Source organism: Botryllus schlosseri, chromosome 15 (assembly GCF_051294905.1).
Source record: "Botryllus schlosseri isolate E-star chromosome 15, Bs_hap1, whole genome shotgun sequence".
Taxonomy (NCBI): Eukaryota; Metazoa; Chordata; class Ascidiacea; order Stolidobranchia; family Styelidae; genus Botryllus; species Botryllus schlosseri.
In genome coordinates, this window is record NC_137250.1 from 18,079,560 (window position 1) to 18,140,507 (window position 60,948).

General features: G+C 40.8%; 4 protein-coding genes across 4 annotated transcripts; 3 read left to right on the forward strand and 1 right to left on the reverse strand.

Annotated features, from left to right (window-relative positions):
• Positions 1–10,720: 10,720 nt before the first annotated feature.
• On the forward strand, positions 10,721–19,089 carry LOC145457327 (b(0,+)-type amino acid transporter 1-like). The gene is made up of 5 exons (XM_080335519.1): positions 10,721–11,771; positions 13,640–13,787; positions 15,924–16,111; positions 16,886–17,092; positions 18,685–19,089. Exons 1-5 carry the CDS (start codon positions 11,043–11,045, stop codon positions 18,940–18,942), a joined length of 1,530 nt encoding a protein of 509 aa, XP_080191645.1. The 5' UTR covers positions 10,721–11,042; the 3' UTR covers positions 18,943–19,089.
• Positions 19,090–22,734: 3,645 nt separating this feature from the next.
• On the forward strand, positions 22,735–30,763 carry LOC145457963 (b(0,+)-type amino acid transporter 1-like). The gene is made up of 5 exons (XM_080336251.1): positions 22,735–23,483; positions 26,846–26,993; positions 27,131–27,318; positions 28,545–28,751; positions 29,500–30,763. Exons 1-5 carry the CDS (start codon positions 22,785–22,787, stop codon positions 29,755–29,757), a joined length of 1,500 nt encoding a protein of 499 aa, XP_080192377.1. The 5' UTR covers positions 22,735–22,784; the 3' UTR covers positions 29,758–30,763.
• Positions 30,764–30,974: 211 nt separating this feature from the next.
• On the forward strand, positions 30,975–42,869 carry LOC145457058 (b(0,+)-type amino acid transporter 1-like). Its single transcript, XM_080335214.1, has 5 exons — positions 30,975–31,748; positions 33,290–33,437; positions 36,385–36,572; positions 40,271–40,477; positions 41,085–42,869. The coding sequence occupies exons 1-5, from the start codon at positions 31,050–31,052 to the stop codon at positions 41,340–41,342; spliced, it is 1,500 nt and encodes a 499-aa protein (XP_080191340.1). The 5' UTR covers positions 30,975–31,049; the 3' UTR covers positions 41,343–42,869.
• Positions 42,870–44,589: 1,720 nt separating this feature from the next.
• Positions 44,590–58,184, reverse strand: LOC145457059 (uncharacterized). Its single transcript, XM_080335215.1, has 17 exons — positions 57,955–58,184; positions 57,734–57,895; positions 57,370–57,675; positions 57,241–57,309; positions 56,916–57,179; positions 56,692–56,833; positions 56,320–56,467; positions 52,737–53,405; positions 51,723–51,914; positions 51,500–51,604; positions 50,159–50,353; positions 49,513–49,670; positions 49,272–49,448; positions 48,214–48,346; positions 47,413–47,527; positions 46,733–46,919; positions 44,590–45,442 (listed from the first exon to the last, which is right to left on the reverse strand). The coding sequence occupies exons 1-17, from the start codon at positions 58,016–58,018 to the stop codon at positions 45,193–45,195; spliced, it is 3,336 nt and encodes a 1,111-aa protein (XP_080191341.1). The 5' UTR covers positions 58,019–58,184; the 3' UTR covers positions 44,590–45,192.
• Between the last annotated feature and the right edge of the window lie 2,764 nt (positions 58,185–60,948).

A 60,948-nucleotide genomic window follows, 5' to 3' on the forward strand; every position in this document is an offset into this window, starting at 1 on the left:
GGTCCCGTTTAAAACTAAAATCAGTTTAAAACAGCCGTGTTTAAAACATGGCCCTTGTTTGAAACATGTTTTAGTGTGTGTGTTTTTTGTTTATTGTTTTTTAGCCATGACGTTACGAATCTGTAATTGTATATAGGATAAATAGGGATCCTTCGACGAAAAATGCTTCCGACCACTGTCATAAATGGACCAAAAATATCTCTAACCAGGACTGTATCGTTATGCAGCATGTTACGGTCGGCGGTCGTCATCATCAGAACACCTAATCCGTACCAATGATCTATACTTGCTATAGCTGCTGAACTGACGACGATTTCGAGGGTTTTTAAAAAGGCATTTAAGAAGGCATCCTGCCTGAGTAGCAACCATCTCTACCGAGATCTAGAACACCAAGATTTCGATTTATTGCGAGCCTATGAAACGTCCAGAATTAGAAATGCAACATCACGCCTTCTCTGTGAAGTTGAAGGAATTCGATTTGCAATAAGACAATGTGAAATCGTGTCAAATCCGTTCAATATCGAAGGGCAACTGGCAGGGACGCGTGTCGACACGTATAATTACCTACTTCGAGAACATAATCGGTTGTCGCGTAATGCGTCAATCCCGTCACATCACACCTCTTCGTAGAAGAATGTCACGTAAAGTGTGACATTAAAACGGCAAAAACAACTGCAGAAATACCGCTCCATAGCGTCGAGGCTGCTTTAAACTGTGAAATTCCTAGCATGTGCGAAATAAGGTCAGTATATCCGTCATATAGCCTACGCAATTGTAGGAATGCAACATGAGTTGCAAGGTTGCAAGTGTCACGATGTGGGGGATATTTTCAGGCAGCAACAGCATGATTTATATAAAAGGAAACAAGAAAAACTACGATATGGGATGGGGTCAATCGCAAGTCAAGCGGACTGATGGATTCGCTTCAGCCTTTAAACGTGGCTGGAATCGACCTTATAGTAAGAGTGGTAGCGCCATCAAGCGTCTGAGAATTATGAGTCATGTAAAAGGTATCCATCATTGCGAAATTTTACATCATGATTTGCAGAGCATTGGTATAATTAACGTTTATAAAATTATACTAAAGAGAGAGAGAGAGAGAGAGAGTTATTCTTGTAGCAACTGTGATCTGAACCGCCAGGCCGCAGTAAAGGACACGACCTGCATACATCGACCAATGTGTACTGTGCAAATAGTGATACAAAGATTGGTCCACAAACATGTATTCAATATGCACTGATTACTCCTCCAACCACCCAAAGTGTAAGCTGGTAAAGTACAGATGTGCAGAGCACAGCCGACATCAGAGGTGCGCAGCTTGCGGTCCGTAAATGAATATTTTGCAGGTCGTCAAGAAATTGGTTTCTTATGTAGCGAGATAGCGTAATGGTACGTTCCACAGCTGCAACACGAATGGGTTGCGAGTTCGAATCCGACCGAGGTCGACTCCAGATTTTCTACCTCAGTGTCGGAGGTTTAAAATATCAGCCTTGTGTATACGACCATAGCAGACGAAACACCACGAACAGCGAAACAATCACAATGGGTTTCTAATTTAACTTGTAGTCTGGCACGTTTGAGATAAACTCAAGTGAGCTGAGAGAATGGTCAAGAACACACTAAAATCACTGAAATATACATATGCTAATTTGACACATGAATCTTGTCTGACAAAAGTTATTGAATAACCTGAGATTGTTTTCTCTCATTGCAAGTTTTCTTCCGCTACTCTCGATTGCTATGTGTAGTCTGATAAAGAACATCTTTGTAGGCATGGTAAGTCTCACCAACATCCTTACCAACTCCCAATACGAAGCGCCTTTGCAGCTACAAGGAACACGGCGTGATACACGCGGTGTCGCTGCGTTATTTATATCTGGCCTGCGTATCGTAAGGGTCGCACACCCCTCCTGGCCCATATAAAAACGACTTTAAAATTTGATGTCAAGAAAAACGATCAAATACGTGTAAATGCTATTTTAAAAGCGATTACTCAAGTTACTATAGATCCGATAGCAGATTTTTGATACCGAAATATCACAGAAAAATACTTGGGAGAGGGAGTGTGTGTATGTTTGAAAATGTCGGCTTGTGAATGTTCAATTTGCGATTTGCGAACAGAGTTCCGGGATAAAGTGCATGACAAGATATATTTTCTAATTTACGCAGGAAACCGCACTTGAACGCATTCCTGACATGTGTACACTGCTGCCGTTTCGCGATTCGAAAATGATGTCATTCTACAGACGACGACGAATGCAACATCGACCAATACCGTTTTATTTTTATTAAATGTAAATGATAGATATTTCTTTGAATCGAACTATTTCGCGTCAAAATATAGCTATCTTATCAGAAATCATCATGGGGCATATAGAGCAAGCATTTAGGTCAACATGTAATCATTTGAATGCAGAGATATAGTTCATTTCCAAGTTATAGGCCTATCAATACGGTGAGCTTCGAGCGCATTACAATCCAATGTTGCAAACTGGACAGTCCACACACTCTCGAAATCTATCCTATTTTGAGAAGGAATCATAATTACAATTACGTACGAAGTACAAGAACATGGATAATGATTAATATATAATATCCTTGCATAATGATTATTATATAATAGCCTTCTACGCTTCATCATAATGCATATATTATTTACCCTGTCGCTTCCGCGAATGAAACGGAACTTTGTGTGATTTGAACCGTCACACTACGTGCTAATGTGAAGGCGTTCAAAATTTTGATATTCTGAGGAACGGTTCTCCCTCCCGCAAAAGGTGTCATTACAATTTACGCTCCGCCCCGAACCCTAAATTACATTCAGAAGAGAGCTAATTGCCGCTTCAGCACGGACGGTTTGCACACTGTCGGGTAGTAATCGTCCTTGGCGTAGGATGAAGCAAGGCGTTGAGGCTTGAAGATTTACAAAATCTATGGATATCGCTGCTTTGGTAGCCTGTGGAAGTACTGCAATCAATGCTTTCTCAAGGCTAAATAGTACCTTACCCGACAGAAGATATAGAAATGTGAACATATAGTTATCACACTTAAAACATTTAAAATTTTGGAATCTCTCCATTAGGTAGTTATGTAACCTTCATATTAACCGGTTTCGCGAAGGCTTTGTTTTGAACAGTTCAAATGGATCATCAACTGCGGATAACTGATGATAATTTAAGCAATTTCGGAGCATGCAAAGTTGGGATTACAGCGTCAGCAAGCCTTAGACATTAATGCGCGATTTTCGTCATAAGTTTACGGGCGTATTCATACAAGTTAGCAACTGTTACTGCAGTATTCTGCAGTGTTAGTTTAGTGTAGTCTAGTTCGTTTAGTGTGGTGATTATTATCATTAGTTAATGAGGCGCCGCGTGTTCTGTCCTTTATATATATGCTGATTGGGCGTCGCATCTTTAGTTTAGTTTGTTTGCTGTATGTACGTTGTTGCTTACGTTGCGTCATGTGTGGTCGCTATAGTCACTAACCTGTGTTTTAATCATGCAGGCTTGTCTCTTTATCTAACTCTAACCGCAGGCGACCACTATTTTAAAACCTAATTCCACGACCCAGTTTCAATTGCTGTATTTGGGACATTCATTTGTTACGTCGTTCATTCGAAGATATCACTTCAACCTTCATCAACGGATCATCATTAGTCAGGATCGGTCGTGGGATTTGAGTTCAATTAAAAGTGGTTTCAATAACTCTCCTTACGTTAGGAGCAGTTACAGCAACTTTTGGTCGTCCTTTGCTGTATACTTGATTCCGCAGTTCAAGATACATGTATACTCCCGAAGGTGACAAAATATTGGCTCAGACAAGAAATGGGTCCATGTAAGGGAGGCGAAATCATCTGATGGTTGCCGATTCGCAAAGGTCACTCCACAAAGGCTGTGATGACACAACTATATATTTTCCTATATGAAAATGAAAAATTCGCAATCCCCCTACTTGGCCTTTGGACATCGAGCTACCGCTAAAACAATCTCGAGATAACACATAGAATGAGTTTCTTACAGGGAAAACAAGGTATGGCTAAAATTAGTCGCGACTTCACCGATTGCCCCCATACGCATTAGAAAGCGTGCACAATGTGCAAAGCACCCCGTGTGCGACAGTAGTTACTGTGATCGACATATCACCAAACAAAGGCAGGGTTGCCATACCGTCCTTATTTCTAAGATTTGTCCTTATTTTGATGATCCAGATCTTAGAAAACTCAACTGTCATTATTTCTAAGAAATGTCCTTGTGAAAAAGGGCACAGTGAAGTCCACACTTGGGTTAAAAAGTATTAAAGCTATAAATCATTTATAAATTCACCTAAATTATATTGCACATACAGTTTTAGCTACAAATAAGGCTAAATCTGATTAGTAATTAGTCATAATGAGCAAGCATAAAAACATATTTCGTGGCGGCTATATGAGAGAGAATTCAAAGGTATCAAACGAAGCTTGAAGGGTGAGTGTTTCACGCATTGCAATATCTTCAATTGTGACATTAACCTGGAGGCCATAGGAAAGATTGCTATTTCAACTCACATTGATACCCAAAACACAAGAAGTGTGTCATAATGTCGAGCCAGTCGCTGAATATTTTTCACACAAGTCAATCAGCACCGACGACCGCGGACCACAAGGCAGCTGCTGCTGAGGGTTCCTAGCCATTCCATACTGTCAAACACTAGCAATCATCCTCACGAACGACTGCACATCGCAATTGTTCGGAGCAATATTGCCCGATTCCAACATCGCAAAGAAGTTTGCTTCGGTCAAGAAGCATTGTTACTGGAGTTCTTGCTCCATACGCTCAAAATTGCTTTTGTCTGAACTTGGTGTACAAGTACAGCCTTTTTTCCTTTTCGGTTGACGCCTCTAATCACAACTTGGTGAAATTGCAGTCAAATCCCAGCTACAAGCAAAGGGAAACCTAGACCTGAGCTGTCGTTAGACCCACGAAACACGTTCTAATAACAAGGAATTGCAGGAGCGGATTGTTTCAGGCAAAAAGATATGGCACGGCTTCGTAATGCGCAGAAGCCCTTTTTAATGCTAATCTAATTTTTGGAGTGTCCTTATTTTTGGGTCCATGTCGATGGCAACCCTGCCTATATACTTACTTATACGATTAGTGAGTATAGACTTGCAGTGCATATATTAGCAATACACTGGCGTCGTACAAAATCTAAGTAGCGTACCTGGAATGCAAACAAATGTATAAAGAACGTATTCTATTTCTCGGAACGAATCATTAGACAATTCCTCTGCATCTATGACATAGGATTGATCGCAGCTGCAAACTAGCACATGGGCTTGATTTTCCACGATCTCATCAATCTAAATAGGCCTAACGTTAAGGACACATATCATAAGCGCATATACTTATAGAATTAGCTTTTCCGGCAAACCCGACAAATACTACTCAGAAAGCATCTTGCTACAAAGTGTTGCGTGAGCTTGACAAAGTGATGTGCACAGCATTTTCTCGCATATCTTGCATTCGTGACAATTTTAGCGGATTACACCGGTATAAAATCTGATTTTACAACACGGCAAAAAAGTGGCTCGTTAGATACCGATATCAAATTCCAACAGCTCCGATCTAGTAGAAAATATAGAGATGCTGTTTTGGTGAATTGTTTAATATTTCAGGCTTGCGAGCAGACTTGTATAACCTTTTCAAGATGCAAAACTAGAACTAGAACTCAAACTTCTAACTTTCTAGAACTAGAACTAGAAATAGTGTACTAAATAATAATAATAATATTAATGCATTTCAAAAGAACAGGGATTCGAGTTTGAAATGGGAGGGGTGCCGACCCCCAAAACCCACCCTTAGTGACGCCACTGATAATAGTGATGGCTCTGAGCTAGCAATGGCTGAAAAACATGACATAGCAGAAAACAGGCATGAAGATTCACTCCAAGCGACGACACGTGTTTTCTGGTTGTTCTATATACAACTTTTTTTTTTCAAATGCTCAACTGGAAATAGAATTAGATCTAGAATTATTCAGTAAACAGTTAGTTAACCGTAAACTAACTATATCGGTAGAATGTACCATTTGGATTTTAGGTATATTATTATGGCGAAAATATGCAATCGATGTCTCATCATATCTCAATGCAAGGAATCGCAGACTTCTAGTGTGATAACGGGTTTTTTAATTCCATTGTAGTAATTGTCTGTTAGCTGGAGCTATATTTGACAGGTTTTCTCTGAAAAGCTGTATCTGGTGTAATAGATATAGGTTACTGTTTGACTATAATTTGTACTGTGGATCGCTGGTGACATTTGCGGCACACCTCAAACCACTGGAATGATAAGGCTTTAACCAACAGTTTAAAATGATTAATTTGCAGATGATTTTATGTCAATTATAGCCGGTACAATAATTACTGAGTCTAATTTTGTCTCAGTATATCGGTCTGCAATTGGCGTTAGTACGATCAAAGTCACTATGCTCGGTCGTCGAAATGGTCGGCACCAAATTGTCCCGTCCTCGCAACCTGAGTACAGACAGTAGTACAATTGCGATGCGCAGAGGAAAATAATTCACCCCAAATTGGTATTATGTGTGTCAGACATGTTTTGTAGAGCTGTTGTGTTGTTGTCATACATGCCCGTAAAATCGTAGCATAACTATTATAATATAAAAATATGGGTCGTGAGATGGCATGAAAACTCAGTTTTTCGTCGCGGTTTCGAATGTTTAAGAACCACGGCATTAAGGTTATTGAATTGCTATGTACTTTCAAGTTTGATTGAGCTGAAGAGTCGCACACACAGTATCGTAAATTTATTTGCTCTTTTGATTTACTCGCGAGAAAATTTTCGGTAGGTTTGTGCGGAAAAACTTTTTTTGCAAAAAAAAGATGCGAATGGAGTTCAAAATAATTGAAAAGCACTGCCATAGATGATAGCCCTATACGGTCGTTGTAAATACAGTTCATCAGATGTGAATTCGATTCTCTGTGTAATAGTGATTTTACATCGTCGATTTAATCCTCTTTACCGCACTGCTAGCGAATATTAAACTATTGTATGTCAACAATTGCACTTTTTAGGTCATGTCCATGCTGCACGTTACGCACAAAACACCTGGACCAGCGATCCTATACTGCAACTGACGATGTTCATGATTCTGATCAATCTTGGTGACTTTGATACGCTTCACGGCATGGCAATATCTAACCGTTTTTGCAAATTAATAGCCAATAGTAAACAAGTGTCGGGGTCAACTTGTAGTTACTTAAATGTGGGTATATAGTTCATTTTTACATTTGATCTATAATACGAGACAGCTTCGCGCGCGTCAGAGTCATATGGACACTCGGCAGTTCATACATTACTGAAATTTATTCGATTTTAGAAGGAATCAGATATACAATTATATGTGAAGCACAAGGATGGATAATTCATTTAATATATAATAACCTTCTAAGCGTCGTTATAACTACATATCATCCGTGACGCTGCCATCAATCCGGTGGCTCTTCGTATGATTTGAATAGTCACACAGCGTGCGAATTTGTAGGTGTTCCAAATTTTGATATGCTGATGAACGGTTTCCAATCGGCAAAGGTCTGATTACAAATTGCGCTCTACCCCAAGCCTAAAATTACAGTCAGAAGAGACCTAACTGTCGCTCCAGCTCGGGCCTTTTGCTCACAATCGCAGGTAATCGTCGTTGGCATAAAATGAAGCAAGGCGTTGAGGCTTATAGATTCACAAACTCTATAGACATCATTCGTCTAGTATCCTGCCGAAAGTCCGCAATCAATGACCTCTCCCGGCTAAATAGCACCTTGCCTGACACGGGACATAGACGTGTGAACATAGTCATTACACTTAAAACATTGAAAACTCTGGAATCGCTCCATGAGGTGGTAACCTTTATATTCACCGGCTTCGTGGAAACTTAGTTTTGAACCGTCCGTATGGATCATCAACTGCGGATAACAGATGACAATTCATACAATTTCGGAGCACGTCAAATTGAGATTGACGTCGGCAAACCCTTGTCATTAATTAATGTGCGACTTGCGTCACTATGTTTACGAGCGGCTCCATACAAATTAATTATATGGCTCAATGAGCATGAACTGTCGAAGGTTACAAAATATTGGCTCATATCAGAGGAGGTGTCCTTGCGAGGGCAGGATCATCCCGTGGTCGTCAATTCGCAACGTCACTCCGTAAAGACTGACATGACACGTGGGAATGTTATCATCATAGGGCAAGTTTTTGGTGCACTAAAATCGTGAGAAAGTTGCACTTAATTTTAACAAAAGTTCCAGTAAAATAAAGCATTTATAATCCTGTAGAATTATTAGGGTATGTGATACTTGAAAGGTTCCGTTGTATAGCCCAACAGTTTAAGATTTGCAGGGAATATGCTTGTTTCGTTTCTTTCTTCACTATTCAAACGATCATGCATAGACTTTTATGTTCTTTAGGCTTCAAATCTGCATGACAGCATTTCGCTGTCAGCTCCCATAGAGCTGTCAAATTCGGTACTTTCCCACTTCACGGACGGCCCAGCGACACCGTCGAAAATTACTTTTTTTCCGGTGCGCAGCAAGAAAATAGCGCAATGCGGACATAAAAAAGTCATACACCATAACCTAAACATCCTAGGTCTGCAAACTTGACTGAAGACATTGCAGCAAAACTCAGTGTTGGCTACTTTAACAAATTCCATAGCGTGAAAAGATGACCCAGCGAAAATGTAATTTTCGGCGGTCTCGCCTGTATACGTCCATGAAATGGGATAGAACCACATATTTAAACGACAGTGAATTAATGAAGCGATCGATTTACAGATAGTTCATGCACTGTCGTGCTTGGCTGGAGTTGTTAAGCTTCTAGCTTGCAAGCCAACTGTTGCGTCATTGGTAACATCGAGATGTAGCTAATCCTTCAAATAGCACATTATTAATCGAATCAAAGTGAGAACCATGCTAGAAATAATTTTGTAACCTGTTTTTTTAAAATCACTCCATTACATTTTGGACAATACTTGATAAAAGTTGCACAAAAAAATGCATGGAAAAATAGAAAAATTTGCAAAAATTTGCTTTATAAAATTCCTCCAAACAGCTTAGAACATTATCCTAGATATATTCCGAGTATTTGGGAAGCTGTAAAAACAGTTGCAAAAACTTGCCCTAATGATCACATGACCACATGATCACAGTAACTATATGTACTCCCGCATCGTCATTTTCCACAAGTGTACTCCCTTGAGTATGTACCGAGTGTATGTGCGTTATCACTCGATGTTTGTGGCAAAACACTTGATATTCCACCTTAATAACACTATATCGACAAAAAAATACAATAATAGTTTTGTAATTAACTAAGAACTAACTAAGAAGATGCTCTTTCTCTGAACGATTCGTCGAACAATTTTGCGGTGTGCATGAATATGCTTCATAACAGCTGCAAGCTTCCATCTATAGTCCTATATATATTGAATTTTCCAAGATCTCATTAATCTAAATAGGCCTGTCGTTATGACAAAGTGACATGCACAGCTTTTTCACGCATATCTGAGATTCGTGCTAATTTTAGCGGAATATACACCAAAATCGCCAAAAAGTAGCGCGTGAAATGGGGATACACCATAGTTTCAATAGGTCAGGACCGAGTAAAAAATACCTAGATGCGGCTTTGGTAGATTTATCTAACTATAGATAACTAAGTTCCCTAGGTATATATCTACAGTATAATACCGCATATACCCATCGCTTAGTTACGAGGTTATTGAATGGATTTTAAATGGATTTAACACGCATTGATGCGGAAGGAAATATCACATGCCTATACGAGACTATCACGATTTTAGGTAGATTATTATGGCGAAAATATTTAATCTATGTCCCATCGTATATCAATGCAGAAAACCGCAGACTTCTAATGTGATAACGGGATTTCAAATTCACTAATATCGTAATTGTCTGTTAGCTATAGATCTATATTCGACAGGTTTTCTCAGAAACGCTATATCTGGTATAGTGCTCGATTTAGTGCTATAATTTGTACTGTGGATCGCTTGTGACATTTGCGGCTCACCTCAAACCGCGAGAATGATAAGGCAATAACCAGCAGTTTGAAGTGATTAATTGTCGGATGATTTAGCTTAGGTCAATTCACCGGAACAGTATTACAGTCTAATATTGTCCCATAGTCTCTTGGTCAGTAGTTGGCGTTAGTGAGATCAATCAATGGACAGATTTTAGTCCGCCCAAGACACACACACACAATGTACAATGCTATATGCAAGACACACAGTGCGATGTTATAAACAGATAGGGGGATGTCGAATGACCAACCCAGTTGGGGTCTCTTGAATTAGCATCCACCTCTACCTAGTGCCCGATGTCACAGTCTTCCGCGATGTTATTCTTTCTTCATCGGGTCTTTTTACAAGCTATTTCTTGCACTTTTTCTTTTTTTATCGGGTGCTTTTTACTGGGCTTTTTTGTCACTGTAAGAACAACGACACGGGGGTCAAGGAGCCCAGAATAAACTCCGACGGGGGGAATAGAACCAGGGCCGCCTGCCTGTATGGCGCCGACGCTTACCACTATGCTATCTTGCCCGTGATCAAAGTTGCGAGAGTTGAGTTGCCACACACCGGTTGAGAGCCACTGATTTAAGGTGCTAGTTATATTTAACACCATCAGACCTGTCACACAGTATGGTTTTCGACTCGATTTTTGGGAATTCGTTTAGGTGATTTTATCTATTTATTGCATTATTGTACAAAGGGTGCAGTAATTTTCTCTTCCCGATATTTGTGGCGTGGTTCAAATTACTGTTATCACGCAAATGCAAACAGAAGTAGAAGTACCGACCACCTTCGTACATAAAACGTAAATGCATCATGCATCGCTACTGCAACTGTCCCGGGGAACAGTAGAGAGCACGGCCGTTGCATCTACGAGTTCAACCCAATGACATATATACAAATACATATGACTCATTGTAAGAATTTGATATACTTCATCAGCACATCGATAAAACAATGATTGTATGCACTCCGCAAACGCAGACCTGTTACGCGCAATGGCCGCTGTAGGTGCTGGGAAATCATCGATTGCGGGTCTGTCTAACGACAGCAATCAGAAATTTGAATTAATGAAGAAAATCGGAATATGGAGAGGGGTGTCAATAGTAGCCGGTTGCATCGTGGGATCGGGGATATTCGTGTCGCCCGCGGGGGTGCTGGAGCAGTCAAATCAGAGCGTTGGAATCAGTCTGGTCATGTGGATAGCTTGTGGACTCTTTTCAGCTTTAACTGCGCTATGTTACGCTGAGCTTGGCACCACGATTCGGGAATCGGGAGCTGAATTCGCGTATCTCAACGCAAGTTACGGCGGGCCGGTGGCATTCATGTTCGTGGTCTGTACCATATTTGCGATTTCTCCTGCTAATCTAGCAGCGTCGTCCACTGTGTTCGGAACCTACCTTTTAGCGCCGTTCTATCCCGGCTGCGACCCTCCGGTTTTGGCCGTCAAGTTAGCGGCGTTTTTAGGCGTTTTAACCCTAGGCCTGATCAACTACACGAGCGTTAGGGCGTCGGCGAGAATACAAGTTATATTCACGGTAGCTAAATTTATTGGACTGTTGATCATCATAGTCGCTGGATTTACAAGATTGGGAATGGGCGACCCGGTGGGAATATACAATTTTCAAAATGCTTTCGATCCTACGGTCCTGCAAGGCATCACAGCTGGACAGATCGCTTTGGCTTTTTATCAGGTATGGGCGCAGTTGCAGGTTTGGCTCCACGCGTAAATATTGATTGAATCATGTTTGGCCGTTGCATGGATTCAGAATTTATGTTGTGCACTTGTAGTATACTGTTTAAACCAGGGGTCGCCAACTCAAAACGGGTCGCGGGCCACTTTTCAAATTTCGTAGAGGCCGCGGGCCGCATGAATTCGATATCGATCTAAAATAGGCAACCACGTTCTAAAACTCTACGTCAGTACGACGCTGAGCTATTTTGAACTGTGAGCTGTGCACGATACGTGGAAACGCTTTTCAGCGACTAAGGAGTCGATATTGGGACTAGGGAGATCCGTTACTAGCTGACATACCATCTCCACGTAAAGTTTGATCTTGTGGGAAAGCCCTAAGCCAGTGGTTCTCTAACTTTTTTAGACACGCCCCCCTTTATGATACTGAAAAATCGTCATATCACAAAATGCAACCAGGAAGCTAGCAATCCCAACGGCTAGTTTGATGGCATGGAAGGTTATGATTGATGATGAGAGAGCTCTATAAGATGAATTCCGGCCTATACACAGAGCAATAACGATGAATTAGAGGTAAATCGCGCGAAGCGCGAAAAAATTTTCAGTTGAGCGCAGCTCCGCCTCCCCTTCTGATGCTTTCGCGTTCCCCAGTTTGTAAACCACTGCCCTGAGCCGTTTTCTATGCGTCTTGGTCTTGGCGGTGTTTGGGCCATTGCAAGTCAAGGCAATATGCCCATTCATATCAGCTGATTCTCCCTCGATGGAATGCTGTTGCCATCACCAGAGCCGTTTTGGCTAGTGACGAATAGTGATGTTGGACACAGGAGAATAGCTTATTTTGAAACAACACAAAACAAGTTGAGACTGTAGTCAATTTTAGCATTTCAAATTGGTTTTCTTAGTTTTTTTCTGAAATCTCAAATCAGGTCGCGGGCCGCAGAATATGACTTGGCGGGCCGCATGCGGCCCGCGGGCCGCGTGTTGGAGACCCCTGGTTTAAACTATGCTTTTAAATATGTGCATTGCGTACATCAAACAAAGTATAGCGTCGAAATTGAGATGTAGGTAATTATTAGCTGTGAGTGTAATTTGAACTTCGCAATATGTTATATACTCTGTTGACCAAATACCAGATTTGCCGTTTTATGGTCCCCTTTCGCGTGTTACATAAAAACATTTCAAACCGAATGTAAAAGAAGAAATTCGAATGAATTCAGCCACAAAGACAATTTTTAGTCATGGAACCGACCCGTTGTAGCAATGATACTATAGTGCTTCCCTATGTGGTGAGATAGCGTAGTGGTATAATCCACAGCTGCAACAACATTGGGTTGTGGGTTCAAGTCCGACCGAGGTCGACTGCAGAGTTCCTACCTAAGTGTTGGAGGTTTATCTTGGTTCCTCCTCGCAATATCATCCGCGTAAGGGCGGTGTCTAGAAAAGGCCTAGAAGTGGGACATGCTACAAGTTGGCAGTTGCGGAATCCAAAATAAGGAACATATCGGCCTGGTGTACATGCCCATTGTAGTCGATAAACACCATGAATACCACAAACAGCATAGTTCTTCCCTTTATGCATTTTGCATTCTGAGAAGATATGTATATATCAGAATAATGATCTCTCCATTTAGCTGCAAACTCGATTCCTAAAATGTTCCCACATGCTGATCGACTTTACTTACGAGTTCATTGTCATTGAAAATGTCAGACGTCACGATATTTGAACGAAAAGCGCCGCACCGCCTTGAATTGAAGCTAACATCGATATTACTTTGCGATGCTAAAACTAAAGTGTGAATGAAACCGCATAGAAGTGAGATGACAATTTGTGGCCAATGAAACAATGAAACCAGGCTTTTCTGTTTCAAGGGATTATTTTCCTACGGTGGATGGAACAAGCTGAATACAATGAGCGAAGAGGTTAAAGATGTTGGGAAGACCCTTCCGAGAGCAATCATGACATCTTTGTGTATTGTCACGGCTTTCTATATCGCTGTTAACGTCGCGTATTTATCAGGTAATTGGATAGATTTGCTTTATGAGGGTACGTGTTTCTAACTATCAAAGACGATGGGATTTTGATTCTCATTGGACGATTATATTGCGTAGCAGCTGCAAAACCCTTCAAAACACATTGGTATGTGCTATTAAAGTTGTTCGTAGCAACGAAAATGCGAGTCATATAATTCATGATCATTGTTTAGTATTTTGAACCAGCGGTTCGCAGGTGCTCTGTGGAAGTCATTGGAATATGCAATAATACTCACATATCTTCGAGGCCAAATTTGTAAGCCCAACAAGATATGTGTACCACCATGAACAACGTTTGCCTTCTATGTTTTCAGTAGAATTTTCTTCCGACTCCGTTATACACTCATCCAAGATCCACTTATAGTTAATACATTACAACAATTGTGTACAATATCATGCGCAGTCGCCAGAATGTGACTTTGTCATCGCTTTCACTGGATGATTCGAACTAAGGATGGTGTGAACGTGAGGTTCACGTTCGCGTTCTGTGTGTGAACCTCGGAAATTTTGAGGTTCGCGTTCACAACAGAACCTTGATAGGTTCTGCACTGTGAACCTTTTTCACATATTACAATTTTCACTTCATTATAACATCTTTGGTTCACATTTATTGCATTTCAACTGCGAACCACTCTATGCATGGCGCTGGCAGCATAAACAATCAACACTAAACGAGCATGCACCTTGACAATCTCAAAAATTTTACTTGCCTTGTTACAAAAGTTTGCTCGAAATATCCAGCTTTCCGTGTGTGAATACACTACATATAGTCAGCGAATGATGCTTATTCAACCAATTAGTGAGGTTGATATCGTTTTCTGATGAAAAAATCTAACAGGCGTACAGGTCAATCTTGACTTCATATGTTTACTGTATCATAATAAGCAAATCCGTGCAACTAGGGTGTTGGCTACTGCTGTATAACTTATTAATGGGGTAATATCGGTAGCAAGTATAGTGACCTGTTTTGCAGCTCTGCTTAATACCCATGTATAGCAATACTCGGACGCCGAAGACATTGTCCGGTCTGGCCTAGACCGTTAAGGCATAATCTTATATTCCCTGGCAAGTCCTCATCGAAATTGTTGGCAAAGCGCCGGAAGTTATTGATCATTTGATTGCCTCAGTTGATACATTTAGCGACGTTCAAAACGTCAATGTACTTCAGCATTGTGGCATTATGCCGCACGAGTCGTGGCTAGGTATTGTGTACATTAATATAGGCTATCACTTCATTGAAATATAGGGTTGAAATTAGCAATATGACGTCACGAGGTTCACGTTCGCGTTCACACAGAACCTTTCCAAAAGGTTCGCGTTCACACCATCCCTAATTCGAACCCTCAGTGCTGAATAAGTTCGTTAAAAACTCGACCTGCAATACCAAAATCGTGAATGTCAACCTATACGATGTCTCGTTGGCAATTCTAAGAACTGTTAGAATCGTAAATGCTGTACCAAGGATGGGCGGGGATTGAAGGAGGTCGACCAGTCGGACCTAGTGAGCTTCAACCGACATCATACATCACGATCACCTTAGTAAACTGGCAAGTCATAGGTAACTTTTATTCTATACCATGGAAACTTTTTGGATGCCAGGAGAACCACGGCGCATCATTGACCATTTGACCAATAGTTGTCAATGCTAATCATTAATGGGATCATGAGCTGTATATTTCCTGTAGAGGTCTGTGACTGGAAAACTTTATGTACCGTGGTGACATAAACGTCGTCCTACAGATATTTAGGTGCCCTTTAGCGACCCTATACCGCCATAAGTTTTCACCCAGATGTTATTACGTTTCGTTATTGTCGTAAACTTCACAATGTTGGCTTACCTATTTTGGAACTGTAAGGTCGTATGATTACTACCACTCTATAGAACACATTTCTTCTGGAAAAATATCCTCGCCGATATATGTAGCCTACTTGCTACTCACGTGCTTAGCGTATACGTATGAGGTAGCCAACGTCCCATCAACAGATCATGTTAACCGAGCCGACTTCTTATGTAATGCGAAGTTGAAAGTAAATAGTGTCTTTAAGTAAATTTCTAAAATAGCTCATTTGCATGGGATGGGAAGGCAAAAGTAGTTAACTCATGAATTTTATACACTTGCAGTTCTGACACCGGCAGAAATGATTTCATCAAAGGCAGTGGCCGTCACATTTGCATCGAACGTATTTCCGGAATATCAATGGATCATGCCTCTGTTCGTGTCGATCTCGGTTCTGGGTGCAGTCAATGGCGGTATTCTCACCAGTGGCAGGATTGTATTTGCTGCCGCTAGACGAGAGCAACTCCCACAGGTATGAACAATAATTGCACATAAACACTAACACGCACCGAAGTTTTATACAATGACTGCAACTGTAAATCAAGACGTATGAACCAGGGAAATTGAGCTACAGCAGTGGCTACAAGCTATGCAAAAGCAACCACGTGTAGCTGTTCTGTCGTTGATCCATCTATCAACTGACAGACGAGGTTGGCTATACTATCCTCCAGGTGCTACTGGTTCCAGATACTTTGCAAATTCGACGGATGTATTGCAACGAATGTAGGCTCGATATTACAGCAACAGCTTCAAAAGCAGAGCAATACAAATCCGTTTTCCGTTTAAGCAGACCACACCGTACGCATGACTGCCATTGAGAACCGGAGACTCGGAGTCACTATGGCTCCACATCAAGGCTATCGGCTATCCGTGTTACAAACCTTCTCAGTATAAGTCCAACAGTTTAGAAGCAGTGTAGCAAACGCCTCAAACTCATTCACAGTTGATACTTTGGCTGTACCGTGACGACGTCAACTTAGAACTAGACTATACATAGATTTGCATTTCATTATCACAGCTGCGATCATAATAAGCTTTGATCCAGTTTCAGTTTAATTTTGACCTGAGACAGCACATGACGTAAATATCCAGAATAGCTAATAGCCCTATTGTCATTGTAAATCTAGATAAGCAGATGTTAACTTCGTTCTATATGTCATACTGATTTCAAATCCGTGATTTGCTTCTGGACTCACTTCTAGCCAATATTTGTAGACTATTAGCTGTCCACAACTACGCTTTTCAGATCATCTCCATGCTGCATGTGGCCCACAAAACTCCCGGACCAGCTATCCTACTGCAAGTGACGATGTCTATGATATTGATCGTCCTTGGTGACTTTGATACGCTTCTCAGCATCACAACATCTACCGCTTGGATTTTTTATGGCTTGTGTGGTGCTGCGGTACTCGTGCTTCGTCGAAAGTATCCGCACTTACACCGGCCCTACAGAGTAAGTGCAATTCATAATCACGTGTGTATTACCTATGACGTACATGCTAGGCCTAAGAGTACATCTCGTGCGGACAGATGCGGGACTCTTTAAGAATAAATTCCATCGCGTTACTTACGATTTGAACATTAAACGATATTCTCAAACCTTGCAGATGTCGTATAGGATCAGGATGATAGGCAATATACATCCCTGAAATGGCCACACGCGTACAGCCAATTATGTTTTTTACTTGGATTTATATATGAAGGATTGAATGCAGTTGATTTTTTATACCACTCAGCTGACTTTGTGGTAATATTAGTTAAAAGTTATATGCTCGATGTTATACCAGATTTTGACTTCTGGATTTGTACATGTCGCACAACTATATGAAACAGTATTTGGATTTCACAATACTAAAATTGCCGTGGACGAATGCTCAAGAGAGGCTACCAAGAGTAGGCCTATCTCAAGGGCCAATAGATAGTGTGCAATTGAACATGATAGATGATCGCAGGGTTGTAATGACTCGAGTCATGACTCAACTTGAGTCAGACTCGAGTCACGATTTTCTGATGACTCGACTTGACTCGAGTCGCTTTCTCAAAATACGGAAATGACTCGACACGACTCGAGTCAATCTGTGTATTGACTCGACTTGTACTCGAGTCATTGCTCGTGACTCGAACCAAGTCATATGACTCCATAGACTCAGACGGTCAAGACCGACATTTCATTGTAATTTCGAAGAACAGTGAAGTAACAACCCTATCGGGATTTCGTCTATTGGTACTGGTACTTAAAAATGCGACCAGAAACTGTTCAAAGTGAGGAAAATTAGTATATTATAAATGCTAACCATTCGATATCACCAAACAGAGTTATAAAAGCGGGTTTAACAAGATTTTAACTGGAAACTCAGCAGTCAACCCAATGACTTGGACTTGGACTCGAGTCATAATATCATGACTCGAACTCGACCCTCTGCTCGATGACTTGGACTCGGACTTGACTCGGTGGTGAGTTGAAAATGACTCGACTTGACTCGAGTCAAAACTTTAAAAGCGGGATGGACTTGTGACTCGGAGCTTTGTGACTTGGTTACAACCCTGGATGATCGCGCAACTAACAGCTGATGTACGGTAAGGTAGCCTATTCTTACATGAGTTGCGACCACTGACGACCATCTGCCAAAACGCCTTCAGCAAGAACTATACTTACCAAAAACTTATTCAAGTGTGTTCAGTAAAATTAGGAATTTCAGTTGAATAGTTTTTGGTGTTACCTTGCAATATGATAGGATTGTTGTAGGTAGGAGGTTATCCCCAGCGTGTATCCCATTGTTGTGCAGACGAATAAAAGGGGCACTGCATTCTAAATATGATGAGGTCCCATATCAAATATCAAATCGAGAAAAAAATTTGCCGTAGTTATTTTCTTTAGAGAGCCACCGTAATGGAACTGCACCTAAACGAAAATCGCAACTATATCGCCATTCCACGCCAGTTAAATAAATAAATTTATGTGGTGGAGCGTCTGCGACTCTCTACTTGTTAACCCGTTGCGAAATTGCTGGCACGATATCTTCACCTGTCTTTTTATATTTATAGGTACCCATCGTAATCCCTGTCATCGTGGTGGTTTTCGCGGTGTTTCTTGTTCTCATGCCGTTCGTGACGGATCCCAAGTTGGATTACGTCTATGGATTTATTCTGATGATCGTAGCGGTGATAGTGTATTACCCGATGATATACAAAAAATACCGTATACCTGGAATAGACTATTTTACGTCGTTTATCCAAAGAGCATTGGAAATATCGCCCACGGACTGGAAAGATAGCCTGGGAAACGAAAATCATAATGACTAATATCAGAAAAGACTTTCATCAATTGTTGTCTGCGACCAACGTTAGATTATTATGTTTATTATATTGTATATAGTTATTATTCCTTTATGTTTGTCGACGGCTGTTCTGATCGTCTACCATCATTCTGTCATGCGCTCAGACTATTCCCTACTGCGTACCTACCCATAACAACGGACAAGTGTAGCAGTCAACATTATGGATGTGGCCTCAGCCTGTCAGCGCTGATTTTATTTGAAAGATGTCATGTGTTATGGAAATATAGAGTATTTCCAGTCAAACGGCACGACAATATACCATATGAGAAGGATATTGGCATTCGCCACACAGCAGACTTTTCGACACTAGCTAGGTCGTATCATATTGCTCAGTGACGTGCGGCTAGGTTCATATAGTTAGTGAAGCACTGACCTCTTTAGACTGAGTCACATTTACAAATATATAAACCCACAAGGTTAGCTGATTCATTTGGGGACATGTTTCTTATCACGACCGCGAACCTTTTTAAAAGGGTATGTGTGAACGAGAACGTGAACCCATGACGTCATGAGACGTCATATTCCTAATTCCAACCCTACATTTCATTGAAATGACATATTATTGTACACCAGGGGTCACCGACCTTTATGAAACCAATAGCTCCTTTTTGGGTAGACCTGCCAATCAATGCGACGGGCTACCAGATACTCCCGCTGTTCAGTGTTCATCCGTACTATGTTGGATTTTTTCACATTTAGGCTAGAGCACTGGGCAGAGTTTCTACCACTTACCAATAACAGATAACTCGCACTCACCGGGACTCTCACCAGCGTGTTTGCCAAAGGGCCAATCCCAATACCCTCGTCGAGACTCGGGAATATTAACTGGATTCCTTGTCAGCCTCCGCGTGAACGAGCAAAGTCCCGATCGTAAGCTGCGTTCATATGTTCCTAAGGGTCGACTGACCCCTATCCAACTGCTGTTTGTATAAAACCCTTCTCGGCTTCAACTTTCAAATCTCTCATTTGAATATTTGCTAATGAGACCGCGGGCCACTCATTTGGTTCTCTCGGGCGGGCGACCAGTCACCCGCGGGCACAGCGTTGGTCACCCCTGATGTCAACGATACCTAGCGATGACTCAGAACACATTATGCCACAATTCTGAAGTACATGCTGACTTTTTGAAAGTCACTAAATGTATCAACTGGAGCAATCAAATACTATAATAATCCCATAAAATCATCATTTTCCGTCGCTCGCCAACTATTTCAACGAGGACTCGCAAGGCAATATAAGCTTACGCCTTAACTGCTTAGAGACCAAACCGAACAATGTATTAGGCATCTGGCTATCGCTTCATGCTCCATTGATATTGAGCAGAGTGTAAAACGGGTTTCTATATGCTTGCTACGGATATTGCACCATAATTAAGTTATACAGTGGCCAAAACCCCAATCGCAATAATTTGGTTTTTATGATACAATGAACATATCAAATCAAGATGGATACCGTACGCCTGCTATAGACTTTTTACATTAGACTACGATGTATTCTTCATATCAAGTTCATTGATTGGTTGAATAAGCATAATTCGCTTCCTACCTGCATTCGTTCTTGATGTTGTGTGATTACGGGTCAAGCTCGCAGCAGAGAGTCACTAAATATTCACAAACGGAAAGCGGAATATTTGTAGCAAACTTTTGTATCAAAGCTACTAAAATATCTGAGATTGGCAAGATGCATGCTCGTTTGGTGTTGCTTTTTTGCATGCTGTCAGCGCCATGCATAGAGTGGCCTGAAGTTGTAATGCAAAGAATTTCATACAAAGATGTTATAATGACGTGAAAAATTGTAATATATGAAAAAGGTTTACAAGGCTCGTTTGTGAACGTCAACCTCTAAATTGCCGAGGTTAACACACAGAATGCGAGCTTGAACCTTGCGTTCACACCATGCCTAGCTAGCACTCTTCACACGCACGCTACTTAAGCTAATCAGCTACTCGCACTTCGTGTTGGCTAAAACTTTATCTGCTTTGGTGTGGCTTTGTGGCGCCGAAAGGCAGGTTCACAATAGTCCCACAACCACAGTTAGCAAATACGAATACATTTAGATACAATTCTGTTCATCATGCTTACTTATATTTAGGCCTATTGTTCCATTTTTATTTATTGAGAAACGGGTACTCACCAATTAAAAAATATACTGATAATATATATTCCGCTAAACGCGAAATTGGATATGCTATGTTCTTGATCTTGTTCGAACAATAACTCAATACGACGAGGTTGCAATATGAAATCAGTATATTATACAGCAGAATTACTTTACGACACGCGACACTATTTTTTTTTATTGGTAACCTGGAGGAACCGCAGTAAACCTCCACCCCGTTACGCTTGTGGCAGCCCCATGGGATTTCACCATGGTAACTATTGCCACAAGCGCCGTAATAGGTCACTCTTGGGTAGAAAGTACCCGAGAGCTCCCTTCAGGTTGCTTCGTGTTGCCATTTTTCCCTTCAATAGTTTTCTCTACCATTTTAGGTTCAAACGGCTGTCACAAGCAGACTTTGGCTGGGGGCGTCTGCGGAGGCTTGTCCCGCCGCCACCATACTTGTGACTGGGATACTGGCCAGGCAAGCTGACACAGATCCCGGGTCGGAGCATGAAGGCCTGATGGCCATACTTCTCCTAGGTGTGCAAGTGATTGGAAGTATCGGTTGTACCACGAGGGTTTCGCACCGCCCAGCGTCCAGTAAGCCGATGCTTAACTTAATACAACCAAATACTCCACTATCCACTATCCAGAGTGCAGTTAAACGAAAGACGAGTAGACAACAGAACGCAGGGTATAAATACGAAGCACGACACACGAGGAAATAATGATTGGCGGTAAATACTAATCCTAGACAAATAAGGAACAAACGATACCAACGTAAAATGCACGAACATAACAGAATACATCTACTCAAAAAGAAACATTTGGGGGGATGACCCATTTGACCGCTGGCTAAGCCTATGGTTGTGATCATCTACCACCTACCATCTACATATTGTGGCATGCGCTTACTGCGTTCCCGAAATCTATACTTGACCATAACAACCGACAAGTGTGACCTTTAACATTAAAGACGTGGACTCCAGTCTGCGCTGATTTCATTGGTAAATAGCATAGATGCTTGGATATGGGAAGAAAGATATTGGCCTTCGTCACACAGTTGACTTTTTGACGAGTTCACATCATATTTCTGAGATGTCAATCAATCTTTCTATCTATCGTATTTATTTACTTCATTTCGGTTGGAATGTCGGTTTGTCTACCGGTAGTCAGTGAAATTGCATATATGCAATATGCATATGCCCATATAAACTCTTCAGAATAAAATTGAGTGGCGTTGACATTTTCGAGTATATATAGACATTGTATATTTTAACTGCGTTGGACAGTTGGCATTGGACAGTCGGACGTCGGACAATTGGCATCAATAAGATTAAATCTCACTCGAACAAAAACGGCTTTGGGCAATGTTTGCTAATAGCTGCACGAACAAATCCCACAGAGGAACATTTGCCATTCTTTTCAGCGTATTGTGCAATCTTTTGTGCGCGATCCGAGGAATGCACAATTGTAGATATCCGTTGTATAGTAAGAGGATTGGTAGTACGCAGCGGTTTTGAAAGTATGTGAGCAACCCACGAATGCAATGAAGGGTTCAGGTGTTTGGGATATTAGTGTATTTACACGCTGTATGTTATAATTGCGAGCATTTTTCCGCAAATTTTCGTCCTTAATATGTTCCTTTCCCAGATAAAACATTGCGTTGGTTTTCATATGTTCTGAGCATCTTATTGAAAGCAAACCATGCCCATTTCTTCGGATACGTCATCTCTTTCCAGCTCGCCTGGCGAATCGGGAAAGGAAGAAAAATTTGAATTGAAGAAACAAATCGGGCTTTGGGGGGGAGTAGCCGTTATAGCTGGTACCGTGGTCGGATCGGGCATTTTCGTATCGCCCGTTGGAGTGTTAGCCGGTACCAACGGCAGCGTTGGCGTGAGCCTTCTGCTGTGGGTCGCGTGCGGTCTGTTTTCCGCATTGGCAGCGTTATGTTACGTCGAGCTGGGAACGACGATCCGCGAATCGGGCGCAGAATTCGCGTACCTCAATGCTGGATACGGCGGACCCGTCGCGTTCATGTATACCCTCTGCTTTTTGATATTCATATCTCCCGCCGCCGACGCAGCAAAGGCAATGGTATTTGGAACATATCTAGCGACGCCATTCTATCCTGGATGTGACCCACCGGTCACGGCAATAAAATGCGCGGCGGTGGCGAGTGCGTTATTTCTCGGAACTGTAAACTACGTCAGTGTGAGATCCGCTACCGGAGTACAGATCGTATTCACTGTAGCGAAATTTATCGGCATGTTAACCATAGTGATTGCCGGATTTATAAGGTTGGGAATGGGCGAACCGATTGGGATTAATAATTTCCAAAACGGTTTCGACCCGACTGTGCTATCGGGTATAACTGCAGGTCAAGTTGTGTTGGCGTTTTATCAGGTATGTTTTTTTACCACAAGAATATGCATGCAATGTGTTCAATGTAACAAGCGAACAGGCGTTGAGTTGGTTTATCGCAATTGACAAAAGTGGCTTCGATCAAAAAGGATATAGTACACTAACATGTCCCTCGTCTCCATTGAATTAGCCCCTATCCCCAGTAATGGTGTGTGACCAGCAGAGGTGGTCAGTGACGAAGTACTTTTACTTTTTCGAAGTACTCAAGTAGTTTTCCTCTACCTCTGGCACACACTCAAGTAGATCTTATATTCGCTACTTCTACTTCGTAATATTTTGTAAAATACTTACTCACTTTTCGCTATTTTCAGTTTGTCAAGTAGATGTAGTCTAATCCTTCAATAAGAAAGATAGCCTATAGGGGATTTTGGGTTTGTTTTCACGTAGTACCAACATTTAATTTTCATAAAAGTCATGTTATACCCAGAATTTTCGTTGCGCTTCGAGCACAGTAGATTTGAACTGACAAATATGTAATAACGAAAGTATCGCTGAATATAATTTAGATACCGGGTTGGTTCCGATCACACCTCATGGTCGCCTATAGCCTACCAAATATTTCATCACACTAAGTATGGCCCCCCATAAAGTTTGAAACTATCGTTTTGCAATCTAGCAACAACCTATACCTAGCAGCAGTGTTGGGATCAAGTCACTATCTTCGAGTCACGAGTCATCTCGAGTCATTGCACATTTTGACTCGAGTCAAGTCAAGTCAATCGATTTTCGAAGGTGACTCGAGTCAAGTCAAGTCACTCGTTTTTTGGAGGTGACTCGAGTCAAGTCGAGTCAAGTCAAGTCAAGTCACGAGTCAAGTCACAATTCAAGTCAAATTGAATTTTCGAAGTATGAGTAATGATTCAAAGTCAATACATTTTGCTAGCTGTGTGAATGACAGATTGATTGGTGATATACCTCGAATCAAATAACGAGTATTAAGTTAAATATACGTGCAAAAAAGCGTTGTATCGCGCTGGCACGCTGAGAGCTGCAAATAAAATACGTGAGCCAAAATAGTGGTTTGAATACGAAGCGCCGAGAAGTTGAAACAAATTGATATGGTACAATACACTGCCCATCCACACATCCGTGAGATTTCAAACGCATAAACTATATTCGTTCGATTCAAATCATACAAGAGTCGTCTAACAAACAGAGATACGTTGCTATTAGATTATTCTACAGCTAGTACTTAAACGTCATCTGTGATAATTTCGTTTTCGATCCATTTTTTTGCGATGTAACAATGAAGGCTCAGTGAAAAGTACAATCAGTGAATGACTGATTGCTCTCACAATTGACACACCGGCGTATCGCGAACAATCCGAACATCAAAAAGATGCAGCGACTTAATCGACACCGTTTACTAGATGACTTGATATTGACTCGTAAATTTTGCTCCGAGTCACGAGTCAATCCACATTTCTGAAGCACAGAGTCAAGTCAAGTCATTTTTGCAAAGTGACTCGAGTCAAGTCAAGTCATGCGAAAAAGTTGACCCGAGTCTGACTCGAGTCAAGTCATGACTCGAGTCATCCCAACACTGCCTAGCAGTCCATGACGTGTCCTAATCTGGAAAAGTGGACTTAGACTTTTTTAACGTTAGAGCTCAAGACCTGTTTTGGCAGACCACCGTTGAAACTTGCTGGACAAAAGGCATGGAATACATTCTTCGCTTTTTAGAAGTAGCCTAGTATTTGTATTTTTCTATCAATTACGAGTATTATACGCAGAGTTCTGATTATAGTTTCAGTTCTTCTGTCTGGAAAACATACATGTGGAAATATAAAAGCAAGTGTAGTAATGCCTTATATTTTCCGAAAACATAGCTACACTGTATAGCATTTTTACGATCTGCCATATTTTTAATTAACATATACTAATCGCGCAAAGTGTTAAAGCCGTATCCGACACAACTTCTCCGTATTGCTCTTCGACTGAATTGGGGGCCTTATAATATGGGAAGGGCGCCATGCCATGATATTCTCTAAAACAGGGTATTCGATTAAACAAAGAATTAGTATTGCATTTCCATATCAATGGTATCATTTACATCCCATGAGAGAGAGAGAGAGAGAGAGAATCTTTATTCGTATACATTACATATCAACATAACACTACAAAAATGTAACAGTGAAATGTGACATGCAAGGTAGACGGGAGGCTCGATATGACATAGTCTTCAGAGCCGAGCCACCCGGGACAGGAGCAATTTTCACAGTCGATAACTAATAAATAAAAAATGAAATTAAAATAAATGTGGACGACTGCTTATTATGCCGAAAATTTATACCTCCTGGCATGCATCAATATGAATCAAGCTCTCTATACATTTCGCGTAGCTCCATTTGCAGCTTTTGACAGTCCATGCGAACGAATTACGATCGTTTTCACAACTTCTTACTTACTTGAGTAGATTTAAAGTCGGTCAATTCTACTTCTACCTCAAGCAGTTTTAATTTGCTCATGAAAGAAGTACTTCTACTTGTTCTTGAGTAGATTTTTATGTCACTACTTCTACTTCTACTTGAGTAGCTTTCTTGACTACTTTGACCATCTCTGGTGACCAGGTGTTAAATTGGTCATATATCGTCAACATGCAAGGTAATTCGGATGAAATGAAATCCTCGTCGACTCTTTTCCGCCTAATATAATGGTTTTAGTTCATAAAATCCAGACAGAAGTTGGGCAGCCAACTTCTGTTTGATTGCGAACAATTGAGATTTTTCACGGGCTCACGATCGAGCAGTTGGTCGCGGGAAGAAGCTTCACAAACCTACTTACCCTGACACTTGTACTGTATAGCGGCAATTTCCAACAGACTCAAAGAGAATTGGTGCATGTTTTATTGCTAATGTCGTCATAAAAACAGTAGCATGATTGAGTCATTATATTGGTTAGCCCGCTATGCATTCCGTTAGAGACAGCCCTTAAAGATTAACCAGTATCCCAAGTTGCTATCAGTTAGTGCACTACAGCATGGCCTACATGTAGGCTACCACAATATGTTGCTATGATTGCTCTCATAAAAACACAGATTTACACAAAGACGTTGAACCCGATTCGATGTCTCGAATCATTTGTAAGACGGAATAATCAACCATCGAACAGTTAGTGTCACTTGATATCGCAATTTTGAGCCGATACCGATATCAAGGACCTTCACCGATATGCTTGGCCGACATCAAGAATTATGGATTAAGCTTAACGCGCATTTCAAACACTCCAGAGCATTCATTTATTTACTCTCACCTCGACAATGCTACACAACTTTACTGAATGGGCACTGATTACAAATGCAAACTTCTTACGATTAGCTGATTCAACTGTTAAAATTTCCTAAGGGGCTGTTTTCCTACAACGGGTGGAACAAACTCAACTACATAACAGAGGAAATAAAAGACGTAGGAAAGACACTGCCGAGGAGCATCATCATTTCCATGACCTCGGTAACAATCTTTTATATCATGGTCAACATCGCTTACCTGTCAGGTTAGTAGAGTGGAAATATTTGTAGACCCAACGTGATTCTCAGCCTGACAATGACTAATGTTTTGTTTTGCTTTGTTTTGCTCTGATGCGATTGACGACGAGATGTTGCTAACTAGACATTGTATTTCTTTCCGCAGTCTTAACGCCAGCGGACATGCTTTCGTCCAAAGCAGTCGCTGTCACTTTCGCATCGAGGGTGTTCCCAAGTGTTGCGTGGACGATGCCTGTCTTAGTGTCGCTCTCAGTGTTCGGATCGCTGAACGGCTCACTTCTTACTGGAGGACGGCTGTTATTCGCCGCCTCAAGGAGGGAGTATCTACCCCAGGTATACATTGGGCAACTGTCTAAGTTGCGATTAAGGTATCGCATGCATACATGCGTTACATTCGTTTGAAGTGAAACATTTTGAGCTAGGATTAAACTAGATTGAAGGTATACTTGGTGGAGCGTGACCTTATATGAAAATTTCAAGAGGGCATGGTTTATACATTATTAGTAGGCGATTTTGTTTTACCTAAAAGCGCAAGAAAAAATCAAAATTTTGACATTTTTTTACCTTAAAAATTTTAATTTTGACCAAATTTGACCTAACGTTTGCAAACTAGGTGTTTTCCCACATAATGTTATAATTGTACTACTTATCTTCATTTCTGGTTGGAACTGTATGTCCTTACATAGTAGTTTGGCCTGAGAGAAACCTTTTTGCCTCAAAAACTTCCATGAAAAACAAATATTTCAACGAAATCTGGCCCTATTAAGAATTCCAGTAGTTACATTACGCGTTATGGCAGAAATAATTAAAAATTTGTAGTACAACGAAAGATACTTTTCTACAATCTCGAGTATAAAGTGTCTGTCCTAAGTAAGTAGCTTGCCAAGAATGGAGGAAGAACGTTCAATAGCAGCAGTTGTTGGCTGACAACACTGAAGTTGTGCGTACGCTGCTGGTGACAAACCGCGTTGCTTCATTCTGGCAATGGTGTCTACAATTTTTCATCGTGCACTTCTTGATATAATAACTATGCAATGCCAACGCAGTCGTGCTTTAGTTGGGTATTGCGGTACGTTGAGCATAACACCATGCCAACCTATTTGTTTCATTTGAATGTTTATGATTCACAATGAGCAGATAATGGGCCGTCTACAACGGCAAGCCTATAAAGTAGACTACAAGCTGTAAAATGTCAAATGATAAGTTCACCGACAGTGCAAAATCTACGATACAAACGAAATGCAGGTTGCAGAAAAGTTTTAACTTGGTAAACAATTTTGACATTTTTTGACCTGATTTTGACTTTTTTTGACATGTCAAACAAAATCGCCCTAATTATTAGTAAATAGAGTTTAAATATTTAAAGTCATATGGTAAACTACATTAATCGCCCAACTCCTTTACTTATATAGGACTTTATGACATCATGACTCATTGGTTATAATGATCATTGCACTATGAATTTTATTTATAGGGACGTAAAGCAGTCATAGCTTTATAATCAGATGTGTGCAATGTGCCGAATGATAGTTTCAAAATTTTACAAATTTCGTTCTCAGCTGTTCTCGATGGTCAGCGTAGCTCACACGACTCCAGCACCGGCGATTATCGTACAAGTGACCATGGTTTTAATTCTCATACTACCGGGAGATATCGACACACTCATCAGTATCCAGAGTTTCATGGCTTGGATCTTTTACGGTTTATGCGCGGCTGCGGTGCTGGTTCTCCGTAAAAGGCACCCCAACTTACGGAGGCCATACAGAGTAAGTCATACACATTACATACCACTGGAAAATATTTCACTGAGGTTGGCGAATACAAATTCGGTGTATATATACCTGATTAATTCACTGCAAATCCGATATATGTATAAGTATTCGGACGTGTTCTGTTTATCTCTGTATACGATCCCATAAATCCCGGTATCTGAGGATATAGTTTGTGGCGAGTTTAACTTTTTTAGTCAACTTTCGCTACAGCTCCAAAATAACCCGTTTTCATGTGTATTTTATGCCGGTGTCCGGTTAGTTAAATGTACCTGACTGAACGTTCTAACATTTTCCCCGTTCGTAAGTTTTCGCTTCCTTTGTTGTTTTCGCCCAACCCCCATCCCGTTTCTCAAAATCGCCCACTGGGGAGTAATATTGCCCACGTTGGAAACCACTGCTCTCTATAATTTACCAGTTCATTTACAGCAAAATCGGTCAACTTTATCAGCATGTTTTCAAGTCCATGGCATAAAGGACCGCATCGTGTCTTTTTCGTTGTAGGCTATGTATTATGCAACTGAATACTCATTCTGCAAATGCAAATGAAACCGACATGCCCGATTGATAGTCCCGGGGAAAATCATCACAATTACGATAAATTCTGTTTGATTAGTATTTGTGACTAAACGTTTTTGTCGATTATATAGCCTCACCCGAAGTTCTTAGTAAAATATTTTGATTTATTTGATAAAGAATTTTTGCAGCAGCACTTCCTCGTACTAAAACAATTCCGTTTTCTCAGGTACCGATTGCGATTCCCGTGATTGTAGTCCTCTTCGCTATATTCCTGGTGCTGGTGCCTCTCGTGACAGGGCCGAAACTTGAATACGCCTATGGCGCCGCACTCATGGTTCTGTCGCCATTCGTGTACTACATCATGGTTCATCGAAAATTCAGAATACCAGGAATGGACGCCTTCACAGCATTCATGCAGCAAGCGCTGGAGGTATCGCCTACGGATTGGGAAGACGACGTTATCAGATCAGAGCATCAAGATTGATAGCAAAATCATATGTATTTCAGAAAAACTTGATGGCGATATGATATCCTGTATGGCAGACGGCTTTGTTTTACAATCTCCCATTGCCTCTGCGAGCAAATACGTCCTGCAATTGCAAGTTCACCTGCATATTTATATAGATTTTAATTCTATATCACCCTAGTAATCTAGCTGGGTATTGATAGCATCTTAACGCGAGTCGATCTGTCTGTCTTGAAGCGATCGTATTCACACACATGTGTTGATTGATACCCCACTTTTGTTATTTCTCCATGTGAAGTTTAGGGGCGCTATTGTGCACTTCAGCCGTTATTCTGTAGTAGCTTTCCGCCTACGTGTTTATTTATCTTTATAATTGTGACCTTCAATTGCTGTAGTTAGTTAACTTGCTGTAGTTATGAAATATTTGCCGTGAGATTCGCGAATATGAGTTTGCAAAGGGGGCAATTCATTAGGCATTGTCAATAACTTCACTCCGGCATTGATATTTTGTCAAAACCTGGCCTTCTGGGATCACTGCTTTGGATATAGTCATTAGTCATGTGTAGTGGCATTACATGGTAGTGTTACTGAAAGAGAATCACGTGAAAAGCTTTGAAAGAGGAAAAAGGCATTTTAACAGATATCATCGACATATCACGTTTGAGATGACCGTGAGCATTCAGTTCTCGATTCGTGTTCGGTTCACGCGAACCTTGACCATTCATCTTTATCTAAACGAAATTAAAAAGAAGTCACTTCAATCTCATATACGCGGTAAATTCCTCTAGCTGCGCTACTTGGACAATCGGCATGCCATCAACAGGATACATTGCGACGGAACGATTATTACTGAAACGATATGTTGTCGCGAAATGCTTAAAGCAAACATCAGCATTATTGGGTAATGTTTGCTAATCGCTGTGCGGACAAATCTGATTGAGGAAATTTTATTACCACAGCTACTCATTACGTCGGTATACTTTTTATGCTCGGGAGATAGCATGTTGATGATAGATATAAGATATCCGTTCTTTTTCTAAGACTATTATCAGGAATCATCTTGCAACTGTAGACATGATGCACTGCATCACTTTTTGAAGTCATAAAATATGGTAAGCTTATATGGCTATGAACTATCCCTGAATGGAGAGAATGGTAAGGCTGGTTATAGTTTCGAAGAGAAGTGAATGTTTAGGCGAGTTGGATATCAAACATTTGCAGTGCCAACCCCTTTCACCTGCCTCATTTTGTAGAAAAAAAACTCTCATTAATATCCTTTTCACGTGTAAACATTGCATAGTAACTAAGCCATGCCTAAGTCTTGGGAGACATCATCAATCGCCAGCTCGCCTAGCAAATCAGGAAAGGAGGATAGATTCGAACTAAAAAAGCAAATAGGACTCTGGGGTGGAGTAGCTGTAATAGCAGGAAGCGTTGTTGGATCCGGGATTTTCGTATCACCCGTTGGAGTATTAGCTGGAACAAATGGGAGCGTTGGTGTCAGTCTTATTCTGTGGATTGCGTGCGGTCTGTTTTCAGCGTTAGCAGCGCTCTGTTACGCCGAACTGGGAACTACTATACGCGAATCCGGTGCAGAATTTGCGTACCTCAATGTTGGATATGGCGGCCCGTTTGCCTTCATGTACACCCTCTGCTTTTTGATTATCATATCTCCAGCTTCGGATGCAGCAAAAGCAATAGTGTTCGGAACATACCTGTCGACGCCATTCTATCCTGGATGCGACCCGCCAGATTCGGCGATTAAATTCGCGGCTGCAGCCAGTGTCTTATTTCTAGGCTTGGTGAATTACGTCAGTGTCAAGTCTGCCACCAAAGTGCAGATCGTATTCACTGTAGCGAAATTTATCGGCATGCTGACTATAGTTATCGCTGGATTCACAAGGTTGGGAATGGGTGACCCTGTCGGGATTACTAATTTCCAAAATGCATTCGATCCCGACGTGTTAGCGGGTATTACAGCCGGGCAAGTGGGGTTGGCGTTTTATCAGGTAGGTTGGAGTATACGTGCATTATGTATTCAACGTAACGAGCAAACAATCCCTGAGTTTGCCCATCGCATCGTGCTTAATTCCTGTTACATAAATGTGATTAGCACAAAGTAAACCAACACTGCGTGAATGGCTTACGGCTGACTCTCGTGTATTGTCCACAAATGTCCGTGTAGGTATATCCACATAAAATCAATTGCTGCATGATATGAAGTACTGGATTTGTGTATAGCTTCAATAATTAATTAGCTCGAAAGATAGGCTATATATGATATTTATATATCACAGGTTGATTTCAGTCGTGAGTTCACAGAACTGACCTATATGACATCGTCATGTTAAGCCTTCGCGATATTTTTCTCTCGGCATTTTCTGGTACTAGTGATTGGTGTCCATGCCCATATGCATTCAAAATATAATTGACGTTCCAATAAAGAGTGATTACTAGGGCAAGTTTTTGTTGCAGTCAAATCCGTGGAAAGTTGCATTTATTTTTCACAAAAGTTGCAGTAATAAGTTGCATTTATTTTTCACAAAGTTGCACTAAAAAGTTGCATTTATGGACAAGTTCCTTCAAATTATTAAGGTATGAGATACTCGAATCGATCCGTATCCAAGGCATTGTAGCAAAACTCAGTGTTGGCGACTTCAACAAAATTAATAGCTTGAAAAACTTTACCCAGTATAATTGTCGGCGATCTTGTCTGAATGTACGTCAAATCAGAAACGACCTCAAATTTAAACGACAGTCAAATAATCAAGCGATTTATTTACATATAGTGCCAAATATTTTCAGAAAAAATGAAAAATCGAAAAAAGTTGCTAAATGTTTCTTGATAAATCGAAAAAGTTACAAAAAGTTGCATGAAAATAATGGAGAAAAGTTGCAAAAAGTTGCAATATATGAATCCTCCAAACAGCTTAAAACACCATACTACATAACTTCTGGGTATTTAGGAAGCTGCCAGAAGCTGTAAAAAAAATTCGCAAAAGTTGCAAAAACTTGTCCCAGTGATTACTCATCTTATCCATCAGAACAAAATCTATTCACCAATTTATTTTTGGAAGCTGTATCATCACACAGGTCTAAAACGTAAACCTTGATGTTCTGTTTTACCAGAGGGATTCTCGAAATAGTAGGCTAATTTTCGACCTCAACAAAATAACATAATATTAGTCGGTTTTTAATCATTCGAAATATGATCTGCACAATGGGTAACTTTCATGTTAACGAATATGTAACAGCGATGGATATTTATCGTATTATATTCATTCACATTCCATTCGTAACACGACATACATTTAGGTCATGAGAGCCTTTTTCGGCTTCCCCGTATGTGAGATTGTCACAGCTGATCAGTGCTCACTGCTCACTTCTCCATGACTATTAATGAGAATATTACTTAAACTATCACCGCAAAGGCGATGCATAATTTCGTGAGTTCTGTGCAGGCGCGGATTACCAGCTGATTACAATTGCAGACTTGGATATACCTTAACTTTTAAGTTCCGGTAGTTTCAGCTGGTGAAATGTTTCAAAGGGGCTCTTTTCCTATAACGGATGGAACAAATTGAACTATATAACTGAAGAAGTAAAGGATGTAGGAAAAACATTGCCGAGAAGCATCATCATTTCGATGATCGTCGTCACGCTTTTCTACATCATGGTCAACATCGCTTACCTGTCAGGTGAGTAAAATGGTAATATTTAGTGGCGGCACCAGATGCCCAGCATGGTGGATGACGTCATTACGCAAAAGCAGAGGTGGTCAGTAACGAAGTACTTCTACTTTTTGGAAGTACTCAAGTAGTTTTCCTCTACTTCTGGTACTTACTCAAGTAGATCTGATTTTCTCTACTTCTACTTCTACTTCGTAATATTTTGTGATCTACTTACTTACTTTTCGCTATTTTCAGTTTGTCAAGTAGAAGTAGTTCCATCCTCCAATCAGGAAGATAGCCTGAGGAATTTCGGGGCTGTTTCCACGGAGTACGAACATTTAATTTTCATAAAAGTTGAGTAAAGCTCAGAATTTTCGTCGCGCTTGGCGCGCAGTAGATACGGAGTAACCAGTATGATTTCACGGACGTATCGGTGAATATAATTTAGGTAGCGGGCTGGCTTGGTTCTGTTCACACTACATTGTCGCCCTTCGCCCATATGAAATATTTCATCACAGTTTATAGTGCTCATCACAACGATTGAAACTGATGTTTCGCAATCTAGCATTTACTTAGCATATCGTAATCTGGCTTGCCCATGGCGCATACTAATCTGGAAAAGTGGACTCAGACTTTTTTTTTAGTTTTAGAGCTGATTTAGCATACCACCTTCGAAACTTTCTGGACTAAAGACATCAAATACATGTTCCGCTTTTAGAAGTAGTATTTATATTTCACTTTCAATTTCCAGCATCATATACTTAGAGATCTAATGAATATCAGTTTGTTTGTCTGGAGGTCATACATGTTGAAGTATAAAAGCAAGTGTAGTAATGCTTTTAATTGCCGGAAATAAAGCTACACAATATGGCATTTTTACTTCTGGTACTTACTCAAGTAGATCTGATTTTCGCTATCTCTACTTCTACTTCGTAATATTTTGTGATCTACTTACTTACCTTTCGCTATTTTCAGTTTGTCAAGTAGAAGTAGTTTAATCCCCCAATACGAAATTGACCTGAGGAATTTCGGGGCTGTTTTCACGGAGTGCCATCGTTGAATATTCATAAAAGTCAATTAAATCTAACAAAATTTGTTGCGCTTCGCGCACAGTAGTTATGGAGTGACAAATATGTTTTCACGAAAGTATCAGTGAATATAATTTAGGTACTGGATTGCTTGGTTCCGCCCACACTGCATTCTCGCCGATATCAAATATTTCTTCACAGTAAATATGGCCCACCATAACATCTGGAAATACCATTTCGCAATATAGCAATTACCTATCATATTGTAATCTAGCAGCCCATGACGTGTCCTGCTATTCTGGAAATCCGGCTTTTTTGAACGTTACACCTGTTTTAACAGATCACTTTTGAAGCTTTATAGGCAAAAGACATGAAATATATTTTTCGATTTTTAGAATTCCGAGTATCATACTTTGAGTTCTAATTATTTTCAGTTCTTTTGTCTGCAGTACATACATGTTGAAGCATGTGTAGTAATGCCTCTATTTTCCTAAAATAAAGCTACACTAAATATAAATTTTACGATCCACAATGTTTGTTATTAACGTATACTAATCACGCAAAGTGTTGAAACCGTATCCGATACATCTTCTCCGTATTGCTCTTCGCCTAAACTTGGGACCTTATATATAGGGGTAGGGTGCCATGCCATGATATTCCCTAAAACGGGGTCTTCTAGTAAACAAAGGGTTGGTATCGCATTTTCATATCAATACTATAATTTGCATCCCATGATATGCGAAAGAATGCTTATTCTGGCTGAAATTGATACCTCCTGGGATGCATCAATACGAATCAAGCTCTCTGCTCCTTCCGCATAGCTCAATTTGCAGCTTTTGACAGTCCATGCGTACAAATTAAGACGGTTTTCAAAACTACTTACTTACTTGAGTAGATTTAAAGTCAGTCAATTCTACTTCTACTTCAAGTAGTTTTAGGTAGCTTGTGGAAGAAGTACTTCTACTCGTACTTGAGTAGATTTTTTCGTCGCTACTTCTACTTCTACTTGAGTAGCTTTCTTGACTACTTTGACCACCTCTGCGCAAAAGTGGACGTTTGTATAATAGAAGTTCCCCTGTCTTTATATCTCTTCGTGTGTCCACCGGTGGTGGTCAAGTAGAGGTAGAAGTAATTTCATAAATTTCTACTCAATTACGAGTAGATGTAGCGATTTGCGCAAGTCAAAACTAACTTACAACTACAACTAACTACAAAAACAGTATATCATACGGTACGGGATGAATGATATATTACAACAAAAGAAACGCGACATTAAAATCTCAGAGGTATTGAAACTAACACACTACACAAGTGTGATCGGTGTTTACAACACTCTAAATTCAAGGCGTGCAGCTAGACACCACATTTCAACATATTTAATGTGTTCCCAATATTATGTGTACCAATGCATGATGTCGAGTCAAATGCTCAATACTAGATGTTGATCTAGATACCATATTGTGCATTAAGACACAATATTGTCTAACACGTAAATATGTTCAAATGTGGTGTATTACTGACCGCCTTGAATTTAGATTGTAGTTACAACAGCCATGCTCATCAATGACAATTCTGGTCGTAATATAAAAAGTCTTGATCCGACTCCGATCCGGCTGTGGCCATAAATGAGAAAATCCGGCCGGATATCCAATCCGACACCGATCCATGCCCAGATATAGTAAGAAGTAATTAGTTTTTCTTACAAATTGTTGAGTAGAAGCGGGATATTCCTGAAACATAACCACTTGAGTAAGTAGTGCTAGTAGTCAAAATCTACCTGAGTATTCCGAAAACTTAACAGAACTTTGTTACTGACCACATCTGGCACCCATGAGCATGTAAATAATAAATATCATACTAAATAGAGAGTACATGAAGAAATGAGTCCGAATGATGACGAGAATTCCCGAAACCTTCCGAAATCAATGCTGCACTTATTTTTGCAGTTTTGACGCCAGCGGACATGCTTTCTTCCAAAGCAGTCGCGGTCACTTTCGCATCGAGGGTATTCCCAAGTTTCGCTTGGACGATGCCTGTGTTAGTGTCGCTCTCGGTGTTCGGGTCGTTGAATGGCTCCCTTCTTACCGGGGGGCGGGTCCTATTCGCAGCCTCAAGGAGGGAGCATCTGCCCCAGGTATGTAGATTGATTTTCCTGACGTATTTTCAACATTGACATCGCATGAAAACTGCGTCTTGGCACAACGGCGGGTGCCGAAACGGAGAGTGTGATATAAGCGAGTCATTGATGAATCTTCGTGCAATAGCGGGCCGCATGAAATGTGCAGAATGTCTGGCGGGTCAATTATATTTCATTCTAGATTCCTTACATCAACACCCACACAAGGATTTTACAGCAGGAAGCAAAATTATCGTAATAAAGATACATAGCTTCCAATTATGTCATCACGGTGAGGCTGAAGTATTTCAACTTTCTAGGAGCATCAACAGGAGTCACGCTGAAAAACACGCTAAAAATTTCCAACTCCATCATAGATCTTTATCTTTTTCGGCAGGACCATTCAAACATTGAATTCCGAATAACAACTATAGTCAGGACGTTTCGAAATTCATAATCAGATCTAACGACGGGTGCTAAATAATCAGTAACACCACGGAGTGACAGGAAATTGAGAGTCTGTGACGATACAACTGTATTGCGTACAATCCGTACATGGAACACTCGTTATTATGTAACTCACTGTTTTGACGTTATAGTTTCGACGGCTCACTGGTATGGCGAGCAATGTTTTCAACTCGCTATTCGGAATGAAAGCCTCTGCAAACATGTCATATATATGTTATAGGCTACCTATTTTAATGAGAAGATTTCGATATGGAAGTGATGTGCGACAGTCGGGAGTCTATTGGATTTTAAAGCTTTTGGCTCGATATGGCGTCATATTAAAAAGTGTCAAGATAGCTTCTCATTCATTTCACGTTTACATGATATTATCAAATATTTGCTGTAGCTATTTCGTCCTCTTTTCAAAATATTGACCCATAACACTGATGTGCATGGGCATACATGCACATCACCGCTAGGGTTGGGCAAAATGAAATACTGATTCGAATCGAATTAATTTCATGCCGTACGTATCGAATCATACATGTTGAATCGCATCAAAAGGGATGACGACATTGTTGTCAAAACGGAAGCGGTGTATATTGACAGCTCCCGAAATATGCTGTAACTGTACCATTTGTATGAAGCGATTTCATGATCCTTTCAACACCATACTTCCATTAAAACTCAATGTGTTCGTTCATTCATGCTAATGATGTTTCCTTAACTTTAATGATGAACGCGAAGGTGTGGATTATACATATTCTCCTCCAGTAGGCCTATATCTCAAACATCTGATACAAACAGTTAGGAATGATGAATTATAGCGATACATTTCAATAACAAAGCATCAACGTTAATCAATCCCTGGGAATGGGATTATTACTTGGCTTTTCAATCAGGCAAACGAATACCTCCAACCTTCAGCGCCTCATACGCTTTCAAAAAGACTATATATTTCCCCCATACAGGGAGCAATATTTCGTATCCAATGGCTAATGCCTCCAGTAAATGTCAATCAATAAAATAGTATTGAGAAGTGGTTTTCCGATTCGAGCCAAATTGTCAGAATCTGATCCGAATCAGCTGTGACTCGATTTTGTCTATCCCTAATCGGTAATCATCGCACTATGTCAGGCTGTGTCACGAGATTGATTGTGAGGAATAGGACGATTTTTTTACCTAGAAAACGGAAGATTTTTACTTCAAAAACTTAATTTTGACATTTTTACCTTAAAAAACGTAAATTTGACAAAATTTTGCTCTCATGTAGGCTATGTAAATTAGGTGTTTTCGCACATTATGTTAGAATTGTACTACTTATCTTGATTTCTGGTTGGAACTGTCTGTCCTGACGAAGCAGTTTGGCCTGAAAAAAACTTTTTGACTTTGAAACTGACAGATTTTTATATGAAAAACGAAATCTGGACCTAGGAAGAATTCCAGTAGTTACATGACGCATTATGGTAGAAATAATTACAATTTGTTGTAGTGCAACGAAGGATACCTTCTCACATTCTCCGGTAGAAAGTGTCTGTCCTTAGTAAGTAGATTGCTAAGAATGGAAAAAGAACGTGCAACAGCAGCAGTTACTGGCTGACAACACTGAAGTTGTGCGTACACTGCTGGTGACCAGAGGTGGTCAGTAACGAAGTACTTCTACTTTTTCGAAGTACTCAAGTAGTTTTCTTCTACTTCTGGTACTTACTCAAGTAGATCTGATTTTCGCTACCTCTACTTCTACTTCGTAATATTTTGTGATCTACTTACTTACTTTTCGCTATTTTCAGTTTGTCAAGTAGAAGTAGTTCAATCCTCCAATCAGGAAGATAGCCTGAGGAATTTCGGGGCTGTTTCCACGGAGTACGAACATTTAATTTTCATAAAAGTTGAGTAAAGCTCAGAATTTTCGTCGCGCTTGGCGCGCAGTAGATACGGAGTAACCAGTATGATTTCACGGACGTATCGATGAATATAATTTAGGTAGCGGGCTGGCTTGGTTCTGTTCACACTACATTGTCGCCCTTCGCCCATATGAAATATTTCATCACAGTTTATAGTGCTCATCACAACGATTAGAACTGATGTTTCGCAATCTAGCATTTACTTATCATATCGTAATCTGGCTTGTCCATGGCGCATACTAATCTGGAAAAGTGGACTCAGACTTTTTTTTTAGTTTTAGAGCTGATTTAGCATACCACCTTCGAAACTTTCTGGACTAAAGACATCAAATACATGTTCCGCTTTTAGAAGTAGTATTTATATTTCACTTTCAATTTCCAGCATCATATACTTAGATATCTAATGAATATCAGTTTGTTTGTCTGGAGGTCATACATGTTGAAGTATAAAAACAAGTGTAGTAATGCTTTTAATTACCGGAAATAAAGCTACACAATATGGCATTTTTACGGTCCACCATATTTTTTTATTAACGTTTACTAATCGCGCAAAATGTTTACACCGTATCCTATACAAATTCTCCGTATTGCTCTTTGACTAAACTACGGGCCTTCTGATATGGGAGAGGGTGTCATATACCATGATGTTTTCTAAAACGTGCTGTTCGATAAAACAGAGGATTAGTATCGCATTTCCTTATCAATACTATCATTTTCATCCCATGATGGGGAAGAATGCTTATTGCTTATGCTGTCGAAAATTGGATACCTCCTGGTATGCATCAATATCAATATGAATCGAGCTCGGCACCTTTCGCATAGTTCAATTTGCACCTTTTGACAATCCATGTGAACGAATTAGGATCGTTTGCACAACTACTTACTTACTTACTTGAGTAGATTTAAAGTCAGTCAATTCTACTTCTACTTCAAGTAGTTTTAGGTTGCTCATGGAAGAAGTACTTCTACTCGTACTTGAGTAGATTTTTTTCGTCGCTACTACTACTTCTACTTCAGTAGCTTTCTTGACTACTTTGACCACCTCTGCTGGTGACACAGCGTGACACACGCAGTCTTGCTCCAGTTAGGATATTGCGGTACGTTGAGCACAACACCAGGTCAACATTTGACCGTTTATGATTCACAATGAGCAGACGATGGGCCGTCTACAACGGTAGGCCTACAAGATGTAAAATGTCAAATCATAAGTTCACCGACAGTGTAAAGATCTACGATACAAATTAAATGCAATTTTTGAGTTTGTAGACAAAATTGACATTTTTTTTCTAACGCTACAATGTTGACTTATTTTGACATGTCAGAAAATCGTCCTAGTGATGAATTTCCCATTTTGTTCTCATGCAGCTGTTTTCGATGGTCAGCGTAGCTCACACTACTCCAGCACCAGCGATCATCGTGCAAGTGGCTATGATTTTGATTCTCATACTTCCGGGAGATTTCGACACACTCATCAGCATCATGAGTTTTGTAGCTTGGATCTTTTACGGATTATGTGCGGCTGCTGTACTTATTCTTCGCAGAAAGTATCCTAACATACCAAGGCCATACAGAGTAAGTAATATATATAATGCGAACGGTACTGTTTTCAGTCTTGTCAGCGAAATCATTGTCGCTGTCTGTATGTTTATATAACAAGGATAATTTTCTCTAGCCATAGCCTACAAGTCGACCTAGTTTTCACGATTTAGAACACGCGTCTACGAACTCATTCATAATTCTCCACTGCTATTTAGCCACCAGTGGCCATATTGAACCCACAAGAGTAGGCCTAATACATTTCGCACTGTTGGAAGGTGGTATTTATTGATTAGCGAGGAGGAGCTCGTATTAACCTGCAAATAACATTCGTACATCTAGTATTCTAGTTGGTTAATCATTATTATAATTTTACGAAAACAAAATTGAAGACAAAATACCACTGTCGACATTGATACCCACCCCATATGTTCTCCCGGAAATATTCACCATTTCTTGTTTCCAAAAAGTTATTGCTGCTCTAAATTGGCTTGAAGGTACAGTGACTCCATCCCAACACTAATATCACCAGGAACTCTATCAGATCAGGTTCATGCTGGGGTCTGATCAAGATGCTGTATCCGTAATACCTAGAATAAGACTCCTAATCGTAGCACTAACGCACTACATTTCTTCTATTCAGGTGCCAATCGCAATTCCTGTGCTGGTTGTCCTTTTCGCCATTTTCCTGGTGCTGGTGCCTCTCGTTACGGACCCGCAACTCGCATACGTCTACGGGATCGCGCTCATGGTTTTATCGCCGGCCGTGTACTACCCCATGGTTCACCGAAAATTCAGAATACCAGGAATGGATGCCTTCACAGCATTCATGCAGCAAGGATTGGAGGTATCGCCTACGGACTGGGAAGACGACGTGATCAGAGAAGAGCATGAAGATTGATATTTCCGTGTAATATTTTGACGATGTGGCGTTGTCGCCGTGAGGCTGACATTTTTTAAGCCTTTACTTTTGTGCGGGTGGGCCAATAAGGTTCCACATTAAGTAGTCTGTTTAAAGTAGAGATTCTAATTGGATGCTACGGAAGTGCGGGTAACTGAGATTCGAAAAATGTAACATATGTGATTCAACAGAAAGCATCAAAGTTGATACCTTTTCCAGGCTCATTGGTAACAACGGTCAAGTTGCTATTTCGCCTGTTGTTAACATATTTAGAAAGAGTCAATATGAATTGACATAATTTCAATAATCGGTTTCTAAAAGTATCAACGAGTTTCAGTAAGACCGTCACAATTCAGTCCATTAGCCGGTACTTCTTTTAAGTAAGTAGTATTTTGGTTAGCCGTGTAAAAATTTGTCATTATAGTTACCTTATATCACATGGTTGGATTTTTGAGTAATAATCACTTCGTCTGAAAATATGAGAAAAATATATATCAATCATATTGTACATCATGTCGTAATTCTTCGCCAGTATTTATCAGCAGCAAAAGCTATGCACTCCCAATTCCTAATCCACCGCACATTAAATTGGAAAATATGCCGATTAATTTATTGAAATGCAAAGTAGTATTATAGTTTATATTTGCGAGCTGATATATTGTCGGGACTTAGCGTTCGAAAAGTCGGATTTCATTATTCTGGGGTACAACATTGTATAGAATATGTTGAGCATTTCACTAATCCCTTATAATGCGTAGATTCCACAGGATTCATAGCCAGTGCTCCATAGGTGAATACTGTAGTGATTAACAAACTTAAGGGTGGGTTGTACACAGAGGTGGTCAGTAGCGAAGTACTTCTACTTTTTCGAAGTACTCAAGTAGTTTTCTTCTACTTCTGGTACTTACTCGAGTAGATTTTTTTTCTCGCTACTTTTATTTCTACTTCGTAATATTTTGTGATCGACTTACTAACTTTTCGCTATTTTCAGTTTGTCAAGTAGAAGTAGTTTAACCCCCCAATAAGAAAGATAGCCTAAGGAATTTCGGGACTGTTTTCACGTAGTACCAACATTTAATTTTCATAAAAGTCATGTAGCCTACTACCCAGAATTTTCGTTGCGCTTCGCGCACAGTAGATATTGAGTGACAATATGTTCTAACGAAAGCATCGCTGAATATAATTTAGATACCGGGTTGCGTGGTTCCGTTCACTCCGCATTGTCGCCTATACCAAATATTTCATCTAAGTAAGTATGGCACCCCATAACGTTGGAAACTATCGTTTCGCAATCTAGCAATAACCTATTACACCTAGCAGCCCATGACGCATCCTAATCTGGAAAAGTGGACTTAGACTTTTTTAACGTTAGACCTGTTTTACCATACCACCGTTGAAACTTTCTTGACAAAAGACATGAAATATATTTTCCGCTTTTTAGAAGTAGTATTTGTATTTTTCTTTCAATTACGAGCATTATACGTTGAGTTCTAATTATAGTTTCAGTTCTATTGTATAGAAAACATAATATACATTTTGAAGTATAAAAGCAAGCGTATTATTGCCTTATATTTTCCGATAATAAAGCTATACACTATATGACATCTTTGCGATCTGCCATATTTTAATTAACGTATACTAATCGCGCAAAGTGTTAAAGCCGTGTCCAACACAACTTCTCGGTATTGCTCTTCGACTAAACTAGGGGCCTTATAATTTTTGGGTGGGTGCCATGCCATGATATTCCAAAAACGGGGTGTTCGAGTAAACAGAGGATTAGTATCGCATTTCCATATCAATGCTATCATTTTCATCCCATGATGGGGACGAATGGTCATGCTGTCAAAAATTGACACCTCCTGAATGCATCAATATGAATCAAGCTCTCTACACCTTCCGCATAGCTCCATTTGCAGCTTTTCAGTCCATGCGAACGAATTACGATCGTTTTCAAAACTACTTACTTGCTTGAGGAGACTTAAAGTCAGTTAGAGAGAGAGAGAGAGAGAGTCTTTATTTTCATCGAACCAAAATACATAACAAACGGCAGTGATGGTGGTACAGAAAATATGCGTGCACAGTATTCGGTATTAGATAGGAATGATCGATAAGACCGTGAAGGTCATCTAGTCTGATCACACCAGCATCAAACAGGTACACTTGACTCAGAACAGTCTGGCTGTAAAAAAATGTTTAGTTACGAAAGGAAGTCAGTTAATTCTACTTCTACTTCAAGTAGTTTTAGGTTGCTTAATAAAGAATTACTTCTACTCGTACTTGAGTAGATTCTTTCGTCGGTATTTCTACTTCTACTCGAGTAGCTTTCTTGACTACTTTGACCACCTGTGGTTGTACTGTACATGTACAATGTACAATGTACATTATATGCTGATCATCGACTAAACGTCAGTAATCAACCTGCTTCCGTTGTACTGATGACGACTAGATACTAATAGGATAATTTTAATCTGCCATATTTAAACCGCTGAGCGAGGTGTGTAAGAAGGTTCATCGGCTCTCCTATGCCCCGACATGTCTCGAAGATCAGTCCGAACATACCCAAGACATGGTGTCCGAGTGGCGAGACAGTCCGAATATACCCCAGACATTATGTCCGAGATTGTATGAGCATACACCCGACATGATGTCCGAGTGGCGAGACCGTCTAAACATACAATATACACGATTTTCGAGTGGTAGCATAGTCCTAGTACGCCTCAGACACTATGTCCAAGTTGCAACATAGTCCAAACACAGCCCAAACAAGATGTCCAAGTGGTAACGCAGTCCCGACATACCCCAGACCCGATATCCTAGTGGCGACAAAGTACGAACGCACCCCAGGCGTTATGCCAACGTATAGTCATTTGCGTTATTTTGCGTCAGTGATCCGCGATAAGATAACTCACTGATGAATCCGCATCTGTGCAATAAGCCACCAGGTGGCCTTGCTCGCTGATTACTTTTCAATCTGAGTCTGCGCAATCCACCCTTTAGGTGTGTTCAAAGTGACTCGCCTAATTGAAAGCTAATATGATTGGATATTAACATCAACAATCTGGCAGTGTATGCATGGCTAGGCGAAGTCGACAGGAAAATAATTCAACAATGACGTGAGTCACAGGGAGCGAACTTTTCAAGAAGGTAATTGTGTTTTAACCGGAGCAAAATTTCTAGGAAGAGTCTTTAACCTTCCGGTCACGCACACTGTGTGGAATAGGCCTAAAACAACAATAAAGACACAGTGTAAACGACACAGTGTAATCCAATAAATAATTGACCAATCGAACCATAAGAGGTAATGAGTACAGTAAATAAATGCAGCAAACAGTGGAAAGATTTAAAAAGGGGCGCCTCTACACCAACGTTGTTGAAATGAAACCTATGTTGAAAAGAAACCTCTCAAGTATTTCAAAAAGTAGAATGACTTCGTCACTGGCCACTTGACGGACTTTGGAAACTTGTGAATTTTCGGCTTTTCCAAATTAGATTAGAATCAGAATTACCGAACTCGCGAAAACTGGGGCATTGAGTGAAGCTCAATTCCTATGAAATCAGAGATCATTCTGATAAGCATGAGAATGGGAAATGTCAGTACAGCCAGCTTGGCTCGTTTCGCACTATGCAGTTCTCTGTCGCATTTTCGGGAAAACCAGAAATTGGAATTAAAACTAGAGCATAGAAACATTTCACAAATTATATTAGAATGATACTACTGGCATTTCGCTCTAATTTAGTTAAATTACACAACTAGAACTATCTAGCTGTCCAAGTCTGCACGCGAAGGGAACCCAGCAAGAAACACAACAATCAGTAATACCCATCACAATCAAAACGCGGCCGATGCAAGTCAATACATTGTAGTCGCTCGGCAGCAGCACGTCGTCACCAGAGCCGACTTAGGCATGGCCCGTTGTCGCGATATTCCGTTACGAAGCGACTGGTCTAAATTTACGGTAATGTGAAACATGGAAGATATGCGACCCCGCGTGAGGGATTTAGATCCGTGCAGGAAACTACGCAGCAACGTCCGATCGCCGTCAAGTGTAAGCATCGATACGGAACCTGGATATTTCTCGATTTCTGGCTCCACATACTTCCTGGAAAGAGATGGTAGAATTTAAAACGTAATTGTTTTTGTTTTTCGTTTCGCTGTTAGGTTTTTCGATGTAAACTCAGAGGTGGTGGGCAGTAACAGAGTATTTCTACTTTTTCGGAGTCTGCTGAAGTAGGTTTTGCCTACTTATAGGCTACTACTTATAACTTACTCATGCGGTTATGTTTTTAGAGTAGCCTATTTACACTTCTGGTTGAACAGTCCCAACATCACTACTCTTCAATAGCTGAAACGGCTTCACCGATTGCAACAGCATTCCATCGAGGGTGAATCAGCTGATATGAATGAGCATATTTCCTTGACGTGCATGCCCAAGACACTGCCAAGATCGAGAGGCTTAGAAAACGACTGGAGGCTTGTCGGTAACATCAAGCATTGCGAGACTTAGCTAGTACCGTGTCTCGCTAGACCCAATATCGATGACTTAGTCGCTGAAAAGTGTTGTCAGATATATCGTGCGCAGCTCATAGTTCAAAATAAAAGTGATGATCATGATACTTTTTGTATTTGTATTTCTTTAGTAAAATATTATTTCTTTTGCGGAAAATATTCCTCTCGCCCATGTTAGCTTAGAGAGCACAGCGTTGTGCTGACGTAAAGATTTAAAAACGTGGTTGCTAAACGGTGTGGCCTATTTTGTCTCGATATTGTATTCTTGCCGCCCGCTCACACTATACATAACTTGAAAATTGACCTACGAGCGGTTTTGAGTAGGCGACCCCTGGTTTAGGCCAAACTATAGTTACTTATTTTTTTAATTTGGGTTTCGAAATGTAGAAAGTAGTTTTAGGATAAGATTGAATCAATTACATATATATGTCCCGCCGGTTGTGGGAAAAGGGCCGTATTGAAAACATTTCACCATTTGAAACTAACGGAACGTAAATGTATATTACCGTCAAATTAAGAGGTGGTAGGTAGTAAATACCTCTACTTTGCAGTATCCGAGTAGGATTTCGGAGTTATTATCTGATAGTCGCGAGTATCCATATCTTGCTACTTCGAAAGAAGCCATCTTGGGGTAACTGCTAAAAGTACGCGAGCCCTAAACCAATACTTTTTGAAACTACTTATTCGAGTACTTTCCATACCGTTCATTTTCTACTTCCACTTGATGCAGTTCCGATATATCCTGGAAATCGCTACTTCTACTTATAATCTAGTATAAATTCACGCCATTTGTTGGAGTCAAGTAACAACGCCAACAATACTTCGACCACCTCTGTTGGACACACGCGAAAGCTATAGCGCCCGCATTCCTAATTCAACTTACTCATAAACTTCCGCCAGCGTACAAGACTCGCCTATCACAGCGTCTTCGTCGATACCCGCGTGTCGTTTGTTGTCCAAGTCTTCCACCACTTGCAGAATATAACTGATCCGGTACGGCCACTGATCGGCCGCCACGATCCACTTCACGAGGTCTTCCGCGTCTCTGGCGTACCGGCCGAAGGTCGAGGCTACACGTGAGGAAACAGGGTGTAACAACAGGCGAGAGCTCCAGGCAGTAGACGATTGGATAATTCTAGACTAATTGCAGCGAAATGCCGGTAATCTAATTTTAATCGAAATTGTAAACTGTTTCTTAACTCTAATTCTAATCTAATTTATGACATATTTCTACGCCTTAATTTTAGATCTAATCGAATTTCTGGTGTTCCTGTAAATGCTACAGGAAGACTGTGAAACGAGCCAAGCTTGCTGTACGGACATTTGCTATTCTCATGCTCATAAGAATGAACTATAAATTAATATGAGCTGAACTTCATTCAATGTCCAAGTTTTCTAATCTAAATTGGAAAACACTATGTAGCTATAATTCTAGTCTAAGTAAAATTCGAATTCTTGTCTAATTAAGGAAAACTGTGTAGCTATATTTCGATTTCTAAGCCAATATGGAAAAGTTGAAAATTTTCTAGTTATACACGTCTGCCAGGCAGGCGTAGACTTCACCTTTTTTCTTGGGACTTAAGTCTGTGTTCAGAATCGAGGTGCGACGGGTTTGTGGCGAGTGTAGCTGATGCGTGTCGCCCTCTCGATGCCACGTCATCACTTCGGCTCTTTCTCTCTGACAGCAAACGATAATGATGGAGACTATATATCGATATGCGCACGACGCAAAGGGTTCAACATGATCGCAACTTAAATCACCGGCGTTGTACACAAGTACCCTTTCTAATTTGTAATGCGTTGAAAATATATACATCCCGTGATTGAGCGAAGGTTTTCGGCCTTACTTCTACCTGTACTTAGTATTAATACCGGCCAGGGCTCAAGATAAATGGGCCACGATCTGATTTATCAACCTCGCATTCCGTCACATGCTATCTCATTTTGTCGCTTGTCATTCTATGTTAACTTCTATTACTTTTCATTCAGCATGCATGCCTCTTATTTACTTCGCCTAGGCCCAGGTGGGTGTCTGATTTCAAAGACTACTCCAAGTCGTGTCGACAGTCGACACCTCCCTATCTTTTTTATTGTATCGAAATCCTGTGGTGTATTGATCTGATAAAATTATAATAAACTGATCTGAGTATCGTCAAAGACTAATTTTATCAACCCTACTCATACATGTTCTATATAAAATGCAGGGTAGAAACACTACGCAAAGTAAATTAGGAACACTTCAAATCATATGCAAATGTCAAGCCATTTACGGAACTATCTTTGACGGTGCTCGGAAACTTACATTTCGAAGCTCTTCAGTTCACTGCGCGTAATGTATATTCTCGGACATTTGTTACTACTCACCCGCTCCTCAATACATTCCATCAGATGAGTCGTGAGAGAGAGCACGTTGAAGATTCTTTTCATGTTCCTCGGATTACCGCACAAATGATCGTGTATGAACTTGCCAGCCTCACCGTCACCATTCAAGATCAGCCTGAAAGAAATACTCAGGCCTGCTACTCTAGTAGAAGTAGATGTACAGCGAAGTGAAGGTAGCGAAACTAGCGATTTCCAATAAATGTCGAAACTACTTCAAGTGGACGCAGTAAGTGAAACGTCTGACAAGTATTCAGCGGCTTTAAAACGTATATTTGGTCGAGGGGTGGTATGCTTTTATCATTTGATCCTGGATTGGCTGCTTTCGAACTGCACTATGTAACGTGGCGGCAGACGTAAGACGACGAATGACAGTACAAATATTTGCAAGATTCGAATACATAAAGCTATACCGCGTCCAAGGGCTATTTCACACGGTTCTGACAACTTCACTCACAAAATTCATGCTAACACCATTTTCTGGTGTTCAAAATGAAAAGCATTAAAACTAAGTAAGTTCTGCCTACAAAACTGTTGATGTAGAAGTGAAAGTACTCTAAGAATAAGTATACCTTCTCGGGTACTGTAAATAAGCAGAAGGATGTCGTTGTTGACCGCCTCCGTCTACAAGTGTTCAAGGCCTGAGTATAAACCAGTGGTTTCCAACCTTCTTCGACTCACCGGCCTCTTATCAAGCGCGACCCAAATTTTCGCCTCCCTCATATTTACGTATCCGAAAAAGACGAAACATAACCGGGAAATTTATTCACCTAACTCTGATCGCTGGTGAATTGATTAAAACAAGAAGGAAAACCGGTTTCCGCGTCTACTTTCCGTTGAGTTGACCGTTTTTTGTCAACTTTCGCGTCATATGCAGTATATAACACCTTCACCTTCATCTTTGGCCGTGTTAATTAAATATACGTCACTGGACGTTCTAAAAGTTTCGCCACCAAGGTATTTTCGCTCCTTGTTTTCGTCCACTGGAGGGCGATGTCGCCCACGTTGGGAACTGCTGGTCTAAACTATACAGGCGTCCTCACCTGCAGTGGAATAGAAACTCGGAATAGTCCCGAAACCACACCCGGCTCGTGCTTTCGTTAACGGGCTTTCGCGCGTGCGAATGTTTCTTGCCGTCTATGTGAGTTTCTCGAAGATCTGTGGACGTGGTTGGAGATTCCCATCCCGAACGTTCACTGATATCATTACTCTTTGTACGTCTAAAGGCGGTAATATCGGTGTGGGCGAGTGAAAATAATCGAAGAGTATTTACAGAGTACGAACCCTAAGCTACAGTTGTCAATTTGCACTACATTGTCTCCACCTTCGGGACGAGATGTCAAGGATTCCTGGTTACGTCTTGTTTCCTTCCTAAGCAGTTGCGTTTCGTCAGCGGAATCTATGACACCGCCGAAATACTTTTTCTTTGCTTTATTCGACACCTGTGGAAAAAAAACTCGGATTTCAGACAGGTTGGCAAACTGGGCACGGATCCACTACACTCTAAGCGGGTGATTCCCACACATTTCTAAATGATTCTGCTTGACGGACCCATTCAAGTCATCGACACCATCTGGAACGGAGGTATAGAGGCCTAATTACGAACTGGAAAGTGCCATCGGAATGACCTGCACTCAAAGCCGTGGTTAAAACCGGCTACACAAATTTAACACACTACGTCGAGAGTGTAATCGCTTAGTCGCACGTACTGCTAACCACTACTAAGGCACGAGATTCAAATTCAGAAATGAAAAATACATTCAAGATATCTCTCGCCCCATCAGAATTGACGGTCTGAACACCGTTAATTCCACATTTTCCTTGGATCGGTGAAGTCACGGAATTGTGCTACACATTTTGCCTTTCCCAACCTGCATGGCTACTTTGACGGGAAACTATACTTTCCAATATACAAATTGTAAACGCGCACCTCTGGCAAGCAAAAAGGTAGATTTATAATCTTTTTGAGGTACTCGTGTCCTGTTAGATTCGCTTCTATCAACACGTCTCCCATGTCTCGCTCGATGCACTTGACAGCCACCCTCGAATCCACCGCGATCAGACAGAGAAAGGGCGAGGAGCGATCGCTCAACAGAATATTCACCGCCTCCAACACCGATTTGACCTGGAAATAGACGGAACATGCGGGCCTGGATCAACACTAATCGCATGTTGTAAGGTAAACGAAATTCGTGTGTTTGCCAACTCCACCACTGCGTAATGTGCGGATAAGGTATACGCAGAGGTATAGCCAGTATAGAAGTACTTGTACTTTTTGGAGTAATCACTATGTACTAGCGTTGGGACCCCGGGAAATCCCGAGATTTGAAGCAATCCCGCTCCCGGGATTGAGCCCGATGCAATCCCGGGATTTGTAAACAGCATCTACCAAGGCTTACGTAGTGCCATATTTCGCATTTTGGTAATAAAGGTAATAAATCTGTGTAACAAACTCGGCTTATTGTCGTAAACAATTCACAATTATGTGATACTAAAGCGAACTATGGCCTACCAATGAACTATACAATCACTTCCGTTGTAGTCTACGGATCGTAGCAGTGTAACTGAATATCGGAGCGTTACAAATACGGTGCTGTGGAGGTGAAATACAGGCGGGGATAACAGCGAATTTCGAAGATCAGTGCGAAGAGAAAATCAGATGTGTGGCAAAAATTTTGTTTCGTAAATCTACAGAAAAAGCCAAATGCAACTTGTGTCGACACGTTTTGAAAGCTTCAGGGTCTAGCAAAGGTCCGTACACATGATAGATAGTAATTAAATCATACATGACACAATCTTAAGCGTCAAAGTAAGATTAGCCAAAATGAAGTGAGGAAGATCGATTCCTTTTATAAATCGCATGAGCCTCGCCTCGATAAACTTCTTTGCCAGTTACCAGCTGTGGACTGGCTAACATTTAATCAAATTGCTCAAAGTGAGTGAGTTCGTCGTACCTTCAAGGATGACGGCTGTGACATGCCAAGATGCCGCAAATGGGTTCGGGACTTGGTCATCGGACACAGCCAAAAAATCCGCAAGTGTGTGGAAGAAGAGCTTATAGCAATGAAACGGAATAATGCGCGTTATTCGATCACGTTGGACGTTTCAACTTTAACACTAAACAGGCTGTACAAGTATTTAATCGCTATTATCCGGTTGGCCTTCGATCGCTGGGTTCCATTCGTATCCACGGGAGCATGGTACAGCTGTGATTTTCCACACATAAATTCACAGTATACGTTGTAGGCTTACAGCTATTGGATGCGCATACCTTGTCGGAGGGACACCGGTCCAAATCGTCTATCGTCAATACAATCTTGTAATCCAGTCCGTGTGTGTACCGAACGCAATCGATAAGCTCCGACATGATCATAACCTAAGAAGTGAAGATCGTAAAATGACTGCGTTTGATACAAGACGATACCTCTTCACTGGAATTTAGGATGAAAACGACGCACCTCTCACTACAAATGATATATCAATAGATCAACTACCTCTTTTTTCACTTCGTTCATGAAACCAAGGGCGTTCTTCATGTTCCCGGCAGACCCGGCCAACGATTTCCTAATTCTGTTAGTTTGAGAATGGCACATCGCCCAGCAGAATCGCAGCACCACCACCAGGACTCCAAGCAATGCGGGCAACCACGAAAATATCTGCACCTCGACCGGTATCACTCTCGTGCTCTGATATCATGCCAAACATAATAATATCATTAGTAGATGTCATCGAAGTAGCAATCATTGGTACTCAAGTAGAAGAACAAGTAACGTCGTAAATTTTTACTCATGTACAACACAAGTAGAATTAGCGATTTCCAAGTAAGTACAACGTAAGTATTCCAGGCGCAGTTTTGCCCAAAATACTGAAGTAGAAATAAACTAAAACCACGTCAGTAATTAGTGCCAATAGGCGAAACGTATACTTGAGTACTCCAAAAATTAGACGTACTCCGTTCCTGGCCGGCTCCTTTTCTATCACGGGTGGTCCAAACGGTCATGAGTGGCTACTAAGTCGAAGCAACGCCTTAAATTGCATAAAGTAGCAATTTCCAAGACATGTCAAAAACATTTCAAGTGAAAGCAGAAAACCATAGCGACCAGAAAAGTACTCGGCTAAGTATTTTCAAGTATTAGTTTTGGTCAAGGGGTCGCATACTCTTAGCAGCTATTTGGAGGTGGATACATTCGGCATTGAAGAATATATCTTCGAGACTGACACAAAATGACTAACACCGGCCCATTTAGTCATGGCGAAGCACGGACTATTGTGTTTCACACGTTTTATATGACGTTTCACGTCAGAAAAGTGATGAAAACTTGTGCCGAGGCTACTTTCTTCCTTTCAATACACAATGTCTGAAAAGTAAGTATAGTTTTGCATAAAGAACTGTTCCAGTTAGTAGTGAAATCAGTGGAAAAACATAACCATTCGAGTATACTTATAAGCACTGCAAGTGCAGGCAAATATATTTCAGTACGTCACTGACCGCCTCTGCATTCCCATACCTTCAAAATCCCCAATCCGAGATGGTCCGCCAGTATCAGCATCGTGACAGGCAACAGCAGCGCCGACACCGCAAAGAAGAACCAGCAATACAAATACGGACACCCACAACACACAGTCTTTGGGTGCTTCCGAAAGTGAGTGAGAAAACGGCACTTCTTCTCCAACCTGCAACCGCAAGACTGTGGTGTCTCGCTATCAATCGAATCGCGATGATTGGTACTGATCTCTCGAGAAGGCATGGATCTAAATCGTCGATCTTGGCTTGAATTTAGTTCATTCATCGGTATTTCATCGGGCGATGTCGACGAATTTCCAACTAACGGCCTCTGCACTTCGCTGCTCTCATCAGCAGAGGGCAAATTGTTTAGTAGACCGTCGCCTAATTTCGGTCGTTTTCTGCGCACTTCCAAATTATCCAGCTTCAGAGCAGCCTCTGCGTACTCAGCTTCTTTGTCGGTGGAGTACCGCACGTACCACCACAGCCACTCGTAACGGAAGCACTCTGTTACGACGCCGTATTCTTGGACTACAAACAACACATATTGGTGTAGGGATTGGTCAGTCCACGGGCGATCTCGGGGAAACTTGAACCGGACGTACAGGCATCGCGGGTCTTCGGATCCGGGGCCTCCGATTTTTATGGGTCCTGATTTGGAAGGCCTCTCCACCTGAAGTGTTTCGAGGGATAGGAACACGTGATCTCTGCTACAAGCTATTGACTATACAGTCGATAGTGGTCGGTGGCTTTACTTTTATAATAATAATAATGAAGAATTCAACATGTGGCGAATTCAACATGACGAATTAACCATGTGGAACATTTTTCTAATTTATCAATAAAATATTTATAATAATATTAGTTATTATCTTATTACTTATTAACAAAATTTTGTCATAACGATTCACGTGCAGTTAAACATATTTTAGTCATTTTGTCCCTCCCCTTACCAAACTTCAGCTCAACTCAAACCTACAAGACTGTTATTCGAAATTTGTAAGGCCATTTTGTGGATCGCACACCATTCAAAATTGGTAGGCTATACTTCTTCGCGCATGAATGGTACAGTGCTGGTGGGTGGCAGTGGTGATGGCTTTTAAGTTGGGTGGATTTTATTGCACAGTGCGCATATAGACCGAGTTGGCGGATTGATAGAATCGTCAGTCTGACGGCTTGTGATGTTTCGAAATGATGAAATCTATAAAATTATTTTTAACACTGCTATCGTATCATCTGTAGGGTGCCTTGTCGTTCCAAGTTCTTTCGAAAATATATTCGCAATGATTGAAGAAACAATCGGGTTTTGGCATTGATAAGCGGTAGCAATAGATGGAGCAACGGTTCATCAATTCTTTATGACATGAACCAGCACCCGTACTTGACAGTTATCAATTCCGTGAGGTGCACCAATTACAAATCGATTATTCATATCGCCAGATGCGGGGGCAAATATGCTTTAATGGCGTAGTCACCATCAAATCACTGTCGAATCTGACATACGAAAGACACCGTCATCGATTTCCCCTTTATCGATTGACAGAGATTTCCCAGTGTTTTGACACCGCTACCACTACTTACATCGCAAGATGCATTATTTTTGAAAATATCACATATCATTTTCAGAAAATCTGACAAGTAAGCGGTCAGAGATATTCACACCGACTATACCCGTATAATCCTATAGCGTTTGGTCACAGACGGAAGCAGAGGTGAAATCAGGTCGCGCTTTTCGAGTTTGGTCCGACTGCAGTAGATATCTCGGTTGAAATCGGGCCGAATAACCACACGACTGTATACAGTCGACTCAGCTTAATTAGGACAGTTTGGCCCTGCTAACTTTTGACCGAATTGAGCAGAAAAACGGCTTTGTCCGAGTTAAGCGGGAAATCAATTGTGTTTGCTCCATGGTCACAAGTAAAGGACCACAACGTATTCAAAAGACGGTACTGTTGCGTAATAAATGAATTGCAGCTGCGCTATACTGCAGCATTGGCACAGATCGCATAAAACGCACATTAGTTATAACTTCAGATTAGTTGCATGATTTTCGATACCAAACCATTCAACAAATACTGTATTGGATTACTGTGTAACCCACGCATATAGGGTTCAAATAGCACTTTTCGGCATTCCCACCGAAGCAAATAACTGCCAAACTGTCAAGGAGGTTTCTTTATTTTTCTCGTTTACTTTTAGTTAGCAATTTCGCTATCTCTGCTAAACTTTTCTGTATGTATCTGTTCTACAAGATGCACGCAATTGTACCCAATTATAAGAAGGGTTACATTTTAAGCAAAAATATATTTAAGAACATGGCCCTTGTTTAAAACGTGTTTTATTGTTGTTGTTTTTTCAAGTTTCCTTTAGCCATGAAGTCAGGATTATTTTTGTTGTGACGTCATTATTTTTGTTGTGACGTCAAAGTGGAATGGCCTTGACAATTGAAAAGATAGGTATGTGGCCTCTTTGACGTCAAAAGGCTTCAAACCCCTGTTTACCAAAAACATCTTTGACCCGGTCTACATTGTTATGCAGCATATTAACGGTCGGCCGTCATCATCATCATTAGAACATCCATTACGTACCAATGATCTATCTATAACTACGTGCTATAACTGTTGAAACGACGACGATTTCGAGGGTTCCGTCCATACCTTATCGTATACGTCGACTTTATCGGGTGCAAATCATTGGTAAGCTCATACATGTTTCTTTCAAGTATTTACACAATTATGGCATTATTATACATCTTTAAAAAATTGTTTCATATAAAACGGCATTTTTTAAAACACTGTTCAAAACATCTTTAAACAAGGTGTTTTAAAACATCATTTGTGTTAAATGCAACCCTAATTACAGGCCACTATAAAGCCTTGTATGTGTTCATTGTCAATTGTTACCGCACGGATAGTCATTGTTTCAGTACAATCCCTCATCTTGTGTTAAAACTTAGTACTGTTTATTGTGCCATGATGACGATAGGAATTGTGAGCCTGTGTCCCAAATAAACCGAGAACTGTCCGAATTACCAGGAGATATTTACGTGCTTTTGTTCTGTTCCTGAGCACTTTGGCTAAATATAGCGGCTGCCCCAGTAAACCGTTGTCCGATTTAAGCGGAGTCGATGTATTCAAAGATATCAAATGTATATTAATTTTTGGGCTCCAATGTACACGATCCGATTCCACTTCTGTGATGAAAGAAGGGTAAAATCGTAAGGTAGAAACATGTCAGCAGTGACGTGACATCAAAGACACGTAGTTCCGTGGCATGACACGGGCAAACGCAGCCAGGCGTATCCGGCGCGAAGGGGGGTCAAAGTAGTCAGCGTTGCTACTCATGTAGCAATTTAAAGGACAAGTAGAGACAGCAAATGTCGTCTGAAAAGATCTACTAAGTAGAAGGGGGAAGGAGTCTAAAAACAGATTACCACTTCAGTAAGTATAGTAGGCCTACAAGTACGCAAACCTACTTGAGTACTCGGAGAAAGTAGAAGTATTTGATGACTGACCATCTTTCATCCAATGAATACACTCGATACGAAAATATATTTATAGGTTCGGAAATGAAAGTACAAGTCTTACATGAAGCATCCTGAATACGCGGACACATACGCTGCCGAATGTACTCTCGATAGCGTCCGACAGTTTGGTGACTATCCCGGCCCATAACGTATCACTTCCCGCATATTGCCAAGCATGATAGTTAACGAATATGTATCTCTTCGGCAACCTAAAAACAAAATCACCATCATCATGGTATGGCTATCACGGTTTGGGTGCCAATACGAGATGAGCAGCATCATGGGTAGAGACTTGCTGCTTTGAAATAGAAAGGTGGAATAAGGAAAGATCCTTGATTAGCATGTGCCTTTAAAAGGGGTAATAAACTAATTCCAGATATGCGTTTGAAACCCAATTCTGCAAAACCAAAATTCAGATGCCTGCCTTCCATACCTGTTCGGTTCATTTGAGCTAATATGGACACTTCTGATGTTATCTTGATCGCCGGGATCATACGATAAGCGGGCGCGTTCGTCGTTGAAATAAGCAACCATGTATGGGTTGTTGGCTTCAAACCACTCAGATGCGTCTGCAACTGCAAAAAGAGACAGCCTTGAACCTGACGCAAAAATACTTGCTAGTGGCAACTCCTTAATTCGCAGGCGGTATCCACTAACCCGGAACAGCTGGAAGTCTGGTGAAGGCGGCGTACAAAATCAGTTTATAATTGCCGCAAAATCGTGACCAGCATTTTGAATTTGTGTTTGTAATACAACAGCAGAATAAGCCCAAAACTGCAGCAGTCAGCAGCAGTAGCAGAAATATTAGGTACATGCGAAGATTCTGGCTTATCACGACGTGCGCTAGTTCCGTCGTAATTTTCGTGGCAGACCGAATCCGCCCAGTCGTGTTTCCCTTGAAAGCGGCGCCATCCTTATTGGCTGAAAACAAGAACACTCCTAAAGTGACTGCATGGTCATTGGTCGTTGTGAACATCCTTACATGAGAACAAATTAGGACTAGGCTGGTTACCACCCGGTGACATCCGACCTGACAAGGTCCTGATTGTGGCTGGAAAACATTACCGTCACGCATGACTGGTCACAGAAATAAACACGGCTCTCATCTCACCTTGTACTGAACCTACAGCACTTACTGATTCTTCAGACCCATCACCAGGGTTAGATGAGTAGATTAGTACCAGCAAAACAACGCAAGCGGCTGTGAACACAAGAGAAGCCACAACTGCCAAGAAATGGTTAACACAAGCACGTCGTATGTTTCTATTTCTTGTTCGATTTAGCGGCTTTTTCTCGATAACTGGGTTTCCAGTTGAGTAATCTGCTGCACAGTCAACCTCGGTGTAGTTACCCGCAGAGAGATTGCCAACACCACTAACATCGTAATTGTCTTGTTGCTCGTATTTCCGCAGTAAGCCTTGGAAACAACATAAGTCCATACCACGTTCTTGAGATATTCAAGTGTTAAGAGATACCTTGCACATGCTTGAGCAGAAATGTTTTTCCTATACCCCATGGTCCAAATAATCCGATTGATACCGGTGGGCTGCATCCATGCAGCAATTTCGCTAACGCCTGAGCATAAACGAGGTATCCCAGCTGGTCTACTCCGCTATCATTGTCATTTAGAAGTTTACCTGTAGCGACGCGTTAAGAAATGCTCAAATAGAATATTTCCTCAATGAAATCCACTCACCGACTGGTTTCACCTTTCTCTCAACGACAGTGTGATCTGCAGTCCTGCCTGACGGCATCTGCATATTTCCTCGGTTGACGCTATCACGACAGAGTAGGCATTGCGCTATTTGCGCAATGGAAATTAGATGCAATGAATCGCGTGCACCGCTGGAAAATCGAACCTCGACAAACGAACCGGTCACTCATCACAATCACTCCCGTGAAATGATGATGGCAAATCGTGTTTTGTTTAACATCTGTTTGAGATCGCCTGTTACGTCAGCAAAAGCTTATTGAAGTAGGCCTGAGTGTGAAGGCTAAGTACATCACAATGATGAACAACGTAATACCACACTTTATTGTTTTAGAATTCTGGAAAGCTAAGTCTCGGGTTTATGCTTTATATAGCCTTACACAACGAGTAGGGTACGCAGCAAATGTGATTCTGCTGGTTGCTTACGACTGTGACTCATTCTCGTCTAAAACTCGGTCAGAGACCAACAAGTTAGTTCCGGCATTCAACTCATCGACACATTGTAAATCACACTCGGACCAAAACCTTGTAACGAACTAGCAATTATTCCAGTTACAAGAAGGTCTATCCGTGTGGAGTATGCTATATCAGACCGACTTGGAATATCACGAAGGGTCCTATTTAATCATAAACTAGAGCAATGGTTCTCAACCTTTTTGCCTTCGCGGACCCCTTTTGGACCGTCACTGACCCCCAAAGTTTTAGCTTAAATTAAGCTCTATTATCGTGCAATCGTAATCTGTCCTGTGCAAATATCCACTGTATAAGAAAGTGATAAACAGTAACAAAATGACCATTCTTGAAAATAACATCATAGCCTACTATTTATGTAGAAATTGGGAATACTTTTCTTATTTCAAGGGAGAATTTTGCAGCTAAATTTCTTGAATACACGGTCGTGTCTTCAAAATCGACGCCGTCTATTTGATATATGAACGAGTGCCGCGAATCCATTTCCGCGAAGATAGGTGGTGGTGAATGTGATAATAACGCGCAACGCTTCCGACGACACCTTTGGGTATGATCGCAGCATATAGGCTATGACACCTAAATTGAGAAACATATTTTTAGTGAACATCTAACGTCCAACATGGTAATTTCCATCTAGCAGCTCATCTTGAAGTTATTCTGGGTTTTCTAAAACCCCAACAAAACATCTCTAAACATCAGTATGTTTGTATCAGTAGGCTCTGGGCAATTTGGCAATTAAAATGAGTTTTGCACAGTAGAATATTTCATCTCTGACGGCCATTCTGTTCATGTGAGTTATGAAGCAAAGCTGCCTCGTGAATTCTCTAATTACAAAAAATACAAATTCGGTTATCAATAGGGCGATTTTTTTGACATGTCAAAAAAAGTCTAAATTTTGTCAAAATTGTAGCGTTAGGTCAAAAAATGTCAAAATTGTTTACAAGGTCAAAATATTTTTGCAACCTGCATTTCGTTTGTATCGTAGATGTTTGCACTCTGGGTTAGCTTATCATTGATATTTTACAGCTTGCAGCCCAATTTATCGGCCTACCGTTGTAGGCGGCCCATTGTCTTCTCATTGTGAATCATAAACGGCCAAATGAAACAAATAGGTTCGCATGGTGTTATGCTCAACGTACCGCAATATCCTAACTGACGGAAATCTGCGTGGGCAATGGGCATTGGTTTTTGTATCAACAAGCGCATGATGAAAAATTGTGATGTAGACAAAATTGTCACGATGAAGCAATACGGTGTGTCTCCAGCCGTGTACTGTACAGTGTACAGTGTACTGCACACACAACTTCCGTGTTGCCAAGCTAACAACTGCTACTGTTGAACGTTCTTTCTTCATTCTTGGCAAGCTACTTGGTAAGTACAGACACTTTCTTCTCGAGAATGAGGGAAGTTCTACAAGAAATTTTAATTAGCTCTCCCGTAATGCGTGATGTAACCACTGCTATTCTTCATAGGTCCAGATTTAGTTAAAATAATGTTTTTTGATGTAAAAATTTGTCAGTTTTTAAGTCAAAAAGTTAACTCAGGCCCAACTACTTCGTTATGACCAGGGGAGGCCAACCTTTTCAGCCAAAGTGCCACATTCGATTGAAGAACTATTACACGGGTCACTAGCCGCGCGAGGCGCGAAAATCTTTCGGAGTTCATAGGTCAATAATATTGTCACTTGACTATATTGCGCGACTGCTGTATATCGTTGGGCTCAGTTTGCAATAACTGGTCTATTCGGCGCTTGGACAATGGATATATCGATATCGAAAGCTTCGACCAACATGCGTCAATCATTTTGTGCCTAGGTTTCATAGTCGACGGTCTTTCTGCGAGCGCAAACGCAAGGTCGCATATGTTGAACGACACATTGTCTCGTAATCGCGAATATAGTTAGACTCAATCTGATACATTAGGCGTTCTTTCATTTTCACAGAGGGGTAAGAATATTAAAAGCAAGAAATCAAGTGACAACATGTTGCGAGAAGCGTGTAGAAAATTTTTGCTTTTGCTAAATATATCGCAAATTATTTTGCTTTATTGTAGTGTACAAAGATCTATGAAAATGTGACTGGCTCATGGATCTGACCATGCGTCGGAACTGATATTTTAGACATCACATCTCGAGTGTTGTGGTCAGACTAATCAAATTTTTGGTTGGCCTTGCGAGTTCACAATCTGTGCAGTCCATTTTTGATAATATTACTAATTTCGGAAATTACCTCGCGGGCCAGTCAAAACCATGGGTTGGCCGGCCCTGGTTATGACAGACAGTTCCAACCAGAATTGAAGATAAGTAGTAAAATTCTAATATTTTGTGGGAAAACACCTAATTTAAATACGTAAGGTCAAAATTTAGTCAAAATTAAGTTTTTTAATGTCAAGAAAAGTGTATTATTATTTTTTAGGTCAAATTATTTCGTTTTTTATGTCAAAAAAATCGCCCCAGTTATCAACCATTCTGCAAATTTGAACGTTTCACGGACATCCTGAAAATGATTC

Bases quoted from the DNA above. Each gene is read 5' to 3' on its own strand.
- LOC145457327 (XM_080335519.1), top strand. From the start codon at position 11,043: ATGCACTCCGCAAACGCAGACCTGTTACGCGCAATGGCCGCTGTAGGT. The intron at 13,788-15,923 runs GTAATTGGATAG...ATACACTTGCAG, and splicing joins TAACGTCGCGTATTTATCAG to TTCTGACACCGGCAGAAATG. The intron at 16,112-16,885 runs GTATGAACAATA...TACGCTTTTCAG, and splicing joins GACGAGAGCAACTCCCACAG to ATCATCTCCATGCTGCATGT.
- LOC145457963 (XM_080336251.1), top strand. From the start codon at position 22,785: ATGCCCATTTCTTCGGATACGTCATCTCTTTCCAGCTCGCCTGGCGAA. The intron at 26,994-27,130 runs GTTAGTAGAGTG...TTCTTTCCGCAG, and splicing joins CAACATCGCTTACCTGTCAG to TCTTAACGCCAGCGGACATG. The intron at 27,319-28,544 runs GTATACATTGGG...TTTCGTTCTCAG, and splicing joins GGAGGGAGTATCTACCCCAG to CTGTTCTCGATGGTCAGCGT.
- LOC145457058 (XM_080335214.1), top strand. From the start codon at position 31,050: ATGCCTAAGTCTTGGGAGACATCATCAATCGCCAGCTCGCCTAGCAAA. The intron at 33,438-36,384 runs GTGAGTAAAATG...TTATTTTTGCAG, and splicing joins CAACATCGCTTACCTGTCAG to TTTTGACGCCAGCGGACATG. The intron at 36,573-40,270 runs GTATGTAGATTG...GTTCTCATGCAG, and splicing joins GGAGGGAGCATCTGCCCCAG to CTGTTTTCGATGGTCAGCGT.
- LOC145457059 (XM_080335215.1), bottom strand. From the start codon at position 58,018: ATGCAGATGCCGTCAGGCAGGACTGCAGATCACACTGTCGTTGAGAGA. The intron at 56,834-56,915 runs GTTAGTGGATAC...CTCTTTTTGCAG, and splicing joins CAGACTTCCAGCTGTTCCGG to TTGCAGACGCATCTGAGTGG. The intron at 45,443-46,732 runs GTAAGTTGAATT...ATCTCTTTCCAG, and splicing joins ACGCTGGCGGAAGTTTATGA to GAAGTATGTGGAGCCAGAAA.